Source organism: Periplaneta americana, chromosome 14, assembly GCF_040183065.1.
Source record: "Periplaneta americana isolate PAMFEO1 chromosome 14, P.americana_PAMFEO1_priV1, whole genome shotgun sequence".
NCBI classification, from domain to species: Eukaryota; Metazoa; Arthropoda; class Insecta; order Blattodea; family Blattidae; genus Periplaneta; species Periplaneta americana.
The window spans coordinates 93,303,867-93,375,955 of record NC_091130.1 but is presented as its reverse complement, the minus strand read 5'-3'; positions in this window follow the sequence as shown (position 1 = coordinate 93,375,955).

The following is a 72,089-nucleotide window of genomic DNA, read 5'->3' as shown; positions in this document are numbered from 1 at the left end:
ATCGTGTGTACTGCCCTACAGCTGTTTACAAAACTTAAATAGCGATTGTGGATAAAAATCCAGGTCGCCCGTGGAAAAAGTGCATGGGAATGTCATTAAAACCTTACTTAAACCATATGGCAACGATGCTTTACCATATCGGACAGTTGCACGATGGGTCATTGTGTTTCATTCAAGTCAGCATGAGTCAACACAGGTTACCAATTCCATTCCTGATGAGCAAGTAGAGTTAGTGCGAGGTCTCCCGTCTGTTGACTGTTGATGGACTGTTCCAAGAATCATTCTTAGAAGTTGGGCTCTGTCATGAAACAGTGTGCCGCATCCTGAAGAAGAAACTCCGTGTAAGGAAAACTGCAGCATACTGGGTTCCCCATAACCTCACAAAAGTACAGAAATGGCACCGGTTTGCAATAGGTGGTCTTCATCTGGACAGATATCACAATGAGTGGGATGCATTACTGCAGCGCATTGCAGCCCTTGACAAGACCTGGACATGGGTCTACGAATTGAATGACAAACACCACAAAGGATCACCACAGCTAAAGAAAGTTCGAAAAGAACATTGTAGGGTGAAGTTTATAACATATGATAAAGTGTCATCATTAGTCATACTGTACCTGCAGGCCAAAATGTCAACATAGTGTACTACCAAAGTTTTCTCCAACACCACCTGCATCTGGCTATGTGGTGCACATTTTCTGAGGACAATCCACCTTGCATCTTGCATGACAATGCTAGTTTCATGTGGTAGGAATAGTGACTGACTTGTTGCAAAGGTGACATTGGAACATCCCCCATGTTCCCCTGACATGAGCCCTTGTTATGACGACTTGTTTTCACGGTTGAAAGAACATCTCAGATGCATCAGGTTTCCTAATATTCCATAAGTGCTCCACACAGTAGGGCACTCCATCACTGTGATCAATAAAAACTGCCTCACTGATGGCATTCGATGGCTTCCACAGATTTGGCAAAAGATACAGAGCCTGGCTAATGCTTATATTGAAGGGATGAAATGGAATTTTGCATACGAGTTCAATAAAATGTTTGTTATTACCTATGTTGCCACTACTTTATTTATAACCAACGTACTTTATAATACAGAAATATGAGGTAATGAAAACCCAATTATATATTGATAGAATAAGATCCAAATTTTATAAAAGTATTTAGGAGTGCCTTGGAATTCCTAAAAAGTAGTCATTATATATGAAAGGATATGGTTTATAGTATGGGGGACTATTTTAGTGAGAAAAAATTAAATATGTGAGTTGTCAGAGCACATGATAAGTGACAAATATGGTTACAATTTACAGTAAAATTTGCCTAAATCCAGTGTATTAGACCTTGTAGGTGGCACTGTTTTAAATGCAATGCTTTAGCTCTATTTACTATGGCAAGAACTAAATTTCAGGAAATTGGTCTAAATTTAAATATTCACAAAACTAGAGTACCTACTTACTCTAAATATTTGTAATGGGAAATTAATAAAAGTACACTTGGAGCTTGACCTTAATATTGGGTCGGTACACGAAAATTAAAACATATATTTAGGACTTACTTACAATGATGAAATAATTTTAGATACAAACTTGAGAATGAAAATTTGCAAGAACGATTACAAAGATAGGTTTCTTCTCCTTTGCTTCGAGGAGATAAAAAATTAAACATACCAGTAATTAATAATTATTCAATATGGCCCTCACTTGTTTATTTAATGCAATCAACACCTTTGGATAAGATACCTCAAGTATTTCTAAAGATATTGATATGCTCCTGAAATATTCTTTGAAACAAATTTCAGATTTCCCGCATAAAAAACTAGATCACGTGATATATAGTTCTCGTTAAGACTTAGGGTTATTTCGAGCTATGTGAGAAGCATACATTCAATGGTATAACTGTCTTATATTGCAAACCATTAAAAACTGCCTTAATAAATTGGGCACAAAAGAAGAACAATTCCTTGCAGAGACTCAAAAAAATTATTAGTATAACACTGAGAAATATATTAAGAGTACAAGAAATGGTGCATACTCAAGCTGAAAGGCAGAGGTGTGGCATTATTTCAGGAATATACACAGCTAATCATTGGATAACAGCAAGAAGGGATGATCTCTCTGTATCCGAGTGGAAGGAGGCAATTAAAATGATAGGGCAAGTGTCAAACAAGCGTGTCATGCCAGGTCAGTCTCAGGATGGTTCCCAGTGCGGACATTGCATGGGATTTTGCCAACATGGAACTCTCATTTGGAAAACTAGACACCATGCAATACGAGAACTTATTGCTAAGAGTCTTCCTTCATTCTACAAAGTTCACCAAGAAGTCCACTGCCTTGCAAAAGATGGAAGTTCTCGGCGAGTTGACATCATTGCCATTGATAGAGAAAATGCCAGAGCAAATTATCATCGAATCCACAGTTTGCTTCGAAACTGCAGTTGAACAGCCTGTAGCAGTACATGAAGAAAAGAAGAAGACCATCTACGAGCCTACAATTCAATATTTTACGGATTATTACCGTATACAAGGACAGTTTGAAGTCTTTGGACTATTATTTGGAGCATGGGTAACAATTAAAAAATTCTGGGTTGAATGTTTCAAATCTTTTGAAATTCCTTTCAAAACTTTGAAATTTATTGCTGCATACACATACGCACTCACGCACGCACACAGAGAGAGAGGGGTGAGAGAAGGTGAAGATAAAGGGGAAGGCAGGGAGAGAGAGATTCAGAGTGAGGGGAAGAGGGGTAATGAGAAAGAGGGAGGGGAGGGAGGGACAGAGAGAGAGAGAGAGGAATAATATTGATTAAAAAATGCATGCAGTTTTGTCTCTACAAAAATGAAATTGAACTGGCTAAAAAGAATATTAGAAAATAATATTAACAGATTAAACTTAAGTCTAAAGTGTGTAAGGCATACAATCGAAGAAATTAATATAACTTCAGTATGTAAAATTATATATGAGTGTAGCAATGAGATAGCTAGACAAAAACTTTACAGTGATTTAATTAAGTTCCGGCTGTTAACTAATTATAGGGAAATTATAGGAAAAGTTCATGGAAACAAGAAGAATATAGTCCACACCTGTGGAGTAATGGTCAGCGTGTCTGGCTGCGAAACCAGGTGGCCCGGTTTCGAATCCCAGTGGAGGCAAGTTACCTGGTTGAGGTTTTTTCCGGGGTTTTCCCTCAACCCAATAGGAGCAAATGCTGGGTAACTTTCGGTGCGGGACCCCGGCCGGACTCATTTCAACGGCATTATCACCTTCATATCATTCAGACGCTAAATAACCTAGATGTTGATACAGCGTCGTAAAATAACCCAATAAAATAAAAAAAAGAAGAATATATAGGAAGAATGGATAGGTTTAGCATGGTAGCAGTTCGGAATATGAAAGTTAAAGAAAAGAAGGGGAGAAGAGAAAGAATAATTGCAATGCACATGACGTTATTATGTCCAGAAACTCAAAACTTAAGAAAATTGTTTATAGAAGAGAAAATCCTGAAACTATACAACAGAATAGTGTATAAAAAATTATGCGGAACTGTTAAGTGAAATAAATTCGAAAAAAAGAGAAAAAAGAAAAGGGTAAATTTCTGTTCCTAGTTAAGGTGAGCTGGGAACAGAACGTCAAGTTATAAATGTTGCGTTGCTATAGGTTATAAATAAAATGTTGGAAGTCAGGTTGTCGTGTTATAATGAGTAGAAAGGGTAATGAAAAATGTTTTAGGGTTAACAAAGGTAAACTGATATGAAGAGTATGAAGTATAGGTAACTGTTAAATAGATTTTCTTATTGCAACTGTCATGGCGAATATTTGAAAAATCGGAATGCAATAGGACCACTATTGTCTGCGCAACTTATCTAGGCACCTGGGTTCCCTAGTGCTCTCTCGCTGCCCCGTAGCTATCTGCTGGCTCCTGACCGTCGCTGCAGCAGTTGTACGTACAGTTACAAAAACATCATTCGGTATTTAATTTCAGTGCGTTCCATTGGATATGGTAGGTGAAAGTATATGGTTTCACAAAATAACAAAGATAAATAAATTACATTTTTCTTCTTCTGTGTGCTATACAGTATGATCACAACTCCAATTATTACAATATTCGTATCTGGCCGTGAACTACTGATGGTAAGCGATGCATGAAGTCTTTCAAGTAGAAGCACAGGTCTATAGTTGTTAGATTTCCAAAAAGTTTACTTTCACATACAGTCATTATCAATATTCTTCTTCTTCTTTTTCTTCTTCCTCTTCCTCCTCCTCCTCTTCCCTTCTTCGTTATCATCATCATCATCATCATAGTCATCACTGCTGGTGTCGTCTAGACGTATTATAAAATCCATAAATTATTAGGAAAAACACTTGAAGCAAGTAAAGAGATACGTTCCAAATAAATCCCGAAAAGACAAAGTATATGATTACGTCTCGTGACTAGAACATAGTTCAGCAACAGTAACAAATGTAAATGACACTCGGAGGAAATTAAAAACAGAATAAATAGGGGAAATGCCTGCTTTTATTAGGTTGAGAAGCTTTTGTCATCCAGTCAGCTCTCAAAAAAGCTGAAAGTCAGAATTTATAAAACAGTATCGGTTGTTCCGTATGGTTGTGAAACTTGGACTCTCACTTTGAGAGAGAAACAGAGGTTAAGGGTATTTGAGAATAAGATGTTTAGGAAAATATTTGGGGCTAACAGGGTTGAAGTTACAGGAGAGTAGAGAAAGTTACACAACGCAGAACTGGACGCATTTTATTCTTCACCTGACATAATTAGAAACATTAAATCCAAACGTTTGAGATGGGCAGGACATGTAGCACGTATGGGCGAATCCAGAAATGTATATAGACTGTTAGTTGGGATGCTGGAGGGAAAAGACCTTTGGGGAAGGCGAGACATAGATGGGAAGGTAATATTAAAATGGATTTGAGGGAGGTGGGATATGATTACTGTAGAGACTCGATTAATCTTGCTCGGGATAGGGACCGATGGCGGGCTTATGTGAGGGCGGCAATGAACCTCCGGGTTTTTTAAAAGTCGTAAATAAGTAAGTAAGTAAGAAAGACATTTCTCTTTTGCCTCTTGATCGCAACAAACAACCACAGATCTTATTATCTTCCTCTCTTTACTGTATACGCTATATTAAAATTAAATTTTGATTTATTTAATGACGCTCGCAACTGCAGAGGTTATATCAGCGTCGCCGGTGTGCCGGAATTTTGTCCCACAGGAGTCCTTTTACTTGCTAGTAAATCTACGACATGAGCTTGTCGCATTTACACACACTTAAATCCCATCGACCTCGGCCAGGATCGAACCGGCAATCTCGAGTATAGAAGGCGCGTATAACCTTTTTGCATCTCGTATTACTACCGGCCATTGCATCTCGAGTATAGAAGGCGCGTATAACCTTTTTGCATCTCGTATTACTACCGGCCATTGCACAGAACGCAAAATTACTGTAAGTACAGATCACACTAAGCAAGCAAATGTATTTTACTCGCCTCGTAGAACATTCTTCCCTCTCCTGCCCCGTTACACCCCTCACTTCTCTCTTTTAGCTGCCCAGATAAGTTGCGCGGACAGTATATAGTTTCATAAAACTATGTATAACATTATGTTTGATGACAATTATTATTATTATTATTATTATTATTATTATTGTTGTTGTTATTATTAATTTATTATTATATTATCATTACCATTATCATTGTTATTATTACTATTATTATTATTATTATTATTATTATTATTATTATCATCATCATCATGTCAACTTAACCAAATAGTGTTGCATCAACATCACCAAATTGGCCTATTTTTTTTCAAAAAGTTAATTTACACTAAATAACTTGTAAACCCCGCAAGAAAAGCATTCTTTGCAATTAGTTTAGGAACCAGGCCCGTCCAAACTTCTAAAAACCCATATTTTTCGACTATCATATAATATTTTTTTAACGACAACTGAGTCATCAACCATTACATTTATTTTCATACATTTTATCACTGAATGTTATAGTTCATTACTGAAAAAAAAAACTTGTTCCTAACACTGCTTATTAGATATATAATAGGCAAGAAACATTTCCAAAATTTTGTAAAAATATTGAATTTTATAAATTTATTTTCCATGTACGAACATGAAGTCTACTTTTTATTTCCTGTGCAATGGAAACTAAAAATACGAGGCGCATCCAGAAAGTAAGTTTCCCGATTTTTTCCCCTTGAAAGTAAACGTAATTAGCCATGTCAATTGCGCATGCGTAACAGATCTATGACGTATCAATCATATGCCAACCGAACAGGTCCCGCCTGGTGCCAGTAGCATGGCAGTAGTGGTCCGAAATGGAAGCTCTTATTCCCTCTCCTGCCACCTGCGAGGTTCGGTCGGTGATAAAGTTCTTTAATGCACAAAGCATTGCGCCAATTGAAATTCATCAGCAGCTCTGTCAGGTCTATGGGCCGAACATCATGAGTAAGCAGATGGTGCGTCGCTGGTGTAGGCAGTTTTCCGAAGGTCGTCAAAGTGTCCATGATGAAGAGTGCAGTGGGCGACTGTCCCTCATCAATGATGATTGTGTTGAGCTGGTGCGGCAGTGCATCATGGAGAACTGTCGCTTCACGATTATGGAGCTGAGCAGCCATTTTCCGCAGATATCGCGTTCCTTGTTGCATGAGATTGTCACTAAGCACCTGCTGTTCAAAAAAGTGTGTGCCAGGTGGGTGCCGAAAAACCTGACACCCGAACACAAAATGCAACGTTTAGGAGCAGCACTTACATTTCTGCAACGGTATCACGATCACGGTGACGAGTTCCTCGACAGGATCGTCATGGGCGATGAGACTTGGATTTCGCACTTCACTCCAGAAACCAAGCAGCAGTCAATGCATTAGCGGCATAGTGGATCTCCGGTCAGAACAAAATTCAAACAGACACTGTCGGTATGTAAAGTGATGTGCACGGTGTTCTGGGACAGGAAGGGCATTCTGCTCATTGACTTCCTTCCAAGAGGTGAAACAATGAACGCGTGACTGTTACTGTGAAACATTGTGAAAATTGCGACGTGCCATTCAAAACAAGAGGCGTGGAATGCTTACTGCAGGTGTTGTGCTCCTCCATGACAATGCTCGTCCACATACGGCTCAGCGCACAGCAGCTGTTTTGACGGAATTTGGCTAGGAGTTGTTTGATCATCCACCCTACAGTCCTGATCTTTCTCCCAGCGATTTTCACGTTTTCTTGCACCTCAAGAAATTCCTGTCCTCCGGTGAGTGTTTTGGCAATGACAAAGAGCTGAAGACGTCTGTCACACGCTGCTTCCATTCACAGGCGGCAGAGTTCTACGACAGAGGGATACAAAAGTTGATCCCACGATACGACAAGTGTCTCAATTCTGATGGTGGCTATGTTGAAAAATAGCTGAAACATTGCTGTACCTGTTGCCAATAAATGTTTTCCTGAAAGTGTGTGTTCTTTTTTTTTTTAATAGGAAAACTTACTTTCTGGATGCGCCTCGTATATACATGTATTAAAGGAAAGAAAAAACTATCCTAAAACAGTTAACAAGACATGGAGATAAAATGTCCAGAAGTTAGCTTAAAAAAAAAACGTAAAAATGGCATTTTCAGCTGTTACCTTCCGCCACATAATTTTCACACTTATGACAGTCTGTGTACTAAGTTTTATCTTCTGTCTTACGTGATACAGGCACTTGCTACAATTTTTTTACAGACTGTATTTTTTAATATACTGTGAGTAACGAAATTCAGAGCTTCAAATTCTGAATGTTTTAAAACTCTGGAAATTACATTATTGATGATGAGAAAACACATTCAATATATCACAATTATAATTGATAAAAATGTGCCTAAGTTATGTTTCCTGTTGACATTTAATTAAGATGATGTTGACTCCAAATTTTAGAAAAGAGCCTTTTAATCAATGTAATGAGCCTATTGTTCCCTTGTATGGAAAGATTTCAGATGTGATTTATTTCTCACGAGGAGCTCCTTCTTGCTGGTTTGCCTTGATCAAATGAAATGTCTCACGATAACGTCCAGATGGTGCTAGTCTCGCAATACCTGGAAAAAATGCAATAAGCTCCTTTTTCCCGTGTGCCCTTCCTTTCATCAAGTCTTTATGTGAGGTATCACCATTTGATTCTGTAATTGCACAGAGATATATAGAGCATTTCAAAAGTCAGTTCAAACATTAAACTGCTATAAATATTATAATATTTGTGATAGGGAAAAAACAAAAACATCACAATGTTGGGCAAACAACGGGGTTTACAAAACATTGGGAAGATGTCCGCTGTTCTCTTGTTCAATGTACAGCATTCTGTCTGCAACACCATGCACAGCATTTTGCAGATAATGTCTTGGAATATTGGCAATTTCTTGCGAGATGGCATCTTTCAGTTGCAGTAGGGTTGTTGAATGTGTCAGAAAAACTCGTTCTTTAAAGTAACCCCACAATCGAAAGTCGGTCGGATTGAAATCTGGAGATCACAGAGCCCACATTGTTGGAAAGTGCCTACTGATGACTTTGGTCGGAAAACGAACCTCATTTACGCGTGTTAACGCCACCATTAATTTTTAGTAGGTTATTTTACGACGCTTTATCAACATCTTAGGTTATTTAGTGTCTGAATGAGATGAAGGTGATAATGCTGGTGAAATGAGTCTGGGGTCCACCACCGAAAGTTACTCAGCATTTGCTCATATTGGGTTTAGGAAAACCCCCGGAAAAAACCTCAACCAAGTAACTTTCCCCGACTGGGAATCGAACTCGGGCCACCTGGTTTCCTGGCCAGACACACTAACCATTACTCCACAGATGTGGACAATAATGGAATAAGACAGACTTTTACAGTAAATGGGGAGTGCTACTACAGCATGTTACAGAACTTCGTCATCCCTAGACTGAGGAATCACGATATGGAAAACTTAATCTTCATGCAAGATGGCGCTCCACCCCACATCTTTATTCCTGCAAAACAATTAATTACGCAGATGCTTGGCGATCGTGTCATCAGTAGGCACTTTCCAACAATGTGGCCTCCGCGATTTCCAGATTTCAATCCAGCCGACTTTAAGTTGTGGGGTTATCTTAAAGAACGAGTTTTCATGACACAACCAACAAACCTACTGCAACTGAAAGATGCCATCTTGCAAGAAATTGCCAATATTCCAAGACATTATCTGCAAAATGCTGTACATGGTGTCGCAGATAGAATGTTGTACGTTGAACAAGAGAATAGCTGACATCTTCCCAATGTTTTGTAAAACCTGTTGTTTGCCCAACACTGTGATGTTTTTGTTTTTTCCCTATCTCAAATATTATAATACTGTATTTATATCAGTTTAATGTTTGAACTGACTTTTGAAATATCCTATATTTATGCTGAATCCAGTATACATCTACACTGGTGGGCTAGAAGACAGAAGCAGCTGAAGTTTTTGGATGAAGAAATGTAATTCCATAATCCTGAGTGTTGTGCGACTTTTCAAGCACCATACTAAGGCACCATTTGCTGTCATACACATATATGCTATATTATGTTTTCTCATTTATATCCTCAAATGTAACATTAGAACAGGCTGAATGTATATCATTGAAAATATAAACTTCCTTGAATTTTGGAGATGTTCACACTACTGATTTTATATTTATCTATGATATCTCCTTTTCCCAGGAATTGCACATGATCCTTTGAATCTGTGCAGTAGTGTATTACTGTGACTTACAATATCTTCAGATAGAAAAAAAAAACTGGATTCCTGTTATGTGTTCCTATGCAAATTTAAAAATTTTCAATCGGATGTTGTAAACTGGCATTAGCTGCAAGTTGTTTGACTGTTCCACCAATTCCATCATATGCACCCTTGCCATGAACTTGGTGCAAAGAAATGCCATTTAGCCTCTATACTAAGAAAGTCTCTTTTTATAGACAGCATACTTGTGAAATTCTTATTGTTTTTGTACTAGCAGCACCATCAGAAAAATGAAGTATCTTTTGTAGATCAAGATACTTTTCCCTAAGATACTCTGTTAGATCTACAACTTGTTGAAACTAATGGACAGTTACAGTGCTATGTTCTATATTACTAATGATACACATAGATATGGGATGACTGTATTCAATGTAAGCCACGAAAGGGTTCAACATTGAGTGATCATTAACCCAATGAAAATCTTGAACAGCATGTTGGGCAAGGCCCTCAGAAAAATTGCCTAAAAACTGGATCGTTGTTTGGCAATGTAATGGTGGTTACAGACGTGGCAGAATTTTTCAGTTAATTTTCCAATAAATTAGAATTGTCTAAAAACTGGATTATTGTTTGGGAATGTAATGGTGGTTTCGGAAGTGGCAGTTTTCAATAAATACGAATTGCCTAAAAACTGGATTATTGTTTGGCAATGTAATGGTGGTTACAGAGGTGGCAGAGTTTTTCAACTAATTTTTTAATAAATTAGAATTGTCTGAAAACTGGATTATTGTTTGGGAATGTAATGGTGATTATGGAGGTGGCAGAGTTTGTCGGCTAATTTTTCAATAATTTCGAATGGCTTAAAAACTGGATTATTGTTTGGCAATGTGATGGTGGTTACAGAGGTGGCAGAGTTTGTCAGCTAATTTTTCAATAAATTCGAATTGCCTAAAAATTGATTATTGTTTGGCACTGTAATGATGGTTACGGAGGTGGCAGAGTTTGTCAGCTAATTTTCCAATAAATCGAACTGCCTAAGAACTGGATTATTGTTTGGCAATGTAATGGTACCTAGTTACGGAGGTGGCAGAGTTTGTCAGCTAATTTTTCTATAAATTCGTCACACGTTTCCACACATCACAAACATAGATCTATCTATACTGACCCACTATTTATACACTATCTGATCTAACTCTTATATTTGTCCAAAGTTTTCTAACATCGCTTTACAGTTTCAATCCCTAGACAACTGACATAGCCCCCATCATGCAGTCTTCAGAGTTATCACCAGTCATCACACATCATCATTGGAAGTAGCTGTTTTGCACTACGCAAAGATTTGAATTGTGGTAAGATCAATTTCCAGATTACTGCTAGTAATTTTTCATATCAGGAATGATAATACAATGTACTGTATATTAGCATGAAAGGTATCTTCGAGTACTATTCGGGCTGCTGTTGCTATGATTTTGAATTTTGGAACCATTATTATATAGTATATACAAACGTTATGCAGTTATTATGCTGTTATTTGGTATTAGAATTTTTCTTGAAATCGAAAAAGAGTGCAATTCTGAAAAAAAAAAAAAATTAATCAGTTGTAGATGGGAAATGAAACTTACGACACAAACTACTAAAACTATACTGAATATGAGAAAAAAAATATGAATTTTCAACCAGACATCGTCAAATATAGTCATGGGTTTAAAAAAAAAAATTGAAGACCAGAATATTTTTTTTCTTTATTCATTATTTTGCAAGCTAGTATATGCCATTGATAGAAATATATGAGAGGTAATTGTCCTGAAAAGAATAAGTGTCTATGTTAAATATATCCTATTGAAAAAAAAAAATATTATAAAGTACCAAATTTTAGCACTTTTTCGTTATATTATGTGACACTCCTGTAGAAGTTTTGGGACATAAATGTTTGCCTTGCTTGTACTGTAGAAGAAGCTCTTTCAAATGACATATGAGTAAAATACTTATACTTCGCACGAAAACATGACGATCTTCCCTCATCCCCTTCACCAGTTAACTGCAGGCACGCGCAAGGGATAAACCCTTAGCCGAGTTGCCAATTCTTGAAGTCATTGTGATTTGCGAACGTTTTTCAAACTGTGTTCCGTGAAACCGCGATTTTCAGAAAGACTATATTATCTTTGTAAATATACCTTAATTTATAATTACTAAAACAAAATTGGTATAAAAATGAACAAACTTATTTTAAAAACACTTTATATTTATATTTTCACTAACATGTTTTGCCTAAATAAACAAAAAAATGCAGACTTCTATAATAAGTGTTAAATTCTCATGTTATTGAAGTTCCAGAATTTTATACTTAATTAAGAATGTTGCGCTGGTAAAATTTTCTGAAATTGTGATCATTGAATAGTTATAGAATTTATAGTACAAAAGAGTAAAGTTAGATTTTATCTGCTTCGCCTTGGGTGATAATTTCCACAAACGCATAAAATCTGTTTACTCTAGTGTGCTATACAATATTTTATTCATTACTGGTATGTAAATTTAATTTTAAATTGTAGGGCTTTTTTTTGTAATGTGTTGTTGGCGAAGAAGTTCATTTACATTCATTTTAATTAATGCTAATATGTTGGTTGTCATGTAGAGAGTGATTTAAAAACATTTAATTCACTGCTGTAAGTTAGAAAACTTTTAAGCACTGTTGTGAATAATGTCATATTTAGGTTGCTAAGGACGGTGTTGCTGTTGGCCATATCTCTTTCGCGTACTGTTCACTTATGTTCGGCGAAGTAAATCACGTATAAAATCGTCTATCTTACCGAATTCTGTTTTAATTTGTTTATTTTCTCTTTAGTTGGTGAACCGTAATTCTTAATTTCTATGCCCATATATCCAACTCCGCCGGTTGCGTCCGATGTTAAGTGATTAAGATGTATACTTATTAAATTGCATGATCTTTCGATTACTTTATGGATAGAATTTCTAACGTTAGACACAATTTTAACACTTTGTTTTCTTAGCTACGCTCCTCTGCAAATAAGATATTCTGTTTTCTTCGACGGTGTTATTTGTTGTTCTTGTCGTGATCTTCAGGTGTATCAGGAGGCCTAGCTGCGGATCATCTGCTCCAACACTCATTAATCATGGCCGGAATAAATTAGACATATTGAGGCGCAAAACGGTATAAAACAACACGTCGACAAAGACACTGAGAACGGGTGAAAGCCATCAGGTAGAGGCAATGGCTGTTAGATTTGGCAATGCTGGGATCTATTGTATTTCTGCCACGCGGCTAGGGGTTGAGTAGAGGATGGGGGTTTATGAGGGATTACCAATTCCAAGAAGAGAGGCCGTCATGTTTCCGAGCCAAGTATATCATCAGTCATTTGCTTTTAATAAGAGATATTTAACACCACGTTTTTGTATTCCAGTGCTAATTTTCAAAATTTTGGACAATCCTGGCACGCAAACACGTAAAATTATTTAACTGAGCGAGATGGCTCAGTGCATTAGGGAGGTCCTGGGTTCGATCCCTGATGCCAACCAATTTGGTCGAAATTTTCTCCATAGTTATCACCTTCCAGCCAAGCTCCTGGATAGCTGCTTTCGACATATCAACGGAGTGTGGGTGTGCATTATCATGTTGCAGAAGCACTTGATGCAGTCTTCCTGTCGTTTTTCTTCAATTGCGGCCGCAAGGTGTCTGAATTGTTAGCAATAAATATCAGCAGTTATGGTTACATTCCTGGAAAGCAATACGTATACAAGACACCTTCTTTATCCCACCAGACGCATATCATCATCTTCTGTGGATGAACACTAACTTTTGTATGGGATGTTGGGTGATGAAACGATAGAACCATTCATACACAACACAAATGTTTCGAGCCGCGTCCACTGTCTTTACTCTTCTATTAAACTCAAATAGAAGAATATGTCGGAATTGTTCGTTCCCCCCCCCCCCCACACTTGACACTCCCATTTTCTTTAACCTAAAATAGGGCAAATTTTCTTCAAATCCGTAAAATTCAAGGCATATATACAAGCACAGCACTCCAAATAACAAAAGATAAACAATCTCCTAACAATGCAGTGTTGTGATGAACAGAAAATGCTACAAACTTATCCAACAACTTAATAAATGAACATATGTGAGGGCCACTACTACGTGTGAACAAGTTGATGACAATAAATATAGTTAATATTTTTCATCTTCATTCTTGATTACACTCTTTTAACAAGGTTTCTTATCTTCTACTGAAATAATCTGTGAATTTTATTATTTATGAGCAGAATAATTTATTTATTACCTATATATGCACTTTCATGTGTAATAATACAACTACTCATTCATAATTAGTGTTTTCTTTAATTAATTTTTATTATATCATTAAGATATTTACAGTTTTGCAAATGGATGAACATAACATATATAAAAAATACATCAGAAAATGTACTGAGGTTACAATCCAGTGATTGTTCTCATAAACAGTAGAATTTCTCATTGAAGTTTTACATTAGAACAAATCTGTATGATGTTTCCTTTCCAATCTGTGTTGTGGTCTTTGTGGTGGCATTTGACCTGGAATCTAAGTAGTTCATTGTAGTGATTGATGAAGGATCTGTGAAGTTGTGAATAACTAGAGTGCAGGATAGTGTCCACTGAAGATATCTGAAGATCTGACTGAAGGGTCGTGTTGTGGATATACCAAGGTGTGTGCATCCACGAACCACGAATATTCTGAGTACTCAGTTCTGTAGTGTTTGGATTCTTTGACCTGGGAGTTTGCAGCAGAGTCCCAAATGACACAACCGTACATTCAATTTGGCCTGATAAGTGATATGTAATTCTTTTAAATTTTAATGGTAAAGGTGATTACCCTTTAATGAGGTATTTTAAATGGTAGATTATATTCATGATTCACTTTATATGCATTCCATGTGAGCTTCTCGTCTAAAGTCAATTCAAGATATCTGACTGATTCAGTTTGTGGTACAACTTGACCGCATAACGACTTCTGCAAGCATTAGTGTTTCTCTTGTATGTAAAACATACTGTTTAGACATTATACTGTCTACTGTTTAGACATTTTAGATTTCATGGAAATCCTCCATTTTCTGCACTATGTATCCACTTCAAAGACAAATTGTTGCAATTGATTTACTACTATTTGATTAGGACTTTTACTAAGTATTGTAATATCATCAGCCTACTGCACTATAAATAAATCCTTAGATTTGGTAAATCTGAGGCATATATAAAATAAAGAAATGGACCAAGAACATTACCCTGTGAAACTCCAGCCTTAATAGGTTTGGATAATGACTGTGAATTTTCACTGACAGAAAAGTTCTTCCAAAATGATAAGATTTATGTATCAAGTAATATGTATCACAAAGGAAAGGTTTCAGCTTTTACAAGAGACCTTTGTGCTATATCTTTTCAAATGCCTTTTCCAGAAACAATCCAATACAAATAGATTTTTCTTCGAATGTGTCAAGAATTGTGTCCACAACACGGTGAAGTTGCTGAGGACAGGAATAATGAGTTCTAAAACCAAACTGAATGTTAGGAATTGATGATAAGATGATACAAACTAGGGTATTTATTTTGCTTATGTGGTTTACGAATAATTGTTATTATTGTGTGCTTCCAGCTCTGAGAAAAGTAAGTTAATCTAAGTATAGCATTGTAAATCTGAGTAAGAAATACCAGAGCTTTCATTGGGAAAAGCTTTTAGCAGAGGTTGAGTGATCTTGTCATGACCAGGAGACTTTTCAACTGATATTCTGAGTATGGCATTAAGTACCTGTGTAGGAGTGAAATGAAAATTAAATGGAAAAAGTTGTAGAGGTTCCAATAAACTTCTATGAACTTGTTCAGTGAATTAAGAATCTAGATTTGGATTAAGTTTAAACTGTTTTTCCAATATTTATGAGAAAATATTAGCTTTCTGCTGTGGAAATGTGTGCCATAAATGATTACAATATAAAGATGGTATCCTTTCTATTACTTTGCTAATTAATATATTTCGTTTTTCTCCATAATGATCCATCTCTTGACTCATGGGGGAGTAAACCATTGTTACTTGCAGCAATTCGTTCTTCCTTTAAAACTATCTGCAGATTTCTAGTTGCTCGGTTATATGCTACTTTATGGGGAGGATACTGTGTTTGTTTCCATAATGAGTGATAGAGTTTCTTCTCCAGAAGCTGTTTTGTTTTATAAGTTCAGTTCGTGGTGAAAAAATGCTTACTGTTGAGTGCTCAGTTGAGATAATTTATACTAGTATTATATTGGTGGCTTAATTGCCCTAAAACGCTGGACTTGTAATCCTGTGGATCTGGGTTCAATCCCTGGCATACTCCTGATTTATAACTTGTCCTTGATGAAGGTAACACAGGGGTTTTCTCTGTGAGCTCCGGTTCCCCTGTGCATCCCAACAAATCCCCATCATCTCATCGCATTGTGGGTGTAGCGTAGACCAGCCCCCTATGGTGCATTCTGGGCAATGATTCTGTCGGTAAATTGGTCTACATAACTGGCTTAATATGGATAAATGATGTAAGTTAAGTTCCCTCCATTAGTGTAAAGTATACAGGGTGACTATAAGTAGTGTCATTAATTTAAAGATTATTATTTTTTTTTTTTCAAACAAAAATGTTTAATACAATTTTGCTCGTTTATGCTTCCTATTCGAGATAAAAATTGTTTCATATGAAACATTTCATAGCGTGTTCTGGGAAAGCCATTGATTTAATTCCCACAAGATGCTTTGTCCATCAGTTCAATAATTTTGACGTTAATATTAATAGAGAAATGATAAAAAGCTAGCAGAATCAGCATGGCCATTTTGATATTGGTCAGTCAAATTATTGTACACGAGTATATACTTTACTACAAAGTGTTAAAGAGAAATCTAATACACGGTAACGTGCTAATTTCATATTTACAATATTTTTCTCTCGACTAACACAGAATTTTCATGTTCCTCAAAATCTCTCGAGAAAAGTTATAGAAAAGCTTTCCAATAAGATAGTCTGCTTTTAAAGTTACTGCCTATTAATATTACTACCTTAATCTTACTAACAGTGAATAACCTCTTCAATTCAAATAGTGGTAATTAAATACAGAACATAAACACAGTGTACTATCTAGTAATGAACCATGTATATACTCTTAATTATTATTAAAACTTGGTACAATTGAAGACTGGACATAAAAGAGGCTGGAAGTTTGTCTCAAACCCTAGAAAATAATAGGGCTTTCTAGTGCAACTAATAAGGTGAGTATGTGTCCAATGCCTACCCACTTCATTTGCTTCATTCGGGTTCTGTATATATGCAACTAGTACATTTTGCACAACTATGGGAGAAGCTAGACTCTAAATAAAATTAGAATGGGACTTATCATTTTTTTCAGTGAATTGAGCCAGGGACATACTTTTTTTTGGAAAAAAACTAATTTTTGAAGATATGGACACTTAAGCCATTTTTTTATGTCCAGTCTTCAATTATAAGTTGCCTAATCTGACAGAATGTACATATGATGTAATATAAAGAAAAGTAGGGATATTCAAACAGCATGGTTGCATGAGGAGGGAAAAAATGCATACAGTAATATAATTTATATTTTACATAGTGTATAAATGATTTCGTATGTTCTATAGAGACTCTTTAATAGCTAAAATGGCTAAATCGATGAATTCATTTTTAGGGATTCCAAGTATTTTAAAGAAATCCATTACAAATTTTGGTATTGTACCCCTTGCTCCTATGAGAAGTCCTGTTACTTTAATCGAAGAGATTTTGTATTTGTCTTTGAAGTAGGCAATTGTTGGATCGTAAATCGCGCGTTTTCCTGATCTACTTCTTCTGGCTGTCTAGGGTAATGTTTCACATTCTTTCATCAATTTATACAAACACCATAGAATTAAAAAAAAAAAAACTAAAGATTGGAGATATAATGGGACCAAATTTCTAATTAGTTATTTTATGTTAACAAATATAATGGAAGGAAAAAATCTAAAGTCAGTGGTGAAGTTAAATTGTATGTATTAAAACACCCTAGCCAATATTATCATACATTTAATATTTTTTAAGCTTAAAATTGATTTGGATTTGGCTCAGATGTTTGTTCTACCTTCAATTTGTAACTTGTGTTGGGCAAGTCCATGGTCATGGCAACACAGGGGTTTTCTCTCGGTACCGTACTCTGGTTCCCCTGTGACATCCCAACCCAACGATTCACCATCATCATTATTCATTCATTATGAGTGTAATGCGGGTCTATCCCTGTTGTGCACTTTGGATAGTTTCTGACGAACATAATTATGTATGCTTCTTGGGACTAGTGATGTGTATGAGCACACTTGTAGAGTCAGGGCCAATAATGGAAAATTAAGAGCCCTGTCATTGAGGGGGAGGGGGGAATGATAATTTGAATTACGTTTAAAAAAATTAAATATAATTTATTGTCTTGATGTAAAATCATATAAATATAATGAGATATTTCTAATGATCACATATTTAACTACTAAACCTGAAGAAATTTAAAGCAATAGCCCCTATTTTTAAATCACAAGTTGTAGAAATAACTTACTTTAGATAACTACAATTTTTACCTTAAGTATAACCCAAATGGTTTCTTTTAAGGGCTGTTCATTCAGTCTAGTGTTCTTTCACGCATTCCTTCTGAAATTTGTTACCACTCTGCTACTTTCATTATAAATACAGTAAAATTTCTGTTTAATAAAATGTAATTTCTGTGAACATTTTTATTCATACTTGACAAAACTTGGATATTTTACGCACTTTCTTAAAAGTTCTTTTTAACATTCACATTTAATTAGCTCAAGGGCTCGATAATCTAATTAAATATGAAAAAATGTAATTTACTTTTCTAACACAACACGTACATATATTAAAGCTGTAGTAACATTGATACGCTCTTTAATATGAAAATGCATACACAAAAACACTTCATTAATGGACTGTAAGTAGGCAGAAACTGAAGTGAGCCACTATGTACTTCTTAACAACACTGATGTTATGATTAAAAATACTAACTGTAACAATTGTCACAAGACGACAATACACACAACATTGAATTACTGCTGATATAGACATTCTGCTATTAATTTCCATAGCACTTACGTTTGGGATTTTATTTGAAATTACTCTAACTTGTACTAATAACTACTAAGTATTTTTGACTTATGAAATGTAAATTGACACACTATACTATTCACGAGTGGTAACAAAGGAATTCTTATTGAAGCTGTGAGAAATCACTAGACTTGTTCAGATTTCTGAATATGGGGATGCATGGAGTACTGAAATGAACCGCAGTCACTTTAAAAACAAACAAGTCATTTTCAAATTTTTAGTAGTGTATATTTTATATTACGACAACATTAGATAAGATTGTCATAAGATAAATATTGTTCTTATATTTCAATAACGAAAGGGGGAAAAGATAACATTTGAAATGTATTCCTTTTACATGAAGTTATATACTTTTTTGTAACAGTTCGCCAACTGAAAAGTAAAATAGGTTTCGCAAAAGAAAATCTTGTGCTGATGGCTATTTCGAACTTAACAAAAGATAATCGAGATTAGGCCTATAATAATTTTGCATACTGGCAAAATAATTTTACTTTTTTTTTTTAATATTACAGAAGCTGCTTAAAACTGAAAAAAAAAAAAAAAAAAAAAAAAAAAAAAAAAGGATAAGCTAATAAATGTCTAATGTATTAATCATTTTTAAACCGTGGTTTGATGAAGATTGTTCCATGGTAGTAGAAAAAAGGAAACAGGCAAAATTGAAGTTCTTAGTTGAGGCAAATAGAGATAATTATTTCAATGAAAGACGGGAAGCAAGTCATACACTTAGGAATAAAAAGAGAGCTTACTTGAAGAAAAAACTGAATAAAGTAGAAACAAATAGTAAGAATAAAAACATTCGAGATTTATATAAGAGCATAAAGAAATTTAAGAACGAATATCATTTAAGCTACTTATGGAATTTGTCAACGCAATGTGGTCTTTCCCAGAAAGACTCAAATACTCAATAGTAAAAATATACCTGGAAAACAAATGAGATAAATCCACTACAGTATTGCTAATTGTAGACCCATATCACATGGTTACTAAGACCTTTGGTAGGACATACTCCTGCATACACGGAGTTTTTACATTGGCACAAATCACTGAGAAACATGGAGAATTCAACATACCAACACACATGACATTTATTGATTACCAAAAAGTCTTCGATGTAGTGAGTAGAACAAAACTATGGGAAGCTCTAGTTTCAATAGGAATATCCCAACATTTAATTTATGTAATTAAAAATATATATGAAAATACAAAAATAAAAATAATACAGAGTAGCAAATGTAGATTATTAAACCAAGGTGTAAAGCAGGGTTGTCCAATATCACCCACTTTATTTAATATTTATATAAGACTGGGAAACTGAACTTAACTACACACTTCATGATTGGTAACTTCCTTCTCAATACCGTACATTACTATATGCCACTGGCGAATATTCAACCTGTTATTTCCAAAAACACACTCTATATAATTCAAATGATTATTATTGTTACTATAATTACATTTTATTTATATTTATTTATTTATTTTTATTTATTTTTACTGGTAAGTCGACAGAATTACATTTTAAAAGTTAAAGAATAGACATTTTGTCTGAATAATAATAATGATGATGATGATGATGATGATAATAATAATAATAATAATAATAATAATAATAATAATAATAATAATAATAATAATAATAATAATAATAACAACAACAATTATAATAATACATGGGGTGTACTATAAGCTGTAACATGAGATGCTGCCAGGCAGTCAAAAGGAGGATAGCAATGGCAAATGAAGCTTTTAACAGAAAAAGGAGCACCTTTTGCGGACCTCTGGAAAAAGAGCTAAGGAAGAGACTAGTGAAGTGCTTTGTATGAAGTGTGGCATTGTATGGGGCAGAAACATGGACATTACGACGAAGTGAAGAGAAATGACTAGCAGCATTTGAAATGTGGATATGGAGAAGAATGAAACGTGTGAAGTGGACAGACAGAATAAGAAATGAAGCTATGTTGGGAAGAGTGGGTGAAGAAAGAATGACGCTGAAACTGATTAGGGAGAGGAAAAGGAATTGGTTCGGTCACTGGCTGAGAAGAAACTGCCTACTGAAGGATGCACTGGAAGAAATGGTGAATGGGAGACGAGTTCGGGGCAAAAGAAGATATCAGATGATAGATGACATTAAGATATAGGGATCTTATGAGGAGACAAAGAGGAAGACAGAAAATAGGAAAGATTGGAGAATGCTGGGTTTGCACTGAAAGACCTGCCCTTGGACAGAACACTGAATGAATAATAATAATAATAATAATAATAATAATAAAAATAATAATAATAATACGTACAGTAATAATTTGTAGCCATGTCCAATTTATTAAGCGAAATTAAAGTAATTACATAATGCATGCCTTGGTCTTGAGTTCATGCTTTGCCATTGCTATAATTATGAAAATGATTAGATTATTGCTATTAGTCATCTCTGAAGAGAATTTACAAAGAGCTATAGGCCTATATGCATTACTTAAGGTAGCAAAAATTATAATTTGGAAATTTCTATAAACAAAACCAAAATAATGGCTTTTAAAAGAAAAAACCACATAAGATCTAAAACTTGATTTCAATTACAATATTACTGAACAAGTAAATGCTTTCAATTACCTCAGTTGCTGTCTCTCTTACATAAATTCCAGAGATGAAGACATCAAATTAGCCAAATTTCAGCAACTTTTAGGAGTTACAATAAAGTAGACCTTATTAAGAAAAAAAATGTCCGCCCAGAGACAATTTTGAAATTTTATAAAGTAACGGCAATTTTAACTTCATTATATGATTCAGAAACAGGCCTAACATTGGGACAACTGTGAAGAATAGAAGCTGTGGAAAAGAGACTACTGAGACCTTTGGCAGAACATATTCTATATGACCACAAAAGGAATTAAACATAACCACCATCACCAATACCATATCAACATACCGAAACAGCTGGATGAACATGTAACACATATACCCAACAACAGAGACTATTTCACTACAGTACTTGTAGAAAGAGAGACCTTGGGCGACCAAGAAAGTGATGGAGAGACCTGTTTTCACCCAACGTTCAAGCTGGAGGCCTGATCCAAGATAGTTAATAATGATGATGATTAACTACATTTCCAAAAGTGTTTGGGAAAGTTATGTGTAACAGATTATATCCTTATTTGGATTCCAATAATATGTGCGTGCACACACATTCTCTCTCTCTCTTTAAAATTTTGCGGAATGCACCCTGAGCACGAGTATGTAGCCTACTCTTTCTGTGAGTGCTAATGTGATTTTTATATATAAAAACAAAATGTATCTTTATTCCAGCAATAAATTATTGTTATTATTATTACATAATTTTATCTTCGTAGTGTATCCAGCTATTTGCTGACAACACGTGTTCCGCTATGTTGGCTGCAAAAGGGTTATTGTCAAACACAGGAAGGAGACTCATTAATTGCCCATATTGAGGACTTAATGGAACTGGTCTGAACAATAACCTAGTGTCCAATCGCTACCTTCTCGTGGTGCAGCAAAAATGCAAAATGAACTAACAGGATGGGCTACCCACCAAATAGCACTGGTGAATTTGATGGGCTTATGACCGAGACTGATCCTTTCTTTTTTCTAGTATCAGCCTCCCTTTTCTTTCCTTTTGCTCTTTCCTATCCAGCCTCCCTTGGCTAACTCTTGTACTTTTCGACTTTGATGGTATTAGAGCATTCGAGGCCTAGGAGATCATTTGCTCCATTCTTTTCCTCTATATCTATCAATACTTAATAAACCCTCGTAGGTACTCACCTGTGATGATGAGGTAGCTTCAATCCTTTAGATTGAGTTAATAAATAATCCAAGAGATATTTACATAAGCTGTAAAAACATTTACTACAGCCCCACTCTTCTTCACTAACAATGATGGCTGATCTCAAACATTATTACATAATGAAATTGGTAAAGTAATTATGCTGTTGAAATTATATAAAGTCCATATTGATAGAAAATCTAATAAGAAATCATTTATCCCCTTGCATGTTTCAATAGTGTGGATCGTCTTCGTGTAAAATTAATTTAAAAATCACTAATATCAAGCGATTGAATAATGCGACCAGCTTGCAACATTGTAGCCAGAGAGGGCGGTGGGAGGTAGTTCACCTAGGGAGACAGACCTGAGTTCGTTGACCTCTTACACCTGTATTACGAGAAAAAATAGAAGTGTTAGCAGCATTGTTGCCAGACTGCTGAAACTCCCAATTTAAATTTCTTGCATTTAATCACAAAATGTAATACAGGTTTGCGATTCATTTAAGTGTAATCTATCATTCCTTTCAATCTGCAGGATTATTTCAGGCTCCATTCTGTATAACTATATACAGGTATATATAATTATACAAAGACAATTGTATTTCCGTAAGAATTGAAAATTCCTCCCATAGTGAATGGAAGGAAATAAACTGGGGAGCAAGGTAAGAATGCAGTTTATCACGACTACTTTTTTATTACATATACACTTTTAGAAATCAATGGAAAAAGAATAAACCATGGGAATATAAGCATTAATGAAATTTATATCTAAACGTCCTACTCTTTACTGACGACACGGTATTCTTTGAGAAATCAGAAGATAAGTTAGAGTGATTAATTTATCAAATTGGACTTTTTGTTAATGAATACAACATGAAACTTTCTATTAATAAAATAAGACATGGCTTTCCATGGGAAACTATGTGTGTACAACAGTAGTGTCACCACGACAATTTTGAAGTTATATGCTGCATGCTCCACTGTAAAAGACTGCATATAACTGTACGACTACACGGTGTTCAGGCAGGGATGTAGAAAGTGTTACAGTAAGGAAGGGATTGTCGTTGTAAGGAAAATCAGAATCATACAAATGAGACAGTTTATGTTATAAGTGCCTAAGTCAGGCATAATAAATAAATTGTAGTGAATTTATATAACAACTTCTACAAAAGACAAAGGAATAAGGCACAAACATTATTAGAAAATTAAAATGTTTGTGATATTGATATACAGTATAATTATGATTTTATGGCTATTTATTTATAAATTAACAGTACAGTACTTCACATCAAATAATATAGTATATTCTTCTAAGAGAAAACATAGGACCTACTGTACTTGAATTATATTGCGTACGAAGCATTGGAAGAAAGAAATAAATACTGAATGCATATAAAAAATGAAAAACAAATATATTGCGTCACGAAACTTGAAAGAAAAAACAAATATTGGTTAGTAAATAAATACACACAAAAAATGAAAAACAATTATATTGCATCACGAAGCTTGGAAGAAAGAAACAAATACTGGTATGTAAATGCTTATACAAACTGGGGAGGGGGGGAAATAGTTTCTAAGCTTTCATTTCATTGCTCATCTATTCCAATTGTAATGTGTATAATGTTAAAACACAGTTTCTTAAATTGTGACCAGTTGCAGGAAATGGGACCTAAAGTCGGATTTTTTTTTTTTTTTTTTTTTGTTTTTTGTTTTTTTTTTGTTTTCTTTTTTGTGGTTTCAAAAAGAGGATGAAATACTGAGCATTAAAAAAATCATGGTTCTAGGTGCTACAGTTTTTAATATATTACTTATTGAATGTTTATATTACATTATGTACTTTTCGAGAAAAATGCAATTAAAGCTTTCACTTGTTTCCTTAGCAACTATAAGAAAGATTTAGGTATTTAAGAAGCATTTTTAAAACTACGTCCTAGTTTAGTATGTAAAGAAAGCCTACAGGTAGCGCAATATGTCAAATCACAGAAATGCAGTTTTTACACTAAATCCGTTATTTTGTTCTCCTGTAAAATTTTCTTTCACGACTTTAGGTCCCTTTTCGCACAATGGGTCACAATTACAAGAGTTCATTTTCCTCATTTGCAGATGTTTGACATTCTCTATATCAGGTAACATTACGTTAACAGTTGCAATCCTTAAAACTGTACATAAATTGAATACCCTCCGGAATAAAGATCTAAATACAATGTATCTTACCCTTATTCCGGGAAGGTATCCAATTATTGTTTATCAGTCGACTCCTTGGATTAGATCTGTTACGTTTCATGAAAGAAATAACTGTTTACACCTACAGTACTACCAAACATTGATATTATTTGTGAAACAAGTTTTTATTTTATTATTTAAAATAAAAAGTAAAAATTTAAGTAATTGAGGATATTGTGATAACTTCAATGCTCTTTACTCTTTAGCATGAGGTCGAGTAATGCACTGTATTAAATTTGTACTCTCCTATCACGTCTAGCATAAGACTGCAGGTAAGAGAGGGATAGCAGCAGAGGTAAGGTTTGAATGCATGCTCTTGCTGGAACGAAATTGAAGCACAGCACACAATAGAACTGGATGACATCTCTGGTGTACAATAAACCAATAGAACAAAGCAATAGTGAGTTGTCTGATATACCAAATTTGGGAGCCTGCATACAGTTCTCGATAAATGTCTTAATTCTGCGGAAAAGTTATTGACATTTTAAATGTCACTCTAACAAATACGAAAATCGAACCAATTAATCTGCTGATGATATTATTCATTTTTGATCCTACAAAATTTTCTGTTATGGTTATTATTTATTAATAACGAAGAAAAATTCGTTTCGGCACTGGGGATTGAAGCCAGGACCCTACGTTCTATGTACTGAACGTTATACCCCTGAGCTACACTGGGTCTTCAATCATATAAATAATAACCATAACAGAGAATTATGTTGGATCAAAAATGAATAATATAATCATGTAGATTTAATTGTCTAACAGTACGTAATTACTGGTTCCCAGCTGCCCAAGTCACTTATATGAGTGAGCTCCTATATCATGACATAATACAATGTTAGTGTCATGGCGGATAGTGAATAGACGCATCATGAACGCTCCTGTGTTACAACTCTACAGTAGGTGTTCTGAGTGTTAGTAGTATTATATTTTCATTCATTATTTTGTGTTCTGCTGTTACGGTGTTATCTTAATCATAATGTCGCAGAAAAAAAAGCATAAAAATTGATGATTTGGAGGAAAGTGTCAAGCGTGTGGTGAAGGAATCTTTGCAAGACGCAGCAACGCTGCAAGTCCTTACCAACCTCATCAGGGAAAGTGATACCAACGCAGTTGTAGCGGAGCTGCAAAAAACGATTGAGGACAACAACAAAGTTATTAGTGATCTCAAGTCAACATTAGAGACTCACGATAAGAAAATTAAGGTGCTTGAGAACAAAATCGACGATCTCGAGCAATATCAGTGTCGACAGTGCTTGAGAATACTTGGCATGGCGGAGGAAGCGACAGAGGACACTGACAAGATCGTTATGGAGGTGGCACAAAGGATCAGTGTGGACGTCCAACCTCACGACATCGACAGAAGCCATCGAGTGGGCAGGTGTGACATTAGCAATAATAGACCACGGCCTATTATTGCTAAGTTTGTGTCATACCGCAAGAGGAGTGAAATGTTTAGTAATAAGAAGAGGCTCAAAGGCAGCGGTGTGACGCTGAGAGAAGATATAACGGCAATGCGACACAACATCCTGAAGGAGGCAATTACGAAGTTTGGACTGAACAACATGTGGGCATTAGATGGCACAATCATAGTGAACATCGGTGGAACCAAGAGACGTGTGACCCGCAGCTGTGACCTCAACATGTAGACGTCGGGAGCACACGTGACACAAGGTTTAGTTCTGAATTATTCCTTACTAGAACTGATAAATTCACTTCATCTTCTTAGACTATTAATGCTAGATTTAAGTGCATTTTAAGAATTTTTAATTTTAAATTTAATTTTAGATACTAGTCGTCGTTTTCTAACTAGCTACTTTTAGTTACTTTGTTTCTTAGTTTTATATTGGCAACATTGCTTTAGTTAACTGGAATGTTCCGACTACCCCTGATGCAAGCAATCCCTTCTCTGACTTTCCCCTCCCACATAGCAGTTCTTTAGACCACACTGCCAGCTCTAGCGACCCGTTACTTTCCCCACACCCAACAACCTCGGACCTGCTGAGACGGTCATTCACAGCTCTTCCAACCTCACTAAAAATCTCTCACGTCAATAGTCAGAGTTTCCTTTGTCATTTCCATGAATTTCATTCAATCTTCCTTCGCACCCCTTCAAATTAGTGTGATTTTAGTAAGTGAATCCTGGCTGAAGCCAACCTTACTGTCGTCCCTTGTGAAGTTAGATGGCTACACTCTTGTTCGAAATGACAGAGTAGGCAAGGGAGGTGGAGGCGTAGCCGCTTACATTAGAAATGAACTGCAGCCTAGGGTTATATGCCAGTCCGCTTCTGAATACTGTGGTCGTCCAGAATTCGTTTTTATTGAAATTCAAACTAGCGTACAGAGATGTCTGATATGTGTTATATATAAAGCCCCTAAAATCGGTTAGCTCTGTAATCTTGAAAATGCTCTTATCGACATTCTACCTTCCTATGAACACGTCATTCTTATGGGTGACCTCAACACTGACCTCATTATTAACTCTAACTCTGCCACACAGCTTAAAAATATGTTCCATTCTTGTAATATGTCTGTTCTCCCCCTCCAACCTACACACCATACCAGCACATCAGATACTCTTCTAGACTTAATTGTGACATCGCAGCCACAGAGAATACTGAAACATGGACAGTTACCTGTTCCTGGTTTATCTGCACATGATTTATTCTTTGCTGAATACTCATTGCAGTGCCCGAAAAAACCTCTAAAATTTTAACGTATAGAGCCCTAAAAAATATAGATGTCACAAAGCTCACAGCCGACGCCATTCAGCTTCCCTGGAGTTCTATCTGGAACTTACGCACCGTAGATGAAGAATCGACACTTTCAGTTCTTTAGTATTGCAGTTGTATGATAAACACGCACCTACAAAAACAAAGCGTCTGAAGCGCTGTCATGCACCATGGCTCACAGAATCAATTCGTGATCACATGAGTAGAAGAGATGAAGCCTTTCGTAAATTTAAACGCAATAAAACTGATGAAAACCGGCAAATATACAAGCAATTTAGAAATCAAACCACACAAATGATACGTAACTCCAAACTCCAACACACCCATAGCCTAATCAAGCCGTCCACAAATGCACGTGAACTATGGAACAACTTACAACAAATGGGAATAGGACAGAATAAGACGCCAACAGATCCCATCAACATTCCCCTAGATGTACTTAATGACCATTTTACATCCGCTTCCACTTCACATCCCAATATTGACCTGAAACAACAAGTCATCGATGAACTTTCAATCTCTCCTATCCCAGACCGCGACAAATTTTATTTCACTAATGTCACTGATCTAGACGTAAAAATTGCACTACAAAGGATTAAAGCTAAAGCTCAAGGCACAGATCGTATTAATATTTTGATGTTAAATTTGATTTTAGATATAATTCTCCCTATCTTGTCTCACATTTTCAATGCTTCCCTCATCACCTCTACCTACCCACAACAATGGAAATATGCCCACGTTCATCCACTTCCTAAAACCGCCAAACCAATGATTGCAATGACTATAGACCAATCAGCGTTCTTCCCACACTGTCGAAGGCCCTAGAACGCATTGCTTACAAACAGCTGACTGCTTACCTTGGTACACACAATCTATTGGACACCTGTCAATCAGGTTTTAGAAATCACCATAGTACGACTACTGCTCTACTCAAGATCTCTGAAGACATTCGTGAAGCTATAGACAGACGTGAAATTACTGTATTGACACTAATTGACTTCAGCCGAGCTTTTGACACTGTCGACATTGACGTATTGATTTCAAAGCTAAGACAGATGCATCTTTCTGAGAGTGCAGTCACATGGATGGACTCCTACCTTCACGACCGCCAGCAATGTGTATATCATGATAATCGTTCTTCTTCTTGGCGGCACGTGAGAGCAGGTGTCCCTCAGGGGTCTGTAATAGGTCCTCTGCTTTTCACTCTATATATTAATGACATTTCTTCAGTTCTGGAGCACTGCCAATATCATTTGTATGCGGACGACCTTCAAGTATATATACACTGTCGGTCTGATACTGTTAATGAACGTTTGTCGAGCCTCAATGACGATCTTTCGTCAATTAATAATTGGGCAAGGAAATTTGGGCTAAATATCAATCCAGATAAAACCCAAGCCATTCTCTTGGGGCAGCAAAGGCTTTTATCCTCCTTAATATGAACACCCTTCAGCCTGTCTCTCTCAACAACAAAATAATTCCTTTCAGTGCAACTGTAAAAAACCTCGGCATCTATTTCGACTCTAATATGAACTGGAATACGCAAATCAGATATATCTGTAGAAAAGTTTTCTCTATCATGCATTCTTTGAAATGCCTGAAAAATTTCCTTCCTACTAAACTCAAACAAATTCTAGTACAGACTTTTGTAATGCCTCACTTTGACTATTGTGATGTTTTATATAGCGACCTAAGTGCTGCACTTTCTCAAAAACTTCAACGTGTACATAATGTCTGCGTCCGATTTATTTTCAATATCTGCCGACATGATCTTGTATCGGAATATTTTCTACGACTCTCCTGGCTCCGCTTGCAAGATAGACGTTTAGTACATTCTCTTTGCCTCCTATATCGAATTATACATGATTCCACACCCAACTACCTTGCCTCTCGGTTTACTCTCCTAGCTTCACATCATAATCGAAATACACGTTCACAGCACAATGTTGCTATCAATACCACGTCATCAGACATCTCTGTACTCAAGTTCTTTCTCAATAGCCATGGCCCGCTCATGGAATTAGCTGCCGTTCGAAATCAGGTGTAGTCTTAGTCCTCAGCTGTTTAAAATTAGGTTGTTTAGATATATTTTAAATGCAAAGAATTAGTTTTTTAGGTATAATTTTTATTTATTATTATTATTATTATTATTATTATTATTATTATTATTATTATTATTATTATTATTATTATTATTATTATTATTATTTTACACAGTCATTACTTTATTTTTCCATTAACACTTATATCTAGGTAATTGTCATTGTCTCAATGTAACACGTGCTGTGCTGATCATACTAATTCTACTATTCCTTTAGTTGTGAGATTATATTCATATGTATTAATTCTTTTTTTTTAGTTAATACTGTATACTAGATGTATTTTCCTGTTTGTGATTATGTATTCAGTCTCTTTTTATATATATATATTTTTTTTTTTATTATTGTTATTTTAAAGTTAATACTGATTGTGTATATGTATTCAATCTCTCTTTTTTTTTTTAGTTGATTATGTTTATTATTATTTTTAAGTTAATATTTGTATACCGGTATGTATTTTTTGTATGTGATTTGATCCTGATTGAGTGGAAGAGAAGGCCTGATGGCCTTAACTCTGCCAGGAAAAATAAAACTATTATTAATTATTACAATGTCGAAACATGGAGTAGACCAAAAAGGGAAAAATCAAAGGAGAAGAGATTGATCCGGTGCTGTGAATGGAATCCCATTGTAGCTCAGTGGTGGAGAGCTCAGCAGTGGCGTAGCGTCAATGTAAGCTAAGAAGCTCAGCTTCCCCAAGTAAATAACTCCATAATAAACCTGCAGTTTATAAACAAAATTATTTATTAATTTTAATACAATTTATATTTACACGTTAAATGTTGTGATGCGGTAGCTCAGGATGACTTGTGATGCAGCAGTAAACATGAAGCCTGCACACACCAGCTTCCAATCCCCTCCACTGCACTACAAACAGACTCGTTTCTTTCACGCATACTTCTGTGTAACCCACCCCGCAGATTTTCCATCCCTTTCTAATTGAACTACCCTGGTCACAAGGATCACAAGAAGCTAGCTTTGGCATTGGAAAGAATTTAGCTTCCGAGTTATCCCTTTCGTGAGTTGTGTTCAGTTGAAATGTTAGTGTGCACTGTGGCTGATATAATAAATAATGAGTGAAGTAACAGTTCCTGACACTAATTTATGTAGTCAAAAATAATCTTCTGATAAAGATTTTAACGCTAATTGACGTAATTTTACTAAAACTGTATCTATTGACCGTTAATATTGTGATTTCTCTAAATATGACAGGAAGTGAGCTAATGTTAAATTATATGTATACGTGTCCATTTGTTAGAGATACGTGTAAACCATGAAGTCATATTTTACTACCATATGAGGTGATGCCTTATTGGTGTTACTTCTGAGGTTCCAACCAATCTTCCAACCAATGTCAACTGCTGACGTGACATTGACTACTATTTATTTTAAGACTATAATTTTGCAATACGTTTCCTCAAACATGAAAGACGACTTGCGTTAGCTTCCCCTACTCAAAATTTCATGCTACGCCACTGGCGCTCAGTACGTAAAACTGAGGGTCCTGGGTTCGATCCCCAGTGCCAGAGCGAATTTTCCTCCATTATTAATAAACATTAACTAATTTACTATCTCGCTAGCCTGTCTCTACTGGTATATGTGGTAATCTGCTCTCCTCATTTGTAATGCTGTATGTGATAAACCATGCTTCCACATTTCTTCACCAGTGGGGTGATGGGAGAATGCAGAACTTTAAAAGTCGACTGAGTGACACCATCAAATATATTACTGAGATAATCAGTCGTTCCTGAATTCTAATAATGTTGTTATAATGAGAATGAGAATTTTTCCAAAAGAAAATTAAATGAAGCAAAAGTTAGTATTCTTCTGTGTTACAGAAAAATTAATTAGGACAGAATTCTGGAGGAGAGTGCAATGCAATGAAGAGAAAAAGGAACATGTTAGAAAGTACCACGTCTGATAGCAATATGCGAAGATAGCGAGAATACAAGAGACATTTTTGAACCAGTAACTTAAAAACAGGCGGGGAAAAGGTTATAAGTGCCAAAAAATTAAATGTTCACTTTTTCCATGACATAAGTCCTCATGCCTATACAGTGTCATCAGAGGGAAGTGCAAGAATTTGACAACACAGTTGATACAAAGCTCAGTAGATTGTGTAAGATACAACTCTATTAACTGAGTTCATGGGTGTCAGTGAGTTGCAAAGAATGGTGGAAATTTGATGGCGCCATTTTTAAATGGTGTTATTTTGTTACAGTGGTATTAATATAAATTGAGTGCATAGAGTGTATTTAATATTCAACAGTGACCATAAATACGTTATTTTATAATATAACTACAGAGATAAGCTGTTATAGTTAACTATATTAAATGTTATTTTTCGTGTTTGGTGTAAGTGCTTCAAGATATTAACCTTAAGCATAGACACAAATTCAGAAAATATGTATAATATCTTCACAAATATCCCAGTTTTTTCAAGTCAACAACCAATAATTTCATTGCCTCAGACAGAAATGGAGATTTCTATAGATTCAGAAATTCATGTAAGTACTGGCATAAAAATTAGATCAATGGATTTTACAATGAAACAAATGAAAGTTTGTAAACAATCAAACAATGATGAATTCGGAATATTATTGATAAGACTTTCGTGTGTTAAATTCTAACGTACCTTGTTTACATGTTTCGACCTTTTATAGGTCATCCTCAGAACTGATCATTGTTGGTCTTGGCGCCTCTTGTTTTGTTTCCTGTGAGGGTGTGTTCGTGTGGTGTAATGTAGCGTCAAAGACTGTGTGTGTTCTGAGGATGACCCATAAAAGGTCGAAACATGTAAACAAGGTATGTTAGAATTTAACACAAGAAAGTCTTATCATACATATTCCGAAGTGATATAGTGTTAAAAATTGTGCACCTAATCAAGATGTATAATGATGAATTGTTTAGACCCCCAAAAAAGCCACTGAAAACATATGCTGCAAAACTTTAGCAAACGACAAATCAAAATCTGCAGTAATCACAACAAATAATAGATTCCAGGTTCTGTCTACTATATCTTATATAATTACACAAACAACCAATTCAGAAACAACACCAAGCACACCAGATATAGTCACTACAAATAGTCAAAACAACCCTATTATGGCTTCAGCACAAAATTTAGTCTATCAGAAACCACAGAAACCTCCGCCTATTATCCTAACTACAAAACTTTCAAATTTATTTTCTGAAAATCAAATATTCCCAGGAAACCTACACAGTAATTTAAAAATAACATACAGCAATGAAGGAGTTAAATATCTTTGTGACACAGAAAAGAATTTTTACAAGCCATACAAGCAGGTGTATCTCAAGGAGCAGTGTTATATCCAACATTCTTCAATATTTATATAGCGGACTTTCCTCAACATGAAGATTGTCATTTTGCACAGTTCGCAGATGATACTTTCATTTATACTACAAATTGGGATATCCGAGAAACTTACATTAAAATACAAAGTTACATAAATAAAACTGAATCATGGTTCCAAAACTGGAAGATAAAAATAAATACATCAACCTGTAATTTTCACTAGAATACGTCCTAAACTTCCCTTTGAATTAAAGATTTTCAATAAATATATTCTAAAGAACAATGAAACAAAATATCTAGGCATTATATTAGACCACAGATTAACGTTCAAGTCTCGTTTAAATAAAAAGCATCCAAAGGTTACAATATTTTTCAACGCTTATACCCTATTGTCAAATCACCATCTTCGAGTTTATGATTAAAAAAATCTTTAACACTATGCTAATCAGATCAAGCATACTTTATGCATTTCCAGCATGGTCAGCATTTAATAAAAAATTGATTGTAAACTACGTGGTCTGAATTTCATGGAGTGACGTGACTTCTATACAACATCAGTGACAGCAAAGATCGCGTAATATATAACAAGTGTTTAAATCCATTTGAACTTCCTAATCACGCTTTTAAAAAGAAAATATACTAATGGCCGGTTTGTCCAAGTACTATTAGAACACTTAACGACTGTTAAACCGTCAACAGTTTGTTAAATACAGTTTTTCCATTTGTTCAACACCAGTTTGGCTTAACAGATTCTTAACCATTTATTAACTTTAAATGTAAGATTTCAGGCCGTTAACTCATTTAACAAATGGTTAAACATGGCGGATAACACCACAGCTGTTCAGACAAAAGTTGTGAAAATAACATGTAATGTTTCTCTTTCAGGAATGTTTAGAGTAAGCTTCGGTAAATCTGTCCAAATGAAACATTAACTAGTACTGAACATTAAAATATTTACACGAGTACGTTTGTATGTGAGTTGTCTCCGTAGACTTCAAGCCAAGCAGCTATATGTGCCTTGTCGTGCTGGTTACGTCATATCTCTCCGTTGGAGCAGTCAGTAGCGAGTTGGCTTGCCATCTCAGGGGCCCGTGTTCGATTCTCGGCGATAACTTTTTTTTATTAATGTAACTAATTTTTATACATGTTACCTTTCTTCTTTTTTTTAAATTTTGTGTACTGGAACGAATTATTTCGCAACTCTGGGTCCACTAGGAGAATTTAAAAAACTCTTGGGAGATCAATTTTCTTCCCGAAATAAAACAAAGATAAACAAACAAATTAAAGGAAAATAAAAGAAATACAGATGTGGATCTAATACATTGTCTACATGCCACTGGCGTCTATCACTGCCTGGCATTTTCGGGGCATTGAGTCCACCAGATAGCGGAAATAGTTCTGGTCCTTAGCGAAATCTTCCCGGGTAATCAGAACTTGATCCCAGAACTGATCTGGATCTTGAGATGGAATGTCTCGATATTTGTCAATCCTCTTTTTCATGCTTTTCCGTGAACCGTCTTTAAACGTTTATGGCGGTGTGCGCGGGGTGATTATCCTGCTGGAAAATTAAATTTCCATCGGAAAGAAAAAGATTATAAATTCCAAGAATCCAGCTTTTTCGCTTCTGTTTTGAAGCCAGTGCAAACATCTTATCGCTAGCTATAATATAATTCTAATAAGTGAAAGTTAATATACCAATTAAGTTTTGTTGTTTGAATGCATATTATGTATTAATTTACTAATATTTCTTAGGTGCCGGTATGTAGTTGATATCTAACTTTTAAAAATTGAATCATAAAAAAATATTTGTAATAATTATATTAAAATTAGTTAGTAAATATTTAACAAAAGACAGTACTTTAAGCTTTTAAATGCATTTTTCAAAAAATTTTAACATCAATATCCTCAGGAATATGACGCTTTAAATGTTGCATTGTGTGACATTTTTAACGAATTTTAACATGCAATATTTTAAAAACATGTGGACTTAGGAAGAAATAAAAATACACTTGTTGGTTTATTAGACCCATAGAGTTGGTAAAAAAAATATAAACGCAATCAAAAATATCAAGGTCAGAATTTGTATAATTTTGTGCGATTTGACGTGGAATGACTACTGCAGAACAGTTTTCGATCAGAACTCAACTAACACTACAATATCGCATGAAACGTAAAGTACTTCAATCACTACATAAGAGTATGAAAGAATTCCAATTGCCTTCTACTGGAACATGTATTTCAATGAACCTATAGCAATAATTTTCTATCCAACTCTGACTCATAGGAATATGTTCTTTTATCTGAGACAACTTTCAAGGATATAACTTTTGTATTCATGTGGGTCATACTGGCAACAGCTACATGTGTATGAAGGTATAGCTTCTGGTGGGAAATGAAATTTCGTCCTGTTTTTTTAAAGTCATGAACATTCATATTACACCTCAGAAGCAAATCTAGATGTGGTGCAACAACTGTGCTAGCCAAAACAAAAAAAAAACATGTTGTTGATAGTGACTATGTATTTAGTTGCAAAAGGCATCTACATTCTATAGAATTAAAATTTTTGACTAGTGGACATAGCTATTTACTCTGAGACCGGGACTTTGGGATAATTGAAAAGAGGGAAAGAAAATATTCAAGAAATGGTACCACAAGAAGTAGAAGAAATTGTGGAAAGTGCCAGGGTAAACAGACCTTTTAAGGAAATAGCAATGGAAAAAGAAGACTTTTTCGGCTTTGCTGCTGTAGCAGATGCAAACAGTAAATTACAAATAAGTACAGTATTGTGTATGAAAGTTGAAAAGACAATTTTTAATGAACTTGAAGGTTGGAAGGACGGTAATAATTTCAGAAAGGGACAGACTCCTACAAGGCTCATTAAGTTAGAAAAACTTTCACATATGGTTTCTGGATACAGGATCATTGAAGGAAAAAAGAAGAATCTCATGGACATGTCAGAGTTTATGAATGTGAAGTACCGGTATCACGAATTCTGGAGGAATCTCCAGTGGTGATATTCAGTTGGTTCGCACCAGTTTGGATGAACCGATTGTTAAATTATTTCTAGGTAATATTTACCTATTTTTAAGAAGGGGGACAAGACTAACTGTAGTAACTTTCGAGGAATATCACTTTTGTTGATGTAAAAAATTTTGTCGAATATCCTTTTGAGAAGATTAACTCCATATGCAGATGAAATTATTTGGGATCATCAGTGTAGTTTCAGGCATAATAGATCGACTATTGATCAGATTTTTTGTATCCGACAGATATTGGAGAAAAAATGGGAGGATAAGGGTACAGTACATCAGTTATTCATAGATTACAAAAAGGTGTATGACTCGGTTAAGAGAGAAGTTTTACATAATATTCTTATTGAATTTGGTATTCCTAAGAAACTAGTTCGATTAATTAAAATGTGTCTTAGTGAAACTTACAGCAGAGTTCGTATAGGCCAGTTTCTATCTGATGCTTTTCGAATTCACTGTGGGCTAAAACAGGGAGATGCACTATCACCTTTACTTTTTAACTTCGCTCTAGAACAGCGGTTCCCAAAGTGTGCTCCGCGGAGCCCTTGGGGCTCCGCAAGTAAGTCTCAGGGGCTCCGACCGCGGATGACAAAAATTTCTGCTTCCATCTAGTCTCTAGTGCGAAAAACGTAAGCTACTTTCATCAAGCGAAAAGTGCTTTCTCAGAAAGTAGTTTGATTTCTTATTGCTAGATAGAAGCAGCAATAATAGATCTACTATAGTCATCAGTAGGGAGCGGATTTTTATGTGCTAAAAAATTTAAATATATTTATTTTTTTTGTGCTAAAAACACGAAAATATTTGCTAAAATAAAAAAAAATATTTTTTTAACTATGACAAAATACCTTACTTAGCTTGAAAAAAAATGTTACTAGGTACTCACCAATCACACTTGAGTATCAGTTGCTAGTAGTTGTCCGAGAATTTCAGTGAACAACAAAGTTCATTTCCAAATTCTCTATCACAAATGCATGCCCATTATCTCTGAACAACGACGTATACTGTGAAAACGATCTTTCCACATCACAGGACGTCAGACGAGCATATTTAAAGAGAGGAATGTCACAAACACCTACACCGTCAATTTCACCTACAGGCACACCCTCCAATACTTAAGCAACTTTACACATTTTTTTATATCCACTGTTTTGCCGTGAATGCACACGTGAAGCAGCAGCAATGTGCTTGTTTCCAGACAATGTTGCGTAACCTGAGAGCTCTGATCTGCACTTACTGATTTACCACATGGTTGGCAAAATAACACTTTTCCGTCGGTAGTAAAAATGTTTTTAAATTCATCTACATATTGCTGTAGACGCGATCTTAGACTCGATTTGATTTTAGGCATCTTAAGAGGCTAATATACACACGTCTTAATGTAAAAACATGTTTCTGGCTACTGACTGACAATGTCGGAGAAAAGCTTCCTATAGCGACGCCACCAAGTCTACACTACTCAGCTTATGCTTATGGTCCGACAACGGGGAATCACAACAAGATGTATTTCCTCACTTTATAGGCATGAGCGAGAGGCGAGAGATTTGTTTAAATTAAATAATGTTTATACCGGAGCTCTTATCCGTTGTGTTTCACAAACAAAGCACGGAATGAAATCATCTTCAGCAACAATAAACATTCCTAAGTATGTGTTGCAAAATCTCTCCTTCTTGTCCATGTTAATTTATTCTCATCTAATAACACTTGATATGCTACCTAGCAGTTCTCAGAACTTGAGGCGATACTATTACAAAAATGGATTACGGATACACCACACAGCCCATAGAAACACGAAGCAACCAAGAATTCTTAAAAAAAGATAACGTATTTCTGAGTGATATAATTGATTTAGTTTTAAAATATTTAAACGTTCTTGTAAAATAATTATTTAAGTAAAAAAAAATTCCAAGATTTATGTGTTTATAATAGTTTTCCTGAAAACATGTATTTACATATTTTTTTGTGAAAATATGTGTTTTTATGTGAAATAAAATTCGGGTATTAAACTTGAAACTTGACATTCGGAATTTTTAACTTTGTTAATTGTGTTTTATCACATGCAAGAAAAATATTTAATTACATAGGAATCCGCTCCTTAGTCATCAGTCATCAACCAGTGCTCAGTCAAAGGAGGATAACAACAGCTGTAACCTTACTTTCGAAGAAGATGGTGCGAATTCTTTGGGATTGAGTTCAGAATATGCTACACATGATCCTGCTTCAGAATTTACGATGCCTAGTGTAGAGGTACAGAAAAGGAAGTAAAAAACGAAACTATTGTGATTCATATTTGGATATGGGATTCACTAAGTTTGCTGATGGACGTCGTCCACAGTGTGTGATATGTAACAAAGTTTTGCCCAATATTTCTATGCTCCCTGCCAAGCTTAGGCAGCATTTCGAAACTCATCCTGACTTCACAAATGAAACTGCAGACTACGTCAAAAGAAAATGTGACGAACTCCATGCAGTTCAGACAAAAATTTTATCTCATGTAAAAACAAACAACTATAAAGCACTGGAAACGTCGTATTTGGTTAGTCATGATCTGGGTCTTACTGGTAAACCTCACACCTTTGCCGGAATTCGTATAAAACCACTATTAGTGAAGGCAATGAAGTGCATGGTGGACGAAAGAATTGCAAAGTTGTTCTCCAGTGTGCCCTTATCAAATAACACTGTGCATTATGGGATCCAGGATCTATCACATAATGTTAAAAATATCATAATTTCTTGTATCAAAGAAACGCAATTTTTGCTACAACTTGACGAATCCACGGACGTTGCCGGATTAGCTGTGCTAATGACGTTTGTGCAGTACGAATTTTGAGATTCTTTTCATGAAGATATTTTGTTCTGCAAGCCATTGCCATCCTCTACAAGCGGTTCTGAATTTTTTTCCCCTGATAGATGTCTTCATTGAAAACTTGATACCGGCACCATGGTATTATTATGATATGCGTAAATAATCACTTAGTCATTCAAGACGGTGCTCATCCTGTCGGATCTCGGCCACTTAGCCACTCGTAATGAGTGCACCTCTGTACATAGTGCGTTGGACATTGTGCCACTGTCACATATTCTGTGACACAGTACATGAGGGTAGGTCACCAAAGGGAAAACTGAGAGATAGAACTTAAATTGAGCGGCTTCGATCTTGCATCGGAACTGGAATCCGGTGTGGCTTAGTGGATAAAGTGTCAGCATGTAGAGCTGAAAACTCGGTTTCGAGTCCTGGTGCCGGAGAGAATTTTTCTCTGTTCTATCCATCCTTCATCGATACCATGGAACAATTGCATTAATGGATGCACAGATGGCGCAAAGACCGTGGTAGGTCCTGTTGCTGGCGGTGTTACAAGGATCAAGAAAGTTTAAAAAAACTGCACAAGTAGTCATTGTGTACTACACCGACACACCCTCGCAACGAAAAAAAAAATACCAGCGTTATTAAGGCATGTACTAGACATCGTCGTCTAAATTATCAACTTTGTTAAGGCACGACTTTTGCAGTGTAGGCTACTCAAAATTCTGTATGAAGATATGGGAAGTATACATAAGTCATTGTTATTAATTATTTATTACACATGATTGTCACTTGATAAGCGTTGTCTTGAGTTTTGAATGACCAAAAGAGTTTGCTAGCAGATTATTTGAATGACCAGGAATTGTTGTGCAAATTATGTTACTTAGCACACATTTCGTAAAAAATAACGAATTCAGCACATCCATACAAGGGAAACAGAAGACTGTATTCAATGCTAATGACAAAATTACCGCACTGAAGAAAAAAAATAACGTTCTACATGGAAAGAGTCTAGAATAAAGATCTGACATGTTTCTCATTGACTTCAAACTTTACAGAAGAAAATAACATAATAATGAATAACTCATAGCAATAACAAAAGAGCACCATGATAATTTGCTTCAAAATATGAATTCATACTTTCCAAGTGAAACTCAGGAATCGATTCGAAAGAAATATGAGTGGATTGTAGATCCATTGTCAGTGAATTCAAAACCAGCAGCCTTCACTGCGGCAGAATATGAGGTCCTTATAGACATGGCTTACAGCCACTGTCAGGCATCATTTAAAAGCAAACCACTTCCCGAATTTTGGGTTCAGTTAGGGGAGGATCTTTCGATATTAAGATCAAAAGCTAAATTGCTCTTACTGCCTTTTGATACTACATACCTCTGTAAACGGCCTTTTCGAAGTACACGGCTATAAAAACATAATATCGAGCTCGTTTGGCTACAGAAGACGATATGCGTCTTCAACTGACTTCTGTGACACCGGAAATTGACAAACTCTGTCGCAAGAAACAGTACTTTCTTCACATTAATTCGGGTGTAAATGTAACATTGTAACATTTTTTACATACCTTAACTACCGGTACTACTTATATTTATCATTTTGTACTTTTAAATAATATTGTCGCCTGTTCTTTTTTACTATTATTTCCTTGTGTATATATATATATATATATATATATATATATATATATATATATATATATATATATATATATACTTTCGTATACATATCGTGTGTATTATGCTTCATAGAACATATACAGACAGGACTAAACACTAAACATTTCTTGGGGCTCCACGAGAAACTTTTGCTTCAAAAAGGGCTCCGTGGCTGAAAAAGTTTGGGAACCGCTGCTCTAGAATATGCCATTAGGAAAGTTCAGGATAACACAGAGGGTTTGGAATTGAACGGGTTACATCAGCTTCTTGTCTATACGGATGACGTGAATATGTTAGGAGAAAATTCACAAACGATTAGGGAAAACGCGGAAATTCTACTTGAAGCAAGTAAAGAGATAGGGTTGGAAGTAAATCCCGAAAAGACTAAGTATATGATTATGTCTCGTGATCAGAATATTGTACGAAATGGAACTATAAAAGTTGGAGATTTATCCTTCGAAGAGGTGGAAAAATTCAAATATCTTGGAGCAACAGTAACAAATATAAATGACACTCGGGAGGAAATTAAACGCAGAATAAATATGGGAAATGCCTGTTATTATTCAGTTGAGAAGCTTTTGTCATCTAGTCTGCTGTCAAAAAATCTGAAAGTTAGAATTTATAAAACAGTTATATTATCGGTTGTTCTTTATGGCTGTGAAACTTGGACTCTCACTTTCAGAGAGGAACAGAGGTTGAGGGTTTTTGAGAATAAGGTTCTTAGGAAAATATTTGGGGCTAAGAGGGATGAAGTTACAGGAGAATGGAGAAAGTTACACAACGCAGAGCTGCACGCATTGTATCCTTCACCTGACATAATTAGGAACATTAAATCCAGACGTTTGAGATGGGCGGGGCATGTAGAACGTATGGGCGAATCCAGAAATGCATATAGAGTGTTAGTTGGGAGGCCAGAGGGGAAAAGACCTTTGGGGAGGCCGAGACGTAGATGGGAAGATAATATTAAAATGGATTTGAGGGAGGTGGGATATGATGGTAGAGTTTGGATTCATCTTGCTCAGGATAGGGACCAATGGCGGGCTTATGTGAGGGCGGCAATGAACCTCCAGGTTCCTTAAAAGCCAGGAAGTAAGTAAGTAATATTTGCGATTACCATGGACATATACCACATATGTTTAACATAGGTACACATGAGAGAACTGGTTGTCACCACAGGGAATCTCTGTTAATAAAATGAAACAAAAAGATGGAAAGAAAGCAATATTTTACTTGATTTTTTTATAGTAGTTGATTGCAATAATTATTTCCTATGTGAAAAACTAACTAAGCAATTAAAATTTTGTTCAGACAACTTTATGAACCGTTTTCTTTATTTTTCTCAAAATGTTACTTTTGGCACTTACATCCTTTTCCCCTTCCACTCGTCAATTATTGGCTATCAGGTTGTCCTAAACTTAATAAGCTCTTCTGCTGACTCTGTCTTCTTAGCAGTGAAAAGTGCAGTAATACATGGTCCAAATGAGAATTCGACAGTATTATTTCCCTTGTTAGTTCTTTGACGAATATGTTATACTTTCACTTTCTGTAATTTCGTTATTATGCAAATAGGCCTGCAACTGAATTGTCAGAAGTCATTATAAATCTCAAACAAAATGAAATAGTGAAAAAGAACAGTAAAATATTAACCAGATGTATTGGTGTTTTGTCACTTAAGGAAGCAAGAACTAACTTTTCGAGGATGTGACAAGCCACAAAATTTTTTTAATAGAGAGAATTACTGTTACATAGAAACATTAGATCTACTCAGTACATACGACCATCTGTTAAACAAACACTTGCAAAATGTAACAGTTTCCTGAAGAACTTCATCTGATATTCAGAATGACTTAATCGAAGCTGTTAGAGATGTTATGGTAAGCTCCATAACAAAAGAACTTGCATCTGCCAATTTTGAGACTATTCAGATATAGTTAACAAGCAAGAGGAGTAGAATCCTCTTGTTAACAAGTGACAGCTATCTACCACTTTGCGTTATGTGAACAAATCTGGAGAAATTCAAGGAAGTTTCATGGGCTTTACAGATATCAGTGCAGACAGATCTGCTGAGGAACTATACAACTGTGTCCTTACAACAGTAGATGATTTTAAGATAGGTGAAAAACTTGTCGCTTTAACATATGATGGTGCATCTGTAATGTCTAGTCATTTAGGCGAATTTCAGTCTAAAGTGAAATAAATATTTATACAGGCATTATTTATTTACTGTTACTGTCACATTCTGAATTTAGTACTGCAAAAGGCAGCAATGTATATTGCTACATGCAGAATATTTTTCCAAACCCTGTCAGGTGTAAAACAGTGATGACAGAAAACTGATACAGTAGTGAAAGGACAAGATTATTATAATTTTTTTTTGAGACAATTGGATACTTTTTCCTCCTCAAAATATTTCCAGTGAACTTTGCCCATAATATCATACAGATGTCCTCTTCAACATTATATAAACAAATCTATGGATATTACAGAGGTCCATTACACTTTAAAGTCATTCAAACTAAGTAAACTTCAGACAATCTCAGAAGAGAATATTCCAAAATATTTGGCAAAGTATTTCGACTGAAGTGATAGATGAACGTGTACAAAAGAAAAGGAAGAATAGTGAATCAAGTAAAGTCATACTCAGGAGAATATTCAGTGAAGTTTTAGACAATGTTCTTTATTCAATACGAAGTAAGTTTTCTGATTTGAAAAGTTTTGTTTATTTAGTTTTTGACGTTCTTGGTTCTTCAAAATATATGGATTATAAAATATCTTATACAGATCTTCTTCACTAAAAACTTTGAAAACCTATGACTCAAATTTTGACCCAGTATGCCTGAAAATGAATTTAGTGTTGTGTATAATTATTCACAACATCAAGATTGTCCAGGAAATTCTGTAAGAAAGATAATAAAAATCATAAATGATTTAGATTTAGAGTGACCATGTCTGAAATATACAAATTAATATACAGTATAACCACAGTCTAGTATATACAGTCATGAAGCTTGAGATGTGAGGGTACTAGGAACAATAGACTGTGCCGGTACTATTTCGCATTGTCTGTAATGAGGTGATAATAGCGATCCTAGTGGTTAGCAACATATTTACTACGTATTGAGCTTCGTGACTGTATATACTAGACTGTGGTATAACCCCATTAATGCACTTGTCTGAGGACTGTGGCCTTCAAGTGTAATACTGTATTTACTCGAAAATAATACCACCATTTTTTACCAGATGTTTATCTTTAAATTTGGGAGGGTCTTATATTCGCATTGGATCTTAAAATTGAGAATATGTTGTTGTTGTTGCTGTCTAGTGCCTTGCATTTGGCAATGAAGCCATTAGCAGTCGTGCTTTCCAATACTTTTGAACTGTAGTTTCTTCTGATCTTAATGCTGATCTGATCTTGAGAATATGAAAACATGAAAATGCAATTTGAGAACTTAGATTTTAACTAAGTAAAGATTATTGTATTGTACTAACACAGACTAAATCTAAAGATATGTTTTTCTTTCTGATTTCTCCAGTATCTAATTACGTATGCTTGCACTGAGAACTTAACTTACGGCTCGCAGCCTGGACTCAATTTTTCTCGGAAAATTCAAGAATATCCAACTTAAATGAAACCATACAACTTTTCCGTGAAACTTGTTCAAGACGGTAGTGACATGGTCTTAATATTTTTTTTCTGTTCTGGACAGGTTTCTGTATTATTCAGGTTTGAAGTTAAAATTGAATATTTTATCATATGTGTAAATGAAAACAAAATGACATGCCACAACGCAAGAAGTACAAAATATTCTGTTTAACACTGTTCACATTAAATCAGTTTTCTGTTGCTTAATCCTTTGGTGAATTATCTTGATGAAAATCTCATTTTCTGCATAAATGTTATTGTAACTCACTCATGAAACACTACTAAAGTTTACTAATTATACTAAATGTTATATCTAATACTATACTATAATACTGTCCTTTATATCACTGCACATTATTTAATTGGACTAGAACCCACCCATTAGAAGCTTCGAATTCTGGTTTATCCAATTTCTTTGCCAGTTCAAGGGCTCGTTTTGCAGAATAGGTCCAGAAATTGGCATGTTCTTTGAAAGGGAATGAAGAACTCACTCTCACAACAGTTCATTTATTTCCACATAACCAGTAAGTTTCTGTTTTCTTTTTATGTCACCATTATTGGCAGCAAGCCACTTACTCATGATACAGTGTTTATTTTTTAAAAGTGTCATACACTTGAGGTTTCCACAACTTAACTTCAACATTATTCCCCATATAATTAGTTTTTAATTTTCCCTTACTTCGATAACCTTTACTTCATCACTTAATGATAATGCCACATTTTTATGCGATTTCTTTTTTTTTACTACAAAATCACTACACTTGCGCTCTGCCCTGCTACGACAGTACATGGGTGAGTAGCATCTTTGCAGGGACTCGTCTACCTACAGTAGTCAACAGGGTAATAAAATTCATGACCGCTAGGCCAACACACGCTTGAACCCTCTAAAATTTTGCAAATAAAACTTGTTTTTTTATCTTAGTGAACTACATATTTCGTATATTTTCTTAAAATTACACAGTTTCAAAATATAGTTTACATTAAAGTAGTGTGTTCAAAATATTATTTCCATTTTGAAAAGTAGCAGATAGTTTCCATTGCCACGTTGGACATTTTCCGTTTTATTTGGGAAAAATTACACAATATAATACATACGAATTTTGCCGAAAGCAATGAACTGTTCCGAAATGGACGGAATTCCAGATTATTCAGGTTCCAATTTGAATAGGTTTCACTGTATTGTATTACCACAGAGTAAATCTAAAGATATATTTTTCTTTCTGATTTCTCCAGTATCTAATCATGTTTGGTTTGCATCGAAAACTCACGACTTGCAGCCTGCACTCCATTTTTCTCGACAAATTCAAGAACATCCAACTTAAATGAAACCGTATAACTTTTCTAGGAATTCATTTTCTTATGCAGTATCTGAATCACACAAGGCACTTGAAAGCACTATGCCACTCAAGCACAAGACTACTGTAGTTACCGATTTTATGAGCTGTAATGCTGAAAGGCATGATCAGGTAGAAAGGATAAATGGAATGGCCAGATTCCTCACTCCTGCGATGTTATTGTTTTCGCTAAAAGTTACTGAAAGAGGTGGAAGTCTGTCCTTGGGCTGAACCTAACGGTATTCCACATACTCTTCTCTATTAACTTAGGGATGTATTGTATTCTCTTGACACGATTTTCTAAAAAACTTACAGTTTCTGTCTCACTTAGAATACAGCACTAGAATTCTATTACCGGTATTTTCTAATAGGTCTAATATTCGCAAACAAAATATTTTTATAAAACATTACTTAAAAAAATTAGGAGGGTCTTATAATCGATGGGGTCTTATTTTCGAGTAAATATGGTAAATGAGACAGTGCTATAGATGGGAAATGATTTATGAAATGGGGAAAAAAATTTAGATACCATTTCATAGGAAACATACTTGATTGTGCATTAGTAAGTTACAGAACAAAATGCAAATAAGAGCTCATTTCATGTGAAAAAAATCTTTGATTGTTGTTTGCTGTATGTTTGTACTACTATTATTAATGATAACATTTTCTATGTGGTTCAAGGAACTACAGAAAACTTCACTTGATACACTGCTAGGAGCAACACTAATGTACTTTTGAAGCACATTTACTCTTCTGAAGCCTTCGTTTGGTGTGGGGACACTTTTCTCCATAGATTCAATTTCCTCATCACTGTCTTCATTTTGGGCAGTAGTGGTAGCAATATCCTCATTCATGTCAACATAGCAGATTTCTGAGCATTGTCAGCTGACACAAAATCCTCCATGTTAACTTTCTTCAACTTCTCCTATACAGGAGCCCAATCCTCTTCATCATCCATTATAAAAGAGACAATTTCACAGGTCGTTATGCCATTTTGCACTGCAAACTTACTGCACACTCCACAGAATTCAAAGGATAACTAAATTTTACAGAAATAAAGGTATGTATTGACAGGGAGACCTTTGAGTGTTAAAATCTTTTCATACAAAGGAAAGTACTGGTACGTGCAACTTCTGACAGTGCCCATTGGAGATTTTTTCAGGTAGAGGGTGAAATTTCTTTCTTGCACTCATGGTGCATAGTACAGTCACAGCAACATATTTTTTCACCATACTTTTAATACATTACAAATTTCGCAATTTATACGGAATTTTTTACTCATTTCCAATCCGAAAAAAGTGCTGCAAGCAGGATTTGGAAGCATTACAAGAAGGTACAATTATGCAGGATTATATATGAAATGTCTAGGGACCATATAAAAATAATGTAATGAACAGGATAGCATTATAAGCGGGAGCATATTAACGAGGTTTTACTGTATTTTATTTTAACTGTACCTACAATATATTACAGTCTCTGTTAAATGCTCTCTTTCCACTTTAAAGAGAGTTAAATCCTATTGCAGATGTACATTGTGTGAAGAATATTCTCTCTGTCAATGATTGGACTGAAAAGCACTTATTTTGTTTTCTTTGGAAATTTTACACAGGCTGTTTTGGGGTTATTCCTGAAGAAATCTCGCTGAATGGAGCTGACTTCCTAGTAAACTGGAAAAATAACCAGAATTACCCACCTGCAATAATGTAATGTAACAATAATCTTAACAGTTCTGAGCAAAATGATGGCAGAGTCAACTTTCATAAAAAGCTGCATTCGCCACTTAGGGTAAGTATCTTTATTTAAATAGCTTAAATAAAATAATTATGTCCTACAGCAATGATGAGGACATTACATGAAAAATCCTTAATTATAATATCGCTATAGTCTTATTAACGAAGTTTTCAAACCTTCACTGGTCTAAAGGATACAAGAATTCGAGCATATATTATGATAAGACACTAGCAAGACCTAACTTACCTATGCCAGCAAAGTCTAGACAATATGCAAATGTGACAGGTCCAGAATTGTGGATAGGTAGTGGATTTTTAAGACGAATGGTAGCTTATACATGATTGGATAAAAGAAAAAATTAAGACATATCAGTACTGGTACAAAAATAATTACACGTTACTTCTGCTCCTAATATGTGAGAGGATGAAGAAACAACTTTTTCTTTTATCTTGCAATCATAAACTTATAGTCTTTACTAGGCATATTTATTGTTCTGATATACCACAGTGTCACATAGGTATGAATATGATATGAATGAACATGATCTCTAGAATACAATTTTATTAGGGTTAAGCTCTTGCAACTGTAATTTGTATAAATCTTGATAACACAACTTTTAACACTATATCACTTTGGAAAACGTGTTATATGTATTTCATGTGTTAAATTTTATGTTACTTTGTTAAAACATTTCGGCCTGCTATTGGCCATCATCAGAACTAGTTGTTGCAGGTCTTGGCACCTTTTGTTTTGTTTGACTCCACATTATACTACACAAACACACCCCCACAGGAAAAAAAAACAAAAGGCGCCAAGACCAGCAACAACTAGTTCTGATGATGATGGCCAATAGCAGGCCGGAATATGTTAACAAGGTAACAAAATTTAACACGTGAAAGACATATAATACGTTTTCCAATGTAATTTGTAGTTACTCACGATACACTTTTGTACACTATAATTTCTTCTGTATGGAATCAAGATACAAAATCATTATTTTGAATTCTGGGATTTACAACCATCTTCTGCCTATCGAACTGAAGCTCAAATCAAATGAAATACTGAACAGTAATAGTAGAAAAAGATAACTTTAAAAAATGAAGGGAAAAACTGAATTTCTGTAATTTTCAATTCAAATTGAGGATGCTGAAATGTATTTGGGAAGGCCACTCAATATAATTATTTCACAAAACATTATTATTATTATTATTATTATTATTTTTTTATATAAAAAATGTGTCCCCTTTTTATTCAGTATGCTCCATTGCAGTTTATTATTATTATTATTATTATTATTATTATTATTATTATTATTATTATTATTATTATTATTATTATTATTATTATTATTATAAAGGAAAAACTGTCTTTGAACCGAAAAAACCAAAATATTATTTTCTATGGAAGGGAAGTGAAGGCTGAGTGTCTTATATCACAGTCAGTTACTAGGAAGTTAATGAAAGAACATCACAACATCCATCTGATTAATACTATAAGGAAAATTCTTAAACTTGATTACATGGTTTCATCTGCTTGCAGTTTCTACTTTCAGCTGACATCACAGATTAAAACTGACAGTGATCTCTGGTATTTGTACCCATCTAAAAGTAGAAATGATGCTGAAAATTCACTAACTATATACATCTCAAGTGTACAGAATAACTGATTAAAAACCAAAATCTGTACTACCAAGAAGTGTGAGAAAAATGATTAAAAACCATTCTATAAAAACAATGTGGTAGACGAGCTTTATGAAACATAATCCATAAATTTACAGAAAGTCTTAACTCGAGATCACACACACTGTTAGATAGACTCTAACAATTTTAATTTTTCTGTTATTACTTCATTATTGTTGCATTCTTCCATACCTCTATTTCCATTGTCACGATTATCACACCCAATATTTAATTACAAGCCTGTTGAAAGCGTTATTTTTAAAGTGGCGCACCAAGTTAGATATCTAACAGAGAATTTACAGCATTAGTCTTTTATGAAGTTTACTTCAGTACTGGTTACTGATTATTATTTGCATCTGTCACGTCTTGAACAACCATCATTGATGTTTTTTCTTCTTCTGTGTTCTTTATGTTGAAAGTAAGTTTAGTATGTTTAGTATACTCGTTGTTTATATAGTTTTATTCTGTATACATCAAGCATTTTATTTTAGTTTGATTGATTTTCCTTCCTCATAAACAACAAAAAAAATAATTTCTTACAGAGCTAAAATCATGCCAGATAAACAATTATTGATGCGGTTAAACAAAGATTTAGATGAGAACTGTCATGCACTCTACCCTGAGCCTGAGGAACATGTTGCTGCTAGTGATTTCTAGAGCACATCTGTAACACTTCAACTTGTGCAAATAACGAAATGTAATTGGTAAAGATGGAAAAACAAAACACGGGGATCCCCAGCTGAGACTACCTGACAGGATATCATGACATAATTATGAGGCACAAAAGGTGAAGCCAAGAACTTGACAACAATTGTCAATTGCTGGAAATTTTTTTCTCCAAATACTGCGATTACTCATATTGTTCAGTACACAAACCAAGAACGTACATAAAATTTCAACTGCTTATGAACGTACTACACATGACTGCCCACAAACAGATTTTGATTAAATTTAATCTTTTCTTGGCATTATATCCTTGCTGGAGTAAAGAAGTCTCAACTCCTGAATACAGATGAACTATGGGCCACAGATGGGAATGCGCCAGACATCTTTATTCCAATGAAAAGCAAACACAGATTTCACATTCTTCTACAAACTATTAGAATTGATGACAAAACCATGAGACCACAGAGAAGGCAGGAGATAATCTGGCACCAAATTAGATATATTTTCGAAGACTTTGTAAATATCGTCTGCATACAAGCAAAGCTCACAAAGTATAATTCTGATTTAGTCATGTGAGGTATTTATACCACTATATCACTGGCTTACTTCTAAAACTTCGTAAGTTCAATCTCTGTATATTTCAAAGTACACCTTCGTAAGTCTACAAATGTGATGATGATGATTTCCAATGACCCGGATCTTTGTTGTTACACCATTTTCCTTCTTGCTTCCCAATATAGGCTAGTTATATTTTGTGCACTTTGTCTGTCTTTACTTAGGGTACCGCACTGAAATAGGTGTTCTGCATTCATTACAGCGTGTGTTGCATAGCATACAGGGGTCCGTGTAGAATATTTTCATCCTGATCAAATGTGTACCAGGCAGTCATGACCTGTTAAGAATCCTAAATTTGGTTACAGCATTCTTGCAGTCTAACGAAAATAGGGGTTTTCCTTTGATATCTACATTGATCCACTTTTTTCCCTGATGTGTTGTTTTGATGTAGTCAAGTTTAATCAAGTTTTGTTTTAATCTATTATATTACTGTGTGTATTAGCTTTGATGGTTTGGATTGTTGTGATATTTTGATTCCTTTTTTTGCCAGGTGGACAGCCCATTCGTTAAGTCTACAAATGTTTTTATAACAAATACATAACAGTTGTTAGCTGGGGTATAAAAGGAATAAGAACATGTTATCTTACTCCCCTGTGCATTTCCTCAAACTCAGTTATGGCTGACCTATGAGGTTTTACAAGTGAGCCCACGATATGGGATTTTTTCTGCTTTATTGACTGATAAAATCCATTGAAGTCTTGAAATTATAAATTAACTGGCTGGCGTAGATTTCTCACTTTTTTTTACTAAGTCACAAATCACAAAATGTTTGACAGGAGAAATCCCTTATTGGACTTAGTAGTAATCTCTTGTATAGTGTTTGCTGCAGTACAGACTAATCGAGACTTAATTGATTTCACATGATGAACATCTGGTTGCCACTTATCTGGAAATTAATTAATTTTTTTTCAACGTCAGTGTTGCATTATAACTTACAAGACGTGTCTGATGATGTCAACAAGAGCTGAGAAAATTACTTTATTAGCAAGACAAGCAGGTAAGTTATCTTCATTAGTTATATTTTTATTACACATAATTACTTTCAACACATGATTTCAGTTATAACGCAAAATGAACCGACATTTATTGCAAAGTTAAAGTTTTTACTGCAGTTGCCGAATGTACAATATTTGAAGACGTGGGGGGAAAATATCCAACATAACGAAACTTTCAGAACTTACACACAGTTGAACCAGTTTGTGTATAGTAAATAAAACAATAGACTCACTAGCAGTGATGTGAGAAAGATTGTAGAAGGTAATTTATTCAGCTTTAAATGTATTATTTGTCACTAATACAAAGCTAGAGCTTTGAGATACATGATCATACCAGTAATGTTGAATAATAATAATAAAACAAAATCCAATGCTCTATTGCAGTTGCAGTATCTCCAATACTTGAAACTATAAAAACTTCCACACTGTTGGAACCAGTTAGTGTAAATGAGATAAAAATAGACCCAGCAAGCAGTGATGCGATGAAACATGTAGAAGATAAATTATTCAGCTTTATTAAAATATATTATTTGTGACTCGTACACAGGGCTGGGCAAATACTGACATCCAAGTATTTCAAATACAAATACAAAATACTTTTACAAAATTAACAAATATATAAAGAAATAGAATATTACTGTACTGAAAATCTAAGTATTTTTACCTCGAAGTTTTATATAAACACTGTAACTGAACATTCTTCCTTTTCCCAGTCAGCAATGAAATTATGCTACATATGAATAATAATTACTGCTCCCTTTAAAAAAAAAAAACACTTTCTCAAGAAGTTTGTCAGATACGGATCCCCTTGTTTGTGAATGAATAAATCCTGCAAAACAGAACAATTTTTCTACAGGTGCAGAGGAACACAAACTTATATTATACTTTATAAAAGCTTGTTTCAATGTTGGGTAATTCTCTAGGGTGCACAGGGTTGTCCCTTTGCTATTGAAGAATTGTATGAGCTCATACTCCGCAGTAGACAAGTTCTTTTCTTTTTGCTTTTCAAAGTCTGTTGTATTTGAGTTGAAAACATAATTGTTTTTATTGTCTTCATCGTCTGAACTGACCAAAGGTGTAGCAGAGAACTGCTCAGCTGATTTCACGCACATATTCTGTATCCTCTTCTCATCATTTGGTGAGGCAGTGTCAAGTAGCCATTCCAACTTAAATGATGGGTGGGAGCAAGCTGCCAAAATAGCTCAATTTGCTTCTGGGGTCAGATCAAACATCACTTTAAATCTTGATGAAAGCAAATTTATTAGGATTGGAGTTATTTTGAATAGATGGCGTAGATTACTAGATAACAGAATATGTAATCTGTTTCTGAGGGAAATTAATGTGGGCAAAAGTTGGCCATAATAGCACGTCTTCTCATTTTGCATTATATCAAGGCTATGGCAATGGTTTTCAGAACTGCACAATATTCTTCAAGCTATTGAAACTCAACATCTTTGAAGGTTGCCAATCGCAGTTTTTCACATATACTGTTTATATCATGTTTGAATTGCAGTATTTGAGAGATTGAGTCATAAAGAGAATTCCATCCACTTGGGCAAGGAAACTTTAATGAATATTTCAAGACATCTGATATAATTTCTGAGGATTTGGGTCTCTTAGACGCATTCCATAATGCTGGACATTTAGCAAGTGTTGGGTGATGGATCCTTGATGCTGTTGGAGATTTCTTTATGGCATTAAAAAAGTCAGTTGTGACAAGAAAACTAAGTGTATGACTAGCACATCTGAAATGGGTAATCAAATAAGACAAAAGTTTATTCTTCAAATCCAAATCCAAAACTTGAAGGACAAGAAGAAGAAGAAGAAGAGCTCTGAGATACAGATCCTGCCTGTAATGTCAATAATGCTCTATTGCAATTATTTCACTTTCATAACTGTCCCTAATGATCTCTATGCCAATCATCGGTTGACATTAGTAGGAACTGTCTGGAAGAATAAGAAATAAATTCCTCCAGAGCTTCTGTCGTGAAAGAAAGGCCACTCAATAGTAGCATTTTCGCATTTGGAGAGAAACCCAGTCAACAACTTCTTCTCTAGCAAAAACAAAAGAAGAATATACTTATGATATCTACAGTGCATAATGATGATACCACTGATCCAGACTCTGGTGAGACAAAAAGCCAGAAGTCGTTAATTTCTTCAACCCCACAAAGGGAGGGGTGGATGTTGTGAATCATATAAAATTGGAATATTCTGTATCAGCAATCGCTGCCCTCTTAAAGGCTCTGTCTGGTGAAATTTCATGTTTTTGTAATTGAGGAGATTATTCTCTTGGAAAAACTGCAAAGAAAATCCGAATGTTATAGGTCGATTCGTTCTCTAGCAATCACTTCATGAAATTTAGTTTCACAGTGATGATGTCAGCTGAGCCCTTGCATGTGCAGTTAGGTTGCATCATTGCAGTATTGCTCGCTTATATCCTTTAGCATGCTGTGTTTGTAACCACTGTTGCAATAAATATGACTATTTGTAGTGTTATAACAAAAAGGTAGAATCCATGCTGAATAAGTTCGAAAGGTAAGTGTTGAGAAGGATTTTCGGACCAATAGAGGATAACGGAATATGAAGAATCAGATATAATGAAGAATTATATAAATTATATGGTGATATAACCTTTATCAACAGTCATACATCTTAAAAGACTACAATGGGCCGGACATAATATAGGATGGAAGGGGAGAGAATTCCTAGGAAAGTATTGAGGGACATTTTGGAGGAAGAAGGATAGTGGGAAGACCCCGGATCCAATGGGAAGAGATGGTACAGAAGGATGCAAGGGATCTACTAGGTGTCAGGAATTGGAGAACAATGGCTAGAAACAGAGTGGAAGGCTTTAATTGGAGAGCCCATGGTCCGTAGATGGACCGAAGCACCATAGGAAGAAGAAGATTTGTAGTGTTATTGTTTGTACTACTTGTTCTGAACATTATCAGAAGAACATTATAAGTTTTTATACATCTCTGAATAGAGAAAAATCTTTGGAACAGTATAATGAATGGCTGAACGATTAATCACAAAGACTTCATTCCAAGCAAATACACACATATATGATCTGTTCATTTCACTGAAGACGACTATGAACAATCCTGCCTCTTGAAGTACAGTTTACTTCAAATTAAACAACACAGAATTTTAGAAAAGAATGTGATGCATTCCATGAATTTAAGGGGACAGAAACAATAATTGAAGACCTTCCTCGAATAAGGGTGTAACAGCAAATTAATGAAATATATGACTTTGGTGGAAAAAGTAATTTTGAAGCATTCATTTATAACAAATGAATGCACCCAATAGCTAAATAAACTTGTATCCTTCATTAAATCAAATGGATCTGCTAGTAAATATAGGCCTAACGGAATATGTCCCAGAAAATTTCTTTTCTCCTGAAACGTGTATTATAGATTTGATGGTTACACCCTTATTCGAAGGAGGTCTTCAATTATTAGATTCGTCTTTAAAAGGAAGAAAATTAGTACATAAAGACATTCAGCCAGACGAATGTCAGGAAGGAGAATCAAATGACGAAGAAACACAACTTTATACTAATTTGTCATTTGTCTGAAATCAATATACAGTGTAAAATGGGACGTGAAATACATAGACATTTTCAAATTGAAAGTAACAACTATAATGAAACAGCGACAATCCAGGATAAATCAATCACACTGTCGGACAGACACAATGACAGTGGTGGAACCAAAGAAAAAAGAAAGTGATCAATTTGTCGAAGTGAAGGAGTGAAAAATAAAATGTTCTTCGTAATGTGGGAATGTCTCATATCCCTTTTTGTTTTTTTTATGAAATGTGGTAAACTGGTTACGACTGCGAAACCTTCATGCAGAGGACTATGTTTACGTGCTGGAACTTAGTGAGCAGAAGGTCACAGAAATATGTGGTTTGGTGTTCACAGGAAAACTTAAGTAGACAATCTTCAATGTGTGTGAAATTAGTTACATCCATTATATGTAAATAGCACGGGTTTTTATTTTTCAAACGTTTTTATGTAACAATAAATTTAGAAACTCTGGGACATGATTGTACATATTATATAACTTACTAATAAAAACATATTTTGGTCTTGGAATTATGAGAATAAGGGGAGAAAAAAAGGGACAAAAATTGTAAATTATGGGAAAATAAAACAGAATTTGGATAGCAGGTGATGATCAATATGGTAGCCCTGGTTTTAGTGGCAAATACGTAACATTATACGCCAATGGATATAATGACAGACAACATATTAGATTTTGTTGTTTCAGAAGGGTACTATTACAGACAAGCTGAAAAAACCGGCGTATAAAACACTGATTATTCTTATTTTATCTAAAGGCTTCTGCCCTAACCATCATTATAAGCCTAGCTGTATTTAGTGTATCTGTACTTAGAACAACACTTTCGAAAGAATTGTGAATAGTTATACACTCTGCACTGCTTTTAATATTATTTATGCTAACACTTTCACAGCAACAGAAACATTTTTCTCTTGTTGGCATTATCTTACATTCACCGAAATTACACCACTCGGTATTCTTAGGGATTATTTCTGTTCTCAAGTGAACTGACTTTTGGCACTTCTATAGCCTACTAGGTTCCTTCTGGGGTTCGAACTGGTACAGTTTAATTTCGGAAACTTCCTTAGAAATACTGATTAAAATGAGACTATGAGAATCACAGCTTTTGAATACCTAGTGTTTTTTTTACACATGTCAGCATTAGTCGGAGTCTGTGGTTCGAACTGGTAGTTTAATTCTGGCAATTTCCTTAGAAATACTGATTAAAATGAAGACTATGAGAAACACAGCTTTTGAATACTTAGTGTTTTTTTCTCTTACATGCGTCAGCATCAATGCGGGCTGCTGTTACATCATCGCCTGCAACATGCCATATTACAACAGCAAATACAGAATGTTCCAGAAATCGTAGAAAAGCATGGCTTTTTTGTTATTCTTCTCTCAGTGTCAACTTTCTTAAATAATTGATAAAATCATTAGGCTTTTTTTTTTAACTGAACAAAGATCTTAAGAGCAGCTGTGAAAGAGGAAAAACCAAGATGTGCTTATTATACCAAAAGAAAGAACAGATTCACACAATATCACTAATAATTTATTGCTCTAGTCCAGTATGAAAAGAACACACAGAAGAACTGTGTTTATCTGCCGTGAATGTAGTTCAAACAATAATACTCTGATTCAGGTTAGTAAAATATGAACTGAAAAACATTTTGAATTTCGAAATTACAGTTTATTTCACTCAATTAAAAAATATTTCAAAGACTCTGCTTTCAAACTTAATGAATTTTGTAGGCCTATATCAAACAATTCTATATATGATAAAACTATAATAAATCTTTTGCTCCTGTATCATAACCATAACATGTAAACAGTTTTCCAGTAGTGTTAGTTATTTGATGCTTGGATTGTTAGCTGTATGTGTGCACATGTGTCTGGCAGAAAAAGTGGCAAAGTTTCCTTACTGTATGGATAACTGTGTTATATGTGAGTAAAATTTATGTAGAATTAAGAAGCTTCCACGACGAATATAAGAACAGTTTGTAGCTGAGTTTACAGTAACATCCATAATACAGTAAATGAAAATCCCCAAGAACTTTTCTATTTTCTCTTCTATTGACATTGTTATTGTTTAGTCAACTGTCCAAAGACAGGTCTGAACCTCACAAGTGATACCAACAAGGCACCACTTATGAGGCAACTAGGCCAGGAGATAATGGGATGAGGTGGCCAGTTCCTTTTCCCCTCCATTGCATACATTGCCGATTAGTTACATATTACATTAATCAGACTTCTGATATGTACAAACAATTGTTCTTCCTCTGATACATATCGTCAAGTGAGATGTACTGCCTGATAATAGATGTAGCCTACATATCAGCCAGAACCTCAATCAGAGGCACTATTGATATTATGAAATAATAAATAGGCAAATGCAAATTTCATAACTAGATAGTTTATGCAGTAATATTTATGTTCAAAAGTATATGTTCGTTCACTGATGTTTTAGCCATTAGGAATTGGTAGTATCTGTCTAGGTTGGAGCCAGTGAAGTGTGTCGACACACAACAGATAGAATAATGCAAGTGAGGTCACAACATGTTGTTAACATTCTTCACTTACGAGTTGAAGCTAAATTTTTTGTTGAGATTAGTTAAAGTGTAAAGTATTTATTATCATGTGGCGTCTTTGGGAGTTCTATGTCTCGAAATATTGATGGTAATGATGAAAATGAACGTTGTGTGTCACCAATTGAATGCGGTAAAGCCATACATACACAGTCTTGTGGGAGAGAATTAAATACAAGTTCTACCAGGTGTGTCCAACAACTAGAAAATACATGAAACAAAGAATTCGAAGCGCAATCACGGATGTTAGGAGGTTATCGGAACATTGTTTAGCACAGAGTGGCGTACATTTAGAAAATTTACTATGAAGAGTGTACGTACATTAAACAACATACAGCATTTCTCAGAAGATACCATTTTTGTTGCTTTGTGAGTAAACAATTAAAGTTAGAAAAAATAAAGTTTCAGTAAAAGTTGTTTATTTTTAAAAGTAGTTTCCAATGGCACCTTCAATGACGCATGTTCTCATTTAAAATTTCGAAGTTGACCACAGGTAGCACTACTTCTGGTTTGTTAAGGGAAATGGTACTACCACCAATCGATTCTTTATATAGGTTTCTGTTATCAAAATTTTTTATGAACAACCAATATCACATACGTAGTTTTCGAGAAAAAGGCTGATATGGGTGGTGTGAAACACCTGGTATATATATTTATATATAGGCCTATATATTTTATATTCCTCAGTGATATAGTGTTAAAAGTTGTGTAATTAACATGTATAAATTTTGCTGTGAGAACATGTCTGAATCTTCTTTTCCACAAATCTATACTAATAATAAATCTGTAGCCGAAATTTTTCTGGTAATTCTCGCTTTTCCAAAAATAATTGATCCTAACATATATAATTAACCATCCTGAAACCGAAAATAGCTTTTTTTTTAATTTTTGTTTGTATGTCTGTCTGTCTGGATGTTTGTTACCTTTTCACGTGATAATGGCTGAACCAATTTATATGAAGATTGAAATATAAATTAAGTTCGTTGTAACTTAGATTTTAGGTTATATGGCATTAAAAATACTTTATTTACGTAAAGGGGGTTTATAAGGGAGGTTGAATTAAATAAATCGAAATATCTTCCTTATTCTTGATTTCCATGAAACATGTTACATAACAAAAGTTCCTTTAAAAATGATTTCCGGTAAGTTTTATTCTAAGCAAAATTTTGATAGGGCTAATATTCAATGAGATAAATGAGTTTTAAAATTAAAATAACAATTCCACCTAATGGCCTCTAATGAAATAAAAACAAATGACTTCGTCTATAAGGGGTCTTGGAGAACAACAAACGGAAGCTATTAAAAATAGCTTACAGAGAATGTTTCTGTGCTTGTATGAAGTAATCTCGGAAGCTAATTAATCAATTTGTATTATTATTTCACCATTGGAAAGTGTAGTTTCTCTAGATGGACATAATGCTATAATGTTATTACAGTAACATCTGAATGAATCGAGGACAGGTAAGCAGGGCCGCCGACAGGATTTATGGGCCCCTGTGCAATATTGTGCTCGGGCCCTATTGAAAAAAAAAGTTAAAAATGACAAGTTACCAATTATTCTGACCATAATAATTATTTGCAAAATAAATAAAAGATAACTCCATATCGATATGAATCTAAAAATATACACTTCTGTTACATTTAAAACTTTTATCAAAACTTCACATTAGCATAATATATTATATTCATCACGCTTCTTTTTCAGTAGGGTCTACATAGTATGTTTCGTGACGGAACTTTAGTCTTTTCGTTGTTGTTTGTTTCGTTTCGTTTTCCACTATTCTTAAATTGCTGTAATTTCTGACTTGCAGGCCAACATCAACAAACAACTCTCTTTGACTTCATTGATGAAAAATCATCAATTATACCATCAAAATTTAAAGACCTAGCAAGATCGCTCTCCAGACTAAGGAGGCTAAGGTTACTCAGTCTTTCTTGACACATTGTTACTCTGAATACATTTTTATTTCCTTCATTTTGTTTGAAGTTGGTGTGAATACTGATGGTTGTGGCTGTTTAGAAAAAAATTCTGAAAACAGTACTATTGAATCAGAACAAGCAATCAATAGTAAAAATAATGTGTTAATATGTGGAAGTGAAACAAATTTACACACACCAGTTTCTAACTCTGAGTCATGGCAAGTAACATGCGACCTTGAAAAACTAAAAAGTGGCAGACAAATTGTGTCATTGAATGTGTTTTTCGAAAAAGTACCCTCAACCTGGCTAATAAGTGATGGAACAAGAGCCTTTTCAGTATTATTTTCAAAACTCAAGAATGGAGAATATGTTCCCAGAGACTGGCTAGTGTGGAGTGAAACAAATCAGTGACTGTACTATTTTCCCTGATTTGTTGCACTCCACACTAGCCAGTCTCTGGGAACACATTCTCGATTCTTGAGTTTTGAAAATACTGTGATACTGTTTTTGGAAAGGGTCTTGTTTCCGAACAACACATTCAATGACACAATTTATCTGCTACTTTTTAGTTTTCCAAGGTCGCTCAATTTTACACCAACTTCAAACAAAGATCTACTCCCTTTCTTAATATCTTCCAATTTTTCTGTCTCTCCTTGCGCTTCTCAGTTCCCAACTTATGCTTCTACTTGACTATTGTCCACTAGTAACACTAATGAACAGAATTTACTAGAAAAACAAGTCCACACCTGTGGAGTAACAGTTAGCGCGTCTGGCCATGAAACCAGGTGGCCCGGGTTAGATTCCGGTCAGGGGAAGTTACCTGGTTGAGGTTTTTTTCAGGGTTTTCCCTCAACCCAATATGAGCAAAAGCTGGGTAACTTTCGGTGCTGGACCCCGCACTCATTTCATCGGCATTATCACCTTAATCTCATTCAGACGCTAAATAACCTAAGCTGTTGATAAAGCATTGTAAAATAACCTACTAAAAAATAAAAATACAAAAACGACAATGAAAAGACGAAAGTTTCGTCACGAAACATACTATGTAGGCTCTACTGAAAAGGAAACGTGATCCTGCGGCTTGGATTTGGAAGAGTCCACTAGCATAATATGGTGGGCTGGCAGGGGTTGGTAGGTAAGAGGACAAGCCAATTGAATGTGTTTGGTACAAGCCATGGGAATATATTTCAGGCAAATCTCGGGGCCCTTGTGTGTCGTGTCGATGATTGTTAACGTGAGAAACCGATATTCTATTGTACAGAAGTTAAACATTTACATAATTAAGTGGTAATTCGTATTAATTCTACTATTGTTGGTTAATATGTTAGATTCATGTAACAAATGTTCTTACAAAATGTTATAGTACCGGTATGTATCTGTGAATGATTATTCGTGATAATAAAAAGTAATCAGACTCACTTAATCTGACGGGCCCTTACTGGTCACGGGCCCATATGCACTTGCCCCCTTTGTCCCCCCCCCCCTTCTCGGCGGCCCTGCAGGTAAGCTGAAAATAGCTTCTTAACCACAGAAAACTTGATAGGCTATTCTGTACATTCGTTTCCTGTATTTCTTAAAATAATGTTTATGTATACATTCATTTTCATCTCAGAGAATTAACGACTGACTGGGGTTTTTCATGGTTTTCCTCAGTCATAAAGGCAAACATTACTCAAAGTCTATAATCAGTTACATGAACACAAGCCATCTACAACACACAATAGAAAGAGGAACTCAACAAGAGTAAAAACTCTTAACTATTATGTTATGTGAACAAAAAGAAACTTAAGTGTATAAGATTAGAGTATTTTATGTAGACCAAATAAAGTTGCAATAATAAAGTTATACAATATTTCGACAGAATATCAAGTTTTCTGTGCATAAAGACCTATTTTCATCTTAGCTCAGTCCTCACATGTAGCATACCCACACATTCCAAACACGTGACATGACCACAGATGTTAAGGTGTGAATAATAATTAAAAAAAAAAAAAAAAAAAAAAAAAGATGCACAATAAGGTTAAATAAAAACTATCTTCGTACACAATCCACTCTATTAATTTGGAGTAATTTATTAAAGGATGCACTCAAGACTAATTTAGAAAAATGTTAAACGAATTATCCTTGCATCAAAAAACGGATGTTCTCTGAACCAAATGATCAAATTTTAATTATTTGCATATAATAACAATTAAGAAACATGTTACAGGAATTATCATTGCACCAAATGAGTGGTCCTGGACCTCAGTGATCGAATCAGAGCGAGCGGGTAGAAGAGAAAGTGACGTTACTTCCTCTAGTTCAGTGGTTTGTTGCCAAGTGCCGCTAGCCCTATTTACTGTGCCCAGTTTCAGGATCGCTTTTCAAGTGCATGCAAAAGGTTTTTAAAAATAACCCATTAGATAAGAATGTATTGTAGAGTACTTAGTTACAATATTTTACTTCTTTAAAAATGTAATATTACTACATTAACAAATTGTGAGTTATATAACACAACTATGAATAGCAAATATAATAATTAACCGAAAAATGGAACATTGTGCCGGCTTCAGCCAGAAATACGCAAAAAAAGTACAGCATCGCAAAACTGAACATTTTTATGGCATTATAAAGTACGCATTGACATGAAATACAAGAAAGAATGTAATATAATAAAGGAGACACTTTATTTTCACCAATAGTTTTTATCTACTATTTAGTCATTAGTTGCAGTTGTATCTGGTTTGTACGTAATTCAGGGGAACAAAAAATATTACGTGCAACTTAGACTCACAAATTAAGCTTCGATATTATATCTATGCTAATGTAAGTTTTGATCTTTTGAAATACCTAGGTTATTTTGTGTTTTGTAAAATTAAAACAATTTGTTAGCACTGTATTAAGTAGTTGTAAGCTACTTATTGGAGAATATTAAATTAACGACTTTTCCATGAGATCTATTACTTTCTCATATGCTCGATTAGAAATCTCTTATGATGTGGAAACATAATAAACAAATGTAATAAAATTGTAAACCGGATTAAGTTCTAGCCAAGATGCAAAGTAGAATTATACTGTACTTTTGTTGCCGAAATAACTTTTACATTAATTATGACTAAAGTGCTATTATTAAAAATAAAATAATTAATAATTAAACATGCATATTTAATGAAGTAGAAGCTAGGTGCTTGGATTCAATTAGGAGTTCACAATTAGCACTTTAATACAGCACATTTTTAACCGGCACATAGATTGAAAAATGTTCAGATGTAGAAAATCTATGGTAATCGTCACAAGATAATCATTTTCTAATTCCAAAATGTCACTCTAGAGGATCCTAGTTAATTTTTTTTCTGTCAGAATATATTTAAATCTGTTATCCCACAAGAATTAATATATTTCGCTAGTGCTCTGAATTGTCACTCTAAATAATTCAAGGGTTCTTTCTTAGGCAAACGTGTTCTTTGTATTGTCAATTATGTGTCATATATTTTCTAAAATCCTTTGTGCAGGGCAGACGAGGGAGTCTTTGAGTTCGGCGTATCTGCAAGGTCGTTCATTCACCTTTGAATTCTTTTGTATTTTCACTTTCCTCGAACCCATCATAGTTTATGACCCTAAAAAAAATGTATCAATTTTGAAAAATTCACACTAAACAGCTGAAATGCTGGTCTGGAGTTTATTCACTGGAAGGAATTATGGTCAATGTAACTAGACATAATTTTGGGCATTCAGGTATGGAGTAATGGCACATAAATGCATACAAGCGCATGATTAGCTAAGGTGTTCTTCGATTTTCGCGTGTCACATCCAATTATTTTTTACTCGGATATTTAACGATGCTGTATCAACTGCTGGGTTATTTAGCATCAATGGAATTGGTCATAGCCAGATGGTATTTGGTAAGGGTACATTGTTATGAGAAAGGATTGATATCCTCTTTGTTGGATGTTTTCTCTTCTTTTCTTTTTTTAAGATATCGAGGCAAGTTTGGGAAAATATGTGTTATGGCATACAGTTTTGGTCGCCAGTTCTTGCAATAATAAATTTATCGGCTCTTACAATCAAAAGTCGCCCTCGGTAGCGTAGTTGGTATAGCACTGACTTTCTATGCTCGAGGTTGCGGGTTCGATCCCGACCGAGGTCGATGGCATTTAAGTATTAAATGCGACAGGCTCATGTCAGTAGATTTACTGGCATGTAAAAAAAAACTCCTGTGGGACAAAATTCCGATACACCGGCGAAGCTGATATAACCTCTGCAGTTGCGAGTGTCGTTAAATAAATCATAACTTAAAAAAATCACAATCAAAACCGCAGAAAAATGGATATCACAGATATAAGAACGAGCATACAGTTTTCTGTGTTCGTGGAATTGCTCTACACCACTTCTGAAAAATAGTCTAGTCTATGGATGGATAAAAGAAACGTCTCTTCCTTACAGATTATACAGTATAATTGGATTTACATCAAGAACAAAACAATTAGGCTTATTACTACTCGCTCACATAAACGGCACAATAAAAATCACCCGAACACCACAAGAAATATCTTCTTAATTTCATAGCAGAACGAGTTCTACCTGCTCCGTCCATAGTATTAACAGGAAAACTGCAATCTCAGAATGACTGCCAAGCCAATGTTTCGTCCAGTTGCCGTGGTGACACTAGGGGGTTTGAAAGTCCCATTAGACCCTTGCCGAGTTACCACTCTTTCTATTCTAAACGCTCTGATCGAATTTTAATTATTTAAATACAATTTAAATTACATAACATATTAAACGATTTATCCTTCTATCAAACACGGATGTTCCCTGGATCAAATGTCCTATTTTAATTATGTAATTACTTTATATTTATTTCTAACAAGTGCAGCAGAGCGCACAGGTATGGCTAGTATTTAGATATTTCTAATGTGCTTTAAATAGTTATTCTCAAAGGTTAGAGAGTTCTTTCTGTTGCGAAAGTATTCTTATTATTCGCAAGAATACCTTTCCATTTTATTAAAGTTGCATATGCTGTAGAATTTTTGTACAGGGAAGAGTTAAGTGCATCTACTAAATTGTTAATACCTTTTGTGATTCTTTCTATTAACTCGCTACCTTCGAATCCAAGCGACTTAATTTTCTTGAAGAACTTTATTCTGTTGGCTATCGAATTGCTAAATAGTTGCAGTTGAAATGAGGAAGGGTCTGAGTGGGTATAGGTAAGCTTGTGGCAAACCTTTAAACCAGCAAATTCAGAAGAATTGTCCAATTTGTATACTCAGCAATAAAAATTACAATTTGTCAGTTCATTATCATAAACTGTCTACACCTTATATTGAAAGTTCTTTCTCACGCACTTCATGACGTGAATGGCATCAGAAAATGACCAAATTCTCCTACTTTCATCAAATGGGTGTAATAAAACTTGTAAATTTCTCTTCTTTGCTACTTATTCCAACACATTTCCACATCATTTTATTGGACTGACTTCCATCTGATGTGAAAGATGCAACTCTCACCCCAGCTTGTTCTAATTAAATTATTACTTGGATTAATATTCGCGAGAAAATATCACCAAGAGTGGAACTGCGACTCACATAAACAGCCATGGGTTGAACCCAGTTATGCAGAAAAGATACAAACATAAACACCAATGCATGATTTGCAAGCTCATTTTGACATCTGTCCGGAATATGTTCCCCTAAATCAACAAAACCATTAACCTGTAAAGTTGTATATGACAATATTAAAAAAAAAATAAATATCGTCATATGAGGCGTTCAGAAGTCAACATGATTAACTCCTTTTCCAAAGATTTTGAGATATTCAAAGTTAAAGTTAAACACACACTATTAATTCTGTGATGTAGTCGAGAAGAATACTGCAGTCTGTGGGCTTTTTACTGAACTATGGAGTAAATCACATTGACCACTGAAAATATGGTTAATTTAATATATTACCAACTTATAAACTCTGAAATAACCAAAAGTGGAGTTAAACATGTTGACTTCTGAACGCCTCATATAAATCTAATTGTCGAACAGTACATAATTGATTCTGTCTTGTGGGAGCAATTGTGAATACAAAGCGGAAACTTCTTTAACATCATTCATAAACCAAATGAGAATCTTTGTTGTAAGCCACATTCCTTATACACACAAAAGATGATGGTGTCAACAGAGGGAAAATTTTTCTAATGCTTTCATCGAAATGAACACCATTTCTAGGCTGGTTCTGCAGTATATTAAGTGTCGCCTCTTTTTTATACGAGGCAAATTAGAAAAGAACTGAGATCTCCCAAGACATCTAAATCAGCCTAGAAAAACTAAAATTATCTGACAACTGATTTAAAATTAGGTAAGCCAAGTGAAAATAGCTTAATACATTAAGTATATTTCTGTATAACAGTTTTTCTTTTCCATTGTTGGCTTCGCTTTCGTGAGTCTCAAGTGGAGCAAGAGCTACCTAGCAGTGGAACTGATGGACTATTAGAGTAATCACGCTTTGTCTTCTATTCACTATGGTAATGTGTTGCAACCTCTCTTGCATTATTCTATCTGTTGTGTATCTATAATATGCTTCACTGGCTCTAACCCTTCCCACTGGCTAAAACATCAGTGAACGAACAGTAATAAGCATATATGTTTTGTGCATCAAAATGTTTAATGATACATCAGTGATAGTGAATTTAAATATGAAATTAAAAGTCACACAATTTCATATTAAAATTGACAGTAATTATTCTTTTCACTTTTCTGGCTGCAGGATTCTTACCGTATTTTATTTCCACAATACCTCTATGTTCACTAATTTGATACATGCTCACCATGGCAGTTTATAGCTAATTTAAATACTGAATTGTAAATAATAAATATAAGTGAATGACTGCAATTCATATGTGTATATGAATGGAAAAATGAAGTAAATACAATGGTAACTGATTAAAAGAGACGAAGAAAAACCAGTAATCTATTAAACTATAGCATTTTTACTTTTATAAAAGTTGTCTCTAATCAAAAAAGTAATATTATAAAGTAATAAAATGTAAGACGACATGACCATTATTCACTTTTAAATTTAAAATACTGACATATTCATAATTATTTCGGTAGAAATAAACATATTAATTTCCTCTTTCGAAATATATCTTTCAAAAATGTTTGAAACTCATCATGAAGGTAAGTTCACATTTATTCAAAGTGAATGAATAAAATACCGGGCATAACTCTAAGCACAACCCGCTGCCGTCATCCAGACTGTAGCGAGCTTGAAACACTTGGACAATGCCCCCAAGGCGAGCTGCTGATCAATGCTAGACATCATCGTGTACGACATGCTTTGGCGATATCGTTAAAAACTTTAAATTGGGAGATTCATGAGGAAGTACATTGTGTATCATCAGATGGTTCTTTTAGACGGGCAGACATTATTGCTATCAACGGACGCTTAAAATGGGCTCTTGTTCTTGACCCTACTATCCGTTTCGAAAGAAACCTAAATCAGGCCACCGAGGTTGATATTGAGAAGAAGTCCATATATGAACCTTGTCTGCCGTATCTTTCTCAAAAGTACAACGTCCCTCTTAAACAATGGTCCGTCATTGGTTTGATGTTTGGCAGTAGAGGTTCAATTACAAAATTCACATGGAATTATCTTAAGGAACTTCACATTCCTTTTGATAATGTAATGTCTATTCTTATAAATATTATCAAGGATTCTCTTCAAATATTACATCATCATCTCTATTTCAATTAATCAACTTATATTTGCCTTCAACAATGAACTTTGTTTTTTCTTTAATGTATCACATCACATTATTGTACATGCATATTGTATTCAGGACCCTTGTGGTCACTCAAAATTCTTTGAGCTGATGTCTATAATTCAGAAATTTATTTAAATTCTATGAATTTTAAAAGTAACTTGTTTCACTGTTAAAAATGTTCAACTAATTAAAGACTATGAATGATTAGGATTAGGATCTTAGTGTTTTGTCATCGAAATGTACAACTCGCTAAACACAAGATACTGGTAATTCTATATTTTTATTATTGAAGAACATGTTATTTAAATAAGTAACAATGCCTATCGAGGTTAATTTGTTTTTGGAAAGAACGAAGACAAGACAACTTGTCAAATTTTCTTACAAACTTTTAAATACGGTACTGCAGTACGACGAAAAGGATAATTTATCATATATGAAAACGATTTTTCTGTTCTTACATCTGCAGATTAATAATACTGAATAAATGTGGCATGTTTATTTTCAAATATAAGCCTAGTACAAAATATATTTCCTTTAAATGACGTTGAACACTGGATATAGGCTATTCACTTTATCTGTACGTGGTGTGTGCATGTGAAATTCAATCCAGCAAGTTTTCAAACAATAAGACAATGTTAAATTTTGTGTTGACAAGTGAAGCTATCAAATAGCCTATCAAATAAAATTGAGTCATTTTCATTTAGTTAGGCCAGCGTTTCTCAAACTTTTTGAAGTGAGGACCACTTTTTTAAGTCAGAATAGTTCCACGGACCACCTACTCTTGTTCCCTTCGAAAGCAAATTTATCATTTTTGTAGCATAATCTAATACCAGTATATTTTAAAATAGAATTAAGTAATTATAATACTTTTCTAATTATATTTTTGTAGCCAATCACAAATAACTTATGAAAAATTCTGTGCATTGTTGATTCATCGCTAGCCTGTTAGCAGTTAGTTGCTTGAAATCCTTCTTATGTGGTACACGCAGTAGTTGTCCATGTCTCTGTTAAATAGTGCCCATTATAAATAATGAAAAACTGGCTTCAATCCGGATCTTTGAAAAGAAAGGAACATGATGATATGCTTCATTTAGGCAGTGCTAATAGTTCAGAAGCTGTGAGTGAAGAAATATATTAATTATAGTGCCATTAAAGAAATATCTAGTCCTAGTAGTAGCTATTCAAAGAAAAAATACTTTCGTAAATATAACAAGAGTTATTTGGAACTTGAATTTACTTGGTGTGGCAATGAACCTTGGTGCGTTGTTTGTTATGAAGTGCTTTCAAACGAATGTATGAAACCCGCGAAATTGAAACGGCACTTCGAGACGAAACACGCAAGTGTAAAACGTAAATCTGTCGGATTTTAAAATAGACGGAGTCTAAAATTTCTTATACAGTCATCTGGAAAAACATATAAAACAAATATACAGAAACATGCCCGGTTTTCAACAAGTAAAGATGCAATTTGGCATGTCCTATTATTGGTGTACGGACCATCTCCAAGCACTCTCGCAATTGATTGAAAAAGCAGAAGAATTTAAGCTCAGCCTGTACTTAGCCTTCATTGACTACTCAAATGCATTTGACTCAGTTGAACATATACCCATCATGACAGCACTGAAACGACATGGTGTGGAAACGAAATATATAAGAATATTAACAAAAATTTACGCCAACAGCACAGCAAAAATCAGACTAGACTAGGAAGGAAAAGAATTCAGACTTGAAAGAGAAGTCAGACAGGGAGACCCTATGTCCCCTAAAATGTTCAACAGCCTTCTCGAAGAAGTGTTCAGAAAGAGAAAGCTCAATGACGGAATAACCATTGACGGAAAGAAGCTCTCTAATATACGGTTTGCAGACGACATTGTACTCCCAGCCATGTCAGCCAAAAAACTGGAAGCAATGATAGTGGAGCTACAGAACCTCAGCACGGAAGTAGGACTACAACTAAACCCACAGAAAACAAAAGTCATGATTAACAACTCCAAAATACCATCACAGTAGGAAGCAGACAACTGGACTACATGACTGAATACATCTACCTCGGCCAATTAATGTCCTTTCACAACAGACGACAGAATGAGATTCAAAGAAGAATCGGAAATGCGTGGAAGAGATTTTGGAGCCTCAGTTTCATTCTGACAGACAAGACATACAATTTAAAATTAAGAAGCGGAGTCATGAACAGCTGCATCCTTCCAGTTCTCCTATATGGAGCACAGACATGGTCTCTAAAGGAAAGAGAGCAGGACATGCTGAGAAAGTGCCAACGGAAAATGGAGAGAAGATGCTGAACATTACACTCAGACATAGACTACGTAACGAAGACATAAGAAGACAAACACACCTCAAAGACGCAGCAGAGATGGCCGACAAGCTGAAGAAGAAATGAGCAGGACACGTGATGCGACTCAACGCTAACCAGTGGACACACATACTTACGACATGGGACCCAAGGATTGGCAAACGGAAAGCTGGAAGACAGAAGACAAGATGGGCAGACGAACTTAGAGCAAGATTCGGCCATCTATGGTCAAGAACAGCGAAAGACCGACAACAATGGAAACTAATCATGAAGTGACTTGCAATCTAAACAGTGAGTAATGAACAGTGGACCCTTCAGATATGACATTACAAAAGTGACCATCATTCCCAGAGTGGCTAACCGGGAAATGCTTGACAAGCCACCCTGCATAGTCAGGAGGCCCTTGCCCTTCATGGGATTTCGTGGCTAATTCTAAATTCTAAAATTATTGGTGTACGACGTACTGTACGTGCCCATTTCAATGTTCATACTGGGTGTCGGCAAAACTATTAATAAAGTCATCAATACAAGAAAAGGTTCGGTACTTTGGTCCTCTGTTATGAATTCGGGTGGTCCCTGGCTGGGTTACAGGCATGGCGCCAGATGTGCAGGGAAAAGATGGCATAGTTCATAGTGCTTTAAATCCCTCTTTTGTTGCTGAGAGTATAGTGGGAAGTAGGTAGACGGGTAGGGTAAGAAATTTCATAAAATATTAGTACTGGAAGAAAAAGTGAAAGATGATTGCCATGTGTCATTTCCAAACTCTGAGATTTTCAGCTATAGTGTGATACGCAATTTGTTTAAATTTAATTTTTTTCTTCTGTCTTGTTTGAAGGACCACACGGGCAGAACTCGAGGACCACAGGTGGTCCGCAGACCATAGTTTGAGAAACGCTGAGTTAGGCTATACAATTACATCTTTGGACATATCCCTTTTTCCTTTTACTAACAGAGAAGTAACAGACATCAATCTTAAAATTCAAATAATACAATTTTGCTGTATACGACTGATTCTTTGAGTATAATGGAAAACAACAAATAATAATGATATAAAATTTGACATAATTTTCACTAGGACCAGAATTTATACCAAATAAAAGTAATTTCTTCTTGATCCAATAGTGCGGTCTTTATCCAAAATATTAACTTTTATATGATTAAACAGGAAGTATGACGTCTGTGACAATGGTTACTATCAAAGTTACAGTATTTTTCTTATGAATATATATTGATACGATTTTTAAGATTAACAAATATACATTACATAAATTAAATACAAAGAAACGAGAATCAGATGACTGTCCACTGTTCCCTGCATTGACTTCTCCACTAATGGCATGTTTATGTCTCAAAAAATAAATCGTTTGTTCCTAAATACATTCATCCTGAAAACTTTATAACTTTTCTATTCGTATTACGTGGCAGGACTGAACAAAAAAACACAGATGTCCTTAAATGTATCTCAGTCTCAGAGAAAAGAAATATATTGAACATTACAATCCAGTTCACCCAGAAACAATATTAACAAACCCAACTTCCTGGAAACTAGCAGTCCAATTGAAGAGTAAACAACAAAGGTTGTAAGTGCACTGAACAAAATTTTTCTCCATTCAAATCATATAATCCTGATGACAACTGTGATTGCATAGGTATATTAACTAGGGCCTACTTCCACTTCGAATTTCTACATATGACTTTTGTAAGTTATTGGGCTTCACTCATACAACCTGATCTGACAACCACTTAAAAATGACAAAAATGGCTTTTACAACCTTTGTTGTTTACATTCTCCAATTATACCAGAAATATCATAAAATGAGCACATGATTCAATGCTGGAATCACATACGAACATATAAAAATTAAGTGTAAATTAACTTAAAAAGTGGAAATGTAAAGTTGGATGGGCGTTTTTTTTTAACTATATGGTATGTAAGGATATTTGGCGTGACATAAAACAGGTTAATTACTCCACCCATCTCTAAAGTAAGGTTACCGCAACAATCTGTTTTGGAATGTTAAAACCTTGTTATATTTAATGCTTGAAGGGTTCTATTATTGTACTGTTTGTTCTGTAAACTGCTCCTGTGATCCTATTGGCATTATTGTATGCATTCTATATAGACTAAATATCACTTCATAATTCTTGTATTGAAAAAACTCTACATTCACATACAAGTCGAATAACACAAACAGGTTAAGAGCGATTTTAATCTTCCAAAACAAAGATTCAGTAAATATCAGTTACTAATTTCCAAATAGTTATAGTTTGTTTTTATTTCCTTTTCAAGTTTCACATTCGCTCGCATCAATATCTTTTCCTTATGTGACAGACACATCCAGTATGCCAGTCGTAAGAGAGCATTTACCAACATCTTGCTACTTACTAGCAGTGTTTGATACAAACTACTAACGTCTGTTTTTCATGACCAACTTCGTGATAATTGAAATGTACCATAATAGTACAATGATAAAAAATTACATATTTCATACTATGATCCTGAAAAACAGCTGTAATTAAAAACACTCATAATTAAGTAAAATTTTCACATAACAAATTAGAATGGTTTCAAACTGTAAATACATTCGTCTGTACGGACCTACTATTGGTGACTTAAGTTAATAGAACCAATATAACAGCAGGCAGTTTTTAAAGATCAACTACTATATTTCTATTAACTTCCAATTATAGGCTAAATTTATAACAATATACTTTATTTTCTTTACAATTTTTGTTTTGGATAATTTTTGTGTGTGTTTTACATGGTAAATTACACTGACAACAGTAGGCACATAG